At 40.6% G+C, this 72,089-nt stretch overlaps 1 protein-coding gene across 3 annotated transcripts; it reads right to left on the reverse strand.

Moving 5' to 3' along the window:
• Positions 1-24,525: 24,525 nt before the first annotated feature.
• LOC148006913 (uncharacterized) lies at positions 24,526-52,083 on the reverse strand. 3 transcript variants are annotated; one of them, XR_015645007.1, is made up of 4 exons: positions 51,835-52,083; positions 50,802-51,023; positions 31,588-31,724; positions 26,166-26,986 (listed from the first exon to the last, which is right to left on the reverse strand). XR_015645007.1 is itself a non-coding variant. In XM_087598146.1 (3 exons), exons 1-3 carry the CDS (start codon positions 51,920-51,922, stop codon positions 26,217-26,219), a joined length of 486 nt encoding a protein of 161 aa, XP_087454272.1. In that variant the 5' UTR covers positions 51,923-52,082; the 3' UTR covers positions 24,526-26,216. The 3 variants fall into 3 exon arrangements, 1 of the variants encoding a protein (XP_087454272.1); XM_087598146.1 differs by lacking the exon at positions 31,588-31,724 and having other exon boundaries at positions 24,526-26,392; positions 51,835-52,082; XR_015645008.1 differs by lacking the exon at positions 51,835-52,083 and having other exon boundaries at positions 26,164-26,986; positions 31,105-31,724; positions 50,802-51,108.
• Positions 52,084-72,089: the final 20,006 nt, after the last annotated feature.

A 72,089-nucleotide genomic window follows, 5' to 3' on the forward strand; every position in this document is an offset into this window, starting at 1 on the left:
ATAAGAAAATAAGAAATATTATTCTAGACATTCTGCATAGATAGTATGTCTGACAAGAGAAATGGACAGAGAAATACAAAAAACAATGAGACATTTTTATTTAAAACCTTGAGAAAATCACAAATGTGAATGAAAGAAAACTTACTAATTTTGTAAATAACAATTCACAGTGAGTCTCTGAAAGATAACGCAGCAATTAAAAATGTTTGTTACACTTGCAGAGGTCCTGCCTTGAGTTCCCAGTACCTAGGTCATGTTGTTCACAACCTTATAATTCCATGTCCATTCATTTGGATACTCTCTTCTGCCCGTACAGCCAGTTGCATTCATGTATGAATGCATGCACACAAGTTTAGTTTGCTTTTCTCTTCTGTGATAAAACATTCCAGTGAAAACCACTTACTGAGGAAAGGCTCTAGTCATGCTTCCCAGCAATTGTCCATCACTGAGGAAAGTCAAAGCAGGAACCTGGAGCAGAAAACACTGAAGAAGGCTCCTTACTGGCTTAGTCACTGGCTTCTGCTCCTCTAACTTTCTTATATATACTAGGCTCACCGGCCTAGTAATGGTGAGTCACCACTGCCTGAGTCCTCCTACATCACTCATCAATCTAGGCAGTTTCTGACAGGTATAGCCACAGGCTAATCTTATCTGGGCTATCTACTAGTTGGTAGTGCTTATATGTATTAAGGGATGGCCATTTGGCATTGCAGTCACCTAGTACATGGTTCATAATTGAAGAAGACATTTGCCTTTTTTCAGTGTCCACTAATTGCCTTTTATGAAAGAGGCCATGTTAGACTTCCCTTGTTCACATTGGCATATCAACTGCTATTATCATTGTGTATATCTTGCATCAATAGCAATAATTTTAAAATATTGTAAATTCAGCCTCCCTGTCATTCCTACAAAACACCATCTCTCAGAAGTTCCTTGGTTATCTGGCTCTTAGAATCTTCCTGTTCCCCCTTCTGGATATTTCCTTAGAGTCTTAGATACAAGTGTCTTACTGTAGATGTACTAGTTGTACTTTGGCATACCATGCTCAGTTGTTCTCTGATGAGTTGTGGATTTAAGCAACAGTTTCTGTAGTGATGTAAATGAGAATGCCCAATATTATATTTGGCATTTGAAGACTTTGTCCACATTTAGTGGAATTGTTTGGGGCAGCTAAGGAGGTGTGGCCTTGCTAGAAGAAGAAAATCATTAAAGGAGTTACTGGAGAATTTATAAACTTGCCATTTTGAGTTTTTCTCTCTCTCCTTTCTGTACATGGTGTCTCAGCTTAACATTTCAGTCACCATGTTTGCCTGATAGCCATGTTTACCTGTCATAATGTGTTGAAATCTCATCATTGTGAAACCATAAGCTCAAATAAATGCCTACATGTATAAGTTGCTTGGGCCAAAATGTTTTTATCAAAATATAATAGTAACTTATACAATCTCCAACAATTGCCAATTGAATCTTCCTTTATGAAAACTGAAAACTACATGTTCTGTTGGTATAAGGTTAAGTACGTAGAGTGTAGTTAGAAATTATACTGATCTTGGAAACTGGCTGTAGTGGGTTCTCATCTAGGACCCATGATCTCACCATTTATAGTTTGGCTGATTTTACAGTACTCAGTACAAATGCCCTCCCATTGAGAAGGCCGTAAATTACATTAGATTACTGTTGGCTCTTCTCAAGAAATAAGTTCCACTATAACATCCTTGAAGTCATGCTCATAATTATTGTTCATGTGCTTTACAGCTATTTACTGTTTTAATGAATATTCACTCTTAATTGCTTTCTCCTTTGACAGTTTCAATACTTTGAATACTATGAGAGCTAGCCCTCATAAGTAAGGTTTCCAGTGTAGTTCCACCTCTATTCCTACAAGTCCTGCTGTCTAAAATGTGGTGTCTCAAAATAATATGGTCTCATTTTCTCGCCCTGGGTATCAAGTAAGGGCAATTGCAGTAGTATGTATTATTTTGTGAATCTCTTTAATTTTCCCTCAGGAATAACCTGAATCCCTATTGTTGTACAAAGATTAAAAAATGTTTTCCTACAGCTTTCTCAAGCATCATTTATGTTATATATCCTTCTTCCTTTACAGTCTATATTGGTCTGCCTATCCACTTTAAGCAGATTTCCCATTTCGCATAGTATAACTCAACAGGATCTGTGTCTTAAATCACCTTTACAAAAACCTCTTCTCCACTACACTGATGGCTCTTTTTAAATTTCCTTTTTTTATTTATTCCAGATTATGTATTTATATTCAAAGTTTCAGAACAGAAATATAAAGGTAAGGGTGAACACATGGCTTAATCTTTCTGGCTCTGAGTTACTTAAATCACTCTTCTGGTCTAATCTATTTGGAGTTCTGAAGAGTTTTTGTATGTTTATGGGCATCTGTTTCTTTAGGTTAGGGAAGTTTTATTTAATTTTGTTGAACATGTTTAGTGGCCCTTTAAGTTTCTATTCATATTATCCTTAGGTTCAATCTTCTTATTTTGTTCTGGATTTCCTGGATGTTTTGGGTTAAGGGCTTTTCATTTTACATTTTCTTTGATGGTCGTCTCTATGTTTTATATGGTATCTTCTGCCCCTGAGATTCTCTCTTCTCTTTCTTGTATTCTTTTGGTGATGCTTGTGTCTGTGTCTCCTGATCTCTTTCCTAACTTTTCTATCTCCAGGATGGTCTCCCTTTGTGATTTCTTTAATGTTTTTCTTTCCATTTTTTGATTCTGGATAGTTTTGTTTAATTCCTTCACTATTTTTGTTATGTTTCCCTGTTATTCTTTAAAGGATTTTTGTGTTTCTTCTTTAAGGGCTTCTATTAGTTTACCTGTGTTCTCCTGTATTTCTTTAATTCTCTTGTATTTCTGTATCTCTTTATGTCCTTCTTAAAGTCCTCTACTGTCATCATGAGATGTGATTTTAAATCCAAATCTTGCTTTTGTGGTGTCTTGGAATATCCATTATTTGCTTTGGTGGGAAAACTTATCTCTGATGATGACAAGTAGATTTGGATTATGTTGCTTCGGTTCCTGTGCTTGCCTCTTGCCATCTAGTTATCTCCAGTGTTAGGTGGTCTTGCTGTCTCTGATGGTAGCTTGACTATCCTGTAAACTTCTGTGTCAGCACACCTGGAGATAGGCTTTCTCCCAGCAGGCTCTGGGTACAGAGAGATGTATCACAGGGTCAGCTCCTGGCTCAGGCAGAAACCTGAAGGATCCTTTCCCAGTCTGCTCCCAGATTCTTGTATCCAGAGGGCACCAGATGGGTTCCTGTTGGGCCAGGAATGTGAGCAGAAGTGATGGTCTCCCCTGTGCTTTCAGGATTGTCCGCACTTCTGAGTGTCCTCCTCTTTCCCCATGCTATCTGGATACAGAGACCTGTGGGACAGTGTCAGCTCCAGACACTGTCTGAAACCAAAAGGATCCTGTCCCAGGCTGCTCCTGGGTTCTTGTGTCCTGAGGGTTCATGTCAGGTCCCTCAAAGCAGAAGTGGTGGTCTTACCTCTTCTCTCAGATGTGTCAGTGCTGCTAAGGACTGGCTTTCAACTCTGGGTACATGACTAAACTGAAAAGATCCTGTCATAGTCTGCTCCCAGGTTCCTGTGTCCAGAGGGCTCCAAGTGGATTACTTTTTGGTCAGGAATGTGAGCAGAAGTTGTGGTCTCCCCTGTGCTCTCAGCATTGTCCATACCTCTGAGAGTTAAGCTCTCTCATCCATGGAATTTAGGTACAGAGAGCTGTGGGACTGGGTCAGCTATGGGCACAGGCAGAAACAGGAAAATTTTTCTGTAATTCTTACTAGTAATATGTTAGAAACATTTAATCAATGTTACATGCTTTTTATAATTCTTTTAAATATTTCTCATATTCTTAAGATTGTAGTAAGTATTCGTTTACTATTTTGAATAAATATTATTTATGTTTGCTTTGTAAATTTTAGGTGCAATTATTATGTTTCTTTTACATATCTTTGTTGTTTGTTGATTTTTTGAGCATGGTCTTGTGGAAAATTATTTTTTTCACGGACTTGAAGTTCTTGTCATACAAATCTTTTCCATGTTTGAATAGAGATACAAGATATTTTCTATTATTTGCGGCTAAGATGAAGGGTGCTGTGTTCTAAATTTCTTTCCATTCTCATTTGTCATTTATACTATGTAGAGCTCCTGATTTGAGTTAATTTTATATCCGGCCATTTTCTTGACAATGCTTATAAGCTGTAGGAATTTTCTGATAGATATTTGGGGGTTATTTCCATATAATATCAAATCACTCACAAATAGGGATACTCTGACTTCTTCCCTGGAAATGTGTGTCCACTCCATCTCCTTTTGTTTTCATGTTCCTCTAGCTAGAACTTCAAATTATATAGTAAATAAATAGGGAGAAAGTGCACAACATCATTTTGTCCCTGATTATGAAGGAATTTTATTCATTTCTTTCCAATTATTTGATTTGATTATTTGCTTGCTGTGTATTGCTTTTACTATGGTGAGACTTGTGCCTTGAATCACTGATATCCCCAAGACTGAGTTTATCAAAGGCTTATTCATCATCTAATAAGATGACCATTTGATTTTTATTCTTTTTTTTTTTTGCACAGTGGATTATGTTGATGGATTTTCATATATTGAACCATCCCTGCCTCTCTGGTATGAAGCCTACTTGATCGTAGTACATAATGTTTTTGATATGTGTGGATTTGGTTTGCAAGAATTTTATTGTGTAATTTTTTGTCAAAGTTCAAAAGTGAAATTGGTCTGAAGTGCTCTCTCTTTTTTGACTCTTTGTGTGGTTTAGCTATCAAGGGAACTGAGGCCTCAGAAAATGAATTAGTGTCCTGTCTGTTTCTATTTTATGGAATAGTTTGTGGAGTATTTCTTTGAACATTTGGTGAATTCTGCACTAAAATGATCTGGCCCCATGCATTTTTGGGGGGAGGGATGAGAAAAATGTAATGACAGCTGCTATTTACTTTGGGTAAACAGTGTTGTTTAGATTGTTTACTTAATCCTGAAATAACTTTGGTATGTGAAATATGACTAGAAATTAATTTATTTCATTTATATTTTCCAGTTTTGTGGAGTAAAGGCTAGACAAGTCAGAGATAATGATATTTTGGATTTTCTAGGTTTCTATTCTTATGTCTCGCCTTTTATTTCTGATTTTGTTATGTGTATATTATCTCCATTACTTTTTACTAAGTTTGCTAAGTGTTTGTTAATACTCTTGATTTTCTCAAAGAACAAGCTCTTGGTTTTGTTGATTATTTTTATTGTTCTCTTTGTTTTCAATTGATTGATTTCATCTTGAGTTTGACACTTTTCTGCTTTCAACACCTCTTGAGTATATTTGCTTCTTTTTCTCCTAGAGATTTTAGGTATAGTGTTAAGTTGCTAGTATTAGATCTCTGCATTTTCTTTATGAGAGCACTTAGTAGTGTAAATTTTCCTCTTAGCACTGTATTAACTTAGTGCCTTAAGTTTGGATGTGCTGTGACTTAAAATTGATTGAATTCAAGAAAGTCTTCAATTTCTTTATTTCTTTACTGACCAGGTGATCATTGAGTAGAAAGTTGTTCAATTTCCATGAATATGTAGCCTTTCTACATATTCTTCTGTTTTTCGTTGAAGTTCAGCCTTAATATGTGGTGGTCTGAGAGAATGCAAGGTGTTATTTCAGTCCCTTGTATCTGTTGAGGTTTGCATTGTGCCTGATTATATTTTGGAGAAGGATCCCTGAGGTGCTGACAAAAACATATACTATTGTGGGTTTTTGTTAAAGTTTCTGGGAATATCTGTTAAATATATTTGTTTAAAAACATTTGTTACTTTTACTGTGTCTCTGTTTAGGTTCTGTTTTAATGACTGTCCAATGATGCGAATGGGATGTTGAATTTTTCCTCTTCTACTTTGTCGTGTGGGGTTCAGTATGTGGTTTGTACTTTAGGAGAGGTTTGTTGTTGTTGTTGTTGTTTCTGTTTGTGAATGTGAATGTGGTGGATTTTTTTTCAGTTTGGGAAGTAGATGTTCAGAATGGAGATGTCCTCTTGGTGGAATTTTTTATGATGACTCTGAAGTGTTCTTGTACATCTCTTTTGATAACTTTGGTTAAAAGTCAATTTTAGTAGATAATACAATGTCTACTACTGCTTGTTTCTTGTGGGTTTTTTTGGGAGAGGGGGTGGGTTGGAAAACCTTTTTTAAACCATTTAGTCTGAGGTAATTTTTTTTGTTGCTGTTGTTTAGGTACGTTTCACATATGTAGCAGAATGATGGATCCTGTTTAATTATACAATCTGTTAGTCTGTGTATTTAATTGGAGAATTGAGTTCATTAATGTTGAGAGTTTATTATTGACTAATTATTGTTAGTTCCTGTTATTCTGATGATTGAGGTATTACTATGTGTATATGATTTTGTCTTTTGGGTTTGCCATGAGGTGATTAATTTCTTGTAATTTCTTGGCTGTTGTCATCCTCCTTGCATTGTAGTTTTCCTTCTAGTAGCCTTCCTGGAGCTAAATTAGTAGAAAGACACTGTTTTAATTTTATTTTGTCAAAGAATATCTTGGTTCCTCCATCTACGGTGAATGAGAGTTTTGCTGGGTACAGTAGTCTTGGTTGGCATCTGTATTGTCTTAGGGTCTTCAAGACATCTGTGCAGGATCCTCTGGCTTTTAGAGTTTCTGATGAGTAGTCAAATGCAATACTGATAGGCCTGCCTTTATAGGTTTCTTGACCATCTTTCCTAATAGATTTTAATATTCTTTCTTTGTTCTGTCCGTTTAGTGTTTTGACTATTATGGGGCAAGCGCATTTTCTTCTCTGGTCTAGTCTGTTTGGTGTTCTAAAAATTCCTTGTGCTAATGTACTGTTGTTATACCTGTAGATCGGTGCCATGTTCAGCCTTCATCAGAGAAGCTGTCTTTCAGTTGATGGGAACTAATGTAGAGTTCAGATAGTGATGGAATTTTGAGCTCTCTAACATAAGTGAGATTTTTTTTTTATCATACCCCTTACCTAAAATGTCTGGCATCTATATGGAAGAGGAGGCAGAAAGAATGAAAGAGCCAGAGGTATTTGATGACTTCAAAGAAACCGTATTTTCAAAACACAATCATACAGATACACATATGAAGTCATAGGAACTGTGACAGCTTGTATAAGTTCTGCGTAAGCTCAAACTAGATTAAAAATCTAGCTCGGAGAAGGAAACATATATACATAGTCTCATCCCCAGGCAAGAAGCTGTTGGTGATTGAAACTTGCTGACAAGGTGAAAACCAATTTTCTCCAAAGGAGTATCATGGTATATCATTTTCACTCACCAGAAAGGATAAAAAAAAATGCTCTGGAGTGTTGGGCAGCACATCATTGACTCTACAATTCTTTGTGTGTCTCTGTGTATACCTTGTCTTATTTTGTTTGTTTGGGTATTATTTTGTCTTATTACTTTTGTGTTTATATTTAGTTGATTTTTGGGTAGGCTTTATATTCTTGTGAAAGGGAAATATAGAGTTCTAGAAAAAGCATAAACACGGATTTGTAGATAGGTTTGAAGTATTTGTGTAGATTTCAATGAGAAGAAAAAATATAACCAAAATGTATGTTCTGTAATTTTATTTTGTTAATTAAAGAAGTAAAACTTTAAATAGATAAATAACAAATAAGGTAGGAAAGAAATGAAGAAGACATTGGATGTCAACCTTTAGTTTCTACAGTCACCTATATCAAAAGGAATGCACACTAAGTAAACACTAAATTTCTACAAATAACAGTGGATAATAAAAACACTATACTCACATAAATAGAAAAAATTAGGGTTTATCAAGTAACATATAGAAAATATCATTGTATTGCCATAAAAATTTACTTAATCTTGTATGTTTTAGAAAAGTTAGAAGGCAGAAAAGGTTTGACTCTTCAGGCCTTTTTTTGGTTTTAGAAAAGAGTTTAATTTAAGAAACACGTCTACCTGCAGCATGGTCTTTATACTGGAAGCACAAATTCTTATTTTATTCTTTTCATGGCTATTTATACACATCATGGTGATTAATTTTGTTGTCAACTTGACAGGATCTAAAATCACCTAGGAGACAAACTTCAGGAAATATCTGTAATGTGGGTTCTGAATTTAATTGATTAATGGGGAAAGACTCCACCTATGTATAGGCAACATCAGCATTCATCTCTTTCTACTTGCTGACAATAGAGGGTGGGTTACTAGCTGTGTATTATTACTTCTCCTGTGCACTGTATCATCAACTCTAATCTCAAATAAGCCATTTATTTGTTAAGTAGTCTTTTTCAGATATTTTGGCATAAGAACAGGCAAAGGAAAAAAGATATTTCATCTGTAATTTGTCATAATTATACAGGTAGGATGTTAGAAAGAAACATGGTCCTTTGTCCTCATGTCCAATGATAGTGGCAAGCTGGATCCTTAGATAATCCCAATTTGGTCCTAACAAATATTCCTTGGCCCTAAGGTAAAAACTATCTTTAATCTAGTTCTAGATTATATTTGATATTAAAAACAATATTGGACCCACAGGTAAGTTTACATACATCTATTTCTTGCCCTTGGCTTTATCTTCTCTGTAAAGTATGGCATGGGTATGTCTGAATATATGTTTACTATTTATGTGGTAGAATCTTTAAATAGAAGAACCTAGCTTTATGATAACACATACTGCTTTTTTTTTATCTTTATTAACTTGAGTACTTCTTATTTACGTTTTGATTGTTATTCCCCTTCCCGGTTTCCAGGTCAACATCAACCTAACCCTTCCCCCTCCCCTTCTATATAGGCTTCCCCTCCTCATCCTCCCTCCAGTACTACCCTCCCCCCAACAATCACGTTCACTAGGTGTTCAGTCTTGGGAGGACCAAGGGCTTCCCCTTCCATTGGTGCTCTTACTAGGCTATTCATTGCTACCTATGAGGTTATAATCCAGGGTCAGTCCATGTATAGTCTTTGGGTAGTGGCTTAGTCCCTGGAAGCTCTGGTTGGTTGGCATTGCTGTTCATATGGAGTCTCGAGCCCCTTCAAGCTCTTCCAGTCTTTCTCTGATTCCTAGAACAGGGGTCCTGTTCTCAGTTCAGTGGTTTGCTGCTGATATTCGCCTATATATTTGCTGTATTCTGGGTGTGTCTCTCAGGAGAGATCTACATCCGGTTCCTGTCGGCCTGCATTTCTTTGGTTCATCCATCTTATCTAGTTTGGTGGCTGTGTATGTATGGACCACATGTGGGGCAGGCTCTGAATGGGTGTTCCTTTTGCCTCTGTTCTAAACTTTGCCTCTCTATTCCCTGCCAAGGGTATTCTTGTTCCCCCTTTAAAGAAGGACTGAACACATACTGCTTTTGTAGTGTGTGTGTGTGTGTGTGTGTGTGTGTGTGTGTGTGTGTGTGTATGTGTGATATATACAATGATAATGTATGGGTATGTTTGCTGACAGAGGACAGAGGAAGACATAATGCATCTTTCTCTACCACTCTTTCTTTTTCCCATGATACAGGGATGCTCTGTCCTAAATTTTGCAGACATATTAATAAATATTTTTCCATAGCTACTCAATTTGAACCATTACTTGTACGGGAATTTCCCTTAATTAATTGATTGGCTAATAAAGATGAAAAGAAGTCAATTATTGAATGAAAAGAGGAGGTGAATCTTCTGTGTCCTAGAGAGGAAAAGGGGACTAAGGAAGAAGAAACAGGCTTTATAGAGGGAGGCAAGAATGAGAGGAAGCAGGATATAGACTGGGAACTGTTAGCCCTGGTAGCAGCCTCCACCACAAGAAGATTTCTAACATAGAATAATTGGTAAGTTTAGGAAGATAGATTCCACACCAAGTGGTTGTGTCATCTGTTTATTTTAAATAAAGAGTACTGGAGCTTTCCATTCTCAGTGACATAGATGAGCATGAGGGAAAGAACATAGTCAGGCGGCATTCAGCTAGGGTTTTGAATGGGAAGACTGTACAAAAGTCCAAGCTCCAGAGGAGAGGAAACCAGTGGAGAGAGCAGGCTGGCAAGAATGTGCCCGGAACTGGCTATGGGGTGATGAACTGGCAAGAGAGTGATTTTGGCGATCTGTAGAGGTAGAGCTGGCATTTGTGAGTGAGGCGTTGGCTAGGAAAAACACACAGTCATGAGTCTCAGACTTTCTACCAGGATAGGAAGAGAGACCGCCAATGCCAGTACATAGCTGACTTTAGCATGGGTCCATTTTTAAGCCTACATGGCTACAATTATTCATATCCTCCAAAGTGTGTGAATAGTCCAATGGACATAGTAAGGTTTTTCAAAATTTGGCTTAAAATGTGTACCTTGTTCCATTGGCTATACTATAAAGAGTGTGTAAAAAAACAAATCTAGCTATAATCCCAGTAAGGAAAATATACATTATTTATTTGTTTTGATAAGCATTCATTTTTTTCTATGCCTTTTATAAGTTTTGGTATGTCTTGATAGAAATTCATATTAAAAAATGTTCGTACCACAACTTTTGGTCTCAATTAGTCTTCTAGTTTTCTTTATGTGCTATGAAAAACATTAGAACTAAAAGCAACTTGGGAAAGAAAGAGTATATCTAGCTTAGACATTTAAGTCAAACCCCATCATTTAGGGAAAGGTTGAAGTAGGCTCTTAAAACAGTAACAATGGAGGCAGGCTGCTTGAGGGCTCACTCTGGTTTGCTCAGGCTCATACTTAACTAACTTTATAATACATCCTGAGTGAACCTATAGAGAGATTGGTGCCACCAATAATAGACTGAGTCTTTCTAAATCAATGAGCAAAACAGTCTCTTACAGACAGGATGTTGAAGACAGGTTATTTCATTGAGACGTCTTTTTTGGATGAATCTTGGACATGTCAAATTGACAGGGCTAGGGATGTCATATACTTCCTCTATGTCCACAAATGCACACTGATCTGTTTTATAAATTGGTAGGTTTCTTTCAGGAATACATGTTTAATAAATTTAGAAGAAAACTATTACTAACTTTATAGAACTATTACCCTACTTAGAAAATCTCATCATTAGCAATTTTCTGAGGAACCAACACAAGACAAGGGTTTTATGGCATTTGTACACACACACACACACACACACACACACACACACACACACACACACACACGAATTGATAATAGAGAGACAAAGTTCTGATTTTTCTCTAAGAAGACACCATTGGATTATATAGAGCTGAATATTATATTTTATGAACACAGTCAAATAAATTGGTTTTCCTGAAACTCATAAAGTTATAGTCTGAACTTACTTATCAAATAGTTTATATACATGCTAGTTGTGTATCTGTGAGAATTGGCTACTGAAAAATGTCTAGGTTTCTTTTGGAGATCCTATCTGATATCAGTGTTGTTAGTGAGCTAATGATCATTAAGACAATTTCAGCAACTAACCCAAATACTATAATATTTGAGTTTTCAGAGTACTCAGGATATGTACTGGAGACAAAAATGAGATTAATTTATTTAATATTTGTATGAAACAAGTTTTAAAAAGTTTTATTTTTTTCTACATTTGTGGGTACATATATATGGATGTGGACAGATGAGAGCAGTCGCTCAAAAAATTCAAAAGTGGGCACTGGATTTTTCACAGTTGAATTCACAAACTCTTGCTATCGACTAAGTGTGTTTGCTACAAACTGAACTAGAGTCCAGTGAAAAGCTGCAAGCACTCTCAACTACCAAGTGATCTCTCCACTTCTTATATAGTATACTTTCAATTATCACCTGAGGCATTATTAAATCTTTCACTGGAAATAGCATGAGCATTCTTCTTACCAGAAGAATCTTTGCTTAAATTTGTTTTTGACAAAATGTGTAAGAAAAGCTATTCATGTTTCAACAGTCACCAAAATAGCCGAAACACACACACACACACACACACACACACACACACACACACACACCCTGTTTCTCTCCCTTATACATTCAACCAATGTTGTGTTGAGACCATTGAGTGCAACCATTGATTGTAAAAGTTTAAATTCACAGAGGAAGGAAGGAAGATGGAGGAAGACAAAGATGATCCAGATTCTGTGTGGCTTTAAATAGCCCACAGGTAGCTATGAATATCTTATAAGGGATGGATAATTGCAGGACAATTTGCCTTATCTAGTTCCAGAGGGAGAAGACTTCATCATGGCTAGGAAGTACCAAAGTAGGACGAAAAGCTGCAAGATCACATCTTGTAACAGAAATCCAGAGCAGACAGAGAGAACCAGAAGTAAGCTGCCTCAGGCTCCTGTCACCATAGCCAGAGCTGCTCTGACTGCCCTGCCTTCCCCTCCTCCATGAGGCTGGTGTCCTAACTGGCCTCCTCAAACAAACCATGGATAAATTGCTTTAGTCAAATATGTTGTCACAGCAATGAGAAGAATAACGAATACCATCATCTCCCTGAGGCAAGAAGTGCTGGCCACCTCAACAGATTCCTGACTTTTCACAAAGCATTCATTCACAAGAAAGAAGTGAGTCTCTGGTATCATCAAAAGACCAAAGCTGTTAAAAGTCAATATTTGTACAGTTTCCAGGGATGACAAGTTCAGGTTGAAAAGAGAGCATCAAAGTTAGTTATTAAAAAGCTCTTAATGTTGCACAAAACCATTTTCACTACAAAACCTTAATTAAAAGTTGCCACTTAATTATGTATGTGCCACCCAGTGCATTCCCATGATTTCCCAAGAAGTGGCAGCTAACCTTCTGCAGAGTAGAGAGCATTGCATACAGTGACTCCATGACATTCATTCAGACTACTCCCTGGTTCTTACAGTCTGCCTTCAGCTGCAGAGTAAGCTGAGAGCTAATGAGGACTCCATGAGATTAAGAGCTCAGAAAGTGCCTGTATTTGGGGATACTCATTGAAGGCCCAGAGAAATGTAAAACTCTAAGCTTTTTGTTTGTTTGTATTGTTTTGTTTTTGTTTTTTGATTTTTTAAAAAACTCAGATCACAGGAGAACAATCAGGCTGAGACTCGAGTAGATTTTTAAAGAACTAATAACAACCCTGAGGAAAGAAAAGTGATCAAGTTATCTAATGCAGCCTCCTGGTGAGCAGACTGACCCTGAGGTGGCAGGTTTGTCTGGCAAACTCCAGCCCAGGGAAGCTGAGCTAAGAACACTTGAGAGAGAAGGATCCCAATCCAGGCCATCTCCTTAGTCCCCAAAGCAAAGAGCAAGGATTCATGGGATTCTTACATTGCTAGCTCTTGGAGGGTGGAAGCAGGAGGAGCAAAGTGCTCAAGGTCATCTTTGGCTACATCAGTGTGTTTGAGGCCAGGCCGAGCTTTGTAACACCTTATCTCAGAAAGCAAATATGCAAATGAAAATCCCAGAAAACAAACAAATGAACCTCATAGGCACTCACAACACCTCCAGCATCCTAACAGGACAGGAGAAATGAGCCGCATAGGCACTCATAACAACTCCAGCATCCTGACAGGATCGGAGAAATGTCTTTCCACTTTGAAATCTATAGCAGGAAAGCTACAGACCATGAACTTTCACATTTTGATGAGTAGAGAGAAAAATTGAGGATGTATCCCGGTGTCCACGAAGCAGGTCAGCCAACATCTGTGCAGCTGCTGGTGGGAGGTGGTGGGAGAAGGCATTGTGGGAAGCTCTGTGACCAGTGAGACTCAGGATAGGAAAACATCCAGTCTGTAAAACTGAATTTTGGATTCCCAAATACGGAGTCAAAAAAAAAAAAAGAAAGAAGGAAAAAGAAGGAAAGAAAGAAGGAAAGAGAGAAAAGGAAAAAAGAAAAAAAAGGTCAGGTTTAGGGCTTTTGGTCTTTCAGTGATTTGAGTGAAGTCCTTGATCCCTTTGGAGTTGACTTGTGTTCAGGGTGAGAGATATGGATCTACTTTCATTTCTCTGTATGCTGCTATTCACACCATCTGTCTGTCAAGATGCTGACTTTTGGGGTTGGGGATTTAGCTCAGTGGTAGAGCACTTGCCTAGCAAGCACAAGGCCCTGGGTTCAGTCCCCAGCTCCGAAAACAAAAAACAAAACAAAACAAGATGGTCACTTTTTCCCCAGTGTGTAATTTTGTTTTCTTTGTCAAAAACAAGGTGTTTTTACATGTATGGAATTACATCTGGATCTGAGTCTTCAATTCTCTACATTGATCAATGTGTCTATTATGTCAATAATATGCTTTTTTTTATTACTGTAAGCTTTGTAATACAACTTGAAATCTGGGGAAAAAAGTTTAAATCCGCTGTAATGACATGTATTCACTGTTTTTCTACAGTTTACCATACAAAGTTATCCCTTCTACCATTTCCATGGACATAAATATCAATAATTTATCAATTAAATTCAAATACATTCATTTAATCAAATTCAGGTTAGTCTACCAAATCAACTGCAAGACCTCAACTCAAATATGAGGGATGATTTCTACCACAGAAATCATAACTTTTAACAACTTATGACATCTATAATTTATTATTTGAGTATGTGCTTAGACAATATGCCCTGTAAACTTAGCTTGGCTTAAAACTCATGAACAATAAAATGTAGCAGTTTGATCCAGTTCTTCCACACAGTGCCATGCTCTAAGTCTGAGTCTAAGACTCAGACTCAAGATATATTTACAAATACCTTGACTATATAGTGAGGCTCTTCTCTAACTAGATCACAATTTAGAAGAACTGACTTATTTTAACCTACATTCTGTAACATGCCTACTTAACCATGTTCAGGTACTATGAATCTCTCTCCTCACATCTTCCAAGGTGAATCTCATGCCGCGTTCTATCTCAGAATTATGATTTCAACTAGATTTCCCACTTCTTATTTACCACATAAATAATAAGCCATCAGATTTATTATTAACAACTGCCATAGTCTTATAGACATTAGATATTCTCTCAATAATCCCCCTTTGAAGTACAATAAATGTCTCTTTTTCAAATATAAATTGAATAAAAATATAAAAATTATAATAGTTATAAGGTATGATATATATTTACAATGTCAAGTCCATAGTATGTGGTAATTAAGAAAAATATCCTATTATCTATCCTATCCTGGTGAGTTCAGAGTTCTGGATCTAAATCAAATGTTATCCTAACTTGCATTAACAACGTAAAACCATCTATATAGGTCTAATAAATCTTCTTAAATATAACAACTTAAGCTTTTATTGAGACTATGATTATCTTGTATTCAAACCCAAAAGACATCTAAGAAGAAATATTTCCTGATTAAGTAGGAAGTGCAGACAAACGCTTTCAAAGTTTTGAAAATGGCAGACAGTTGGATGTCGAGACCACTTCAAAGTATTCTAAGACATTGGAGCACTGTCTTCAGCCCTCTTCTTCAAAGTATCTGACAAACCTTATGTGAAGCAGGAATTACCAAGGATTTGGTTACCCTGTATTGGCAAAGCTTGGCAATCAAGTTCCATGCATTTGTTTTTGTTTTGTTTGTTTTCTTTTCTGGATGGCATTCTGTCTCCCGATTAAGTTAGGGCACTTTCTTTGCCCAGAGGCTGGCTTGCCACAAATGAAGACAGCTCTAAATGGAGTTTCTTTGGAGCTCATCATCTTCTTCTTCTAAGTTTAATGATGTACAGCTGGGATCTGATATGTTTTGAAAGACCCTCAGACTGAGGAGACTCTCGCTCCAATCCTGAGGACACCAACCACCCCACAAACACGCGGGACTCAGTCTTGATGGAAAAACAAGAGGTTTACTTTGGGATACCAATGCACTGGGGCTTGACATGGTCCTCATGCAGGAGGGATATGAAGAGCCCAGACCAGCAGAAATGTACAGCTTATATAAACATTTAAGGTAACACAGTTTCTTTAGCTCAGCTATTTTGGTGCCAAGGATATATGACTAGGCAGATGCTTCTTGTTCTGGAGTTTCTGGGACAAGGATGTACCCATATCAACACAGCCATTTCAGTACCAAGGATGTCTGACTTGATATATGTTTTTCCATCCTGGGGTTCCCAGGCAAGGACCAAGGATATCTGACTTGGCAAATGTTTCTCTTCTGGTGTTCCCAGGACAAGCTATAGCTATGTCAGCAAAGCTATGTCAGTACCAAGGACATCTAACTTGATATATGTTTTTCATCCTGCAGCACAATCTATAGTGGTCAGTCAGGTGCCCAGAGATATTTCTAGCCTTGTAATTGCCCTGCAGCAAATACGATCTATACCATCTGTTTTATGGTTGGGTACCTTCCTAGAGAGTGGGTGGAAATGTGCTTTCTGTACTCTCTGGTCTATTGTCTAACGTCTAGGTGCTAAGCATGGTACAGCTTCAAAGATTCTCTTTCTTAAGAAATGGTTGCACTCGATCAATTCTTATCACCCTGTACAAAGCTTGGGCATATACCCAAAAGTTGCCCCAACATATAACAAAGACACGTGATCCACTATGTACATAGCAGCCTTATTTATGAGAGCCAGAAGCTAGAAAGAACCCAGATGCCCTTCAACAGAGGAATGGATACAGAAAATGTGGGATATCTACACAATGGAATACTACTCAGCTATCAAAAACAATGACTTTATGAAATTCATAGGCAAATGGATGGAATTGGAAAATATCATCCTGAGTGAGGAAACCCACTCAAAGAAAAACACACATGGTATGCACTCATTGATAAGTGGATATTAATCTAAATGCTCGAATTACCCTAGATGCACAGAAGACATGAAACTCAAGAAGGATGGCCAAAATACGAATACTTCACTCCTTAAAAGGGGAACAAGCATACCCTTGGCAGGCAAAGTTTAGAATAGAGACTGAGGGAACACCTATTCAGAGCCTGCCCCACATGTGGCCCATACATATACAGCCACCAAACTAGATAAGATGGATGAAACAAAGAAGTGCAGGCTGACAGGAACCTGCTGTATATCTCTCCTGGTTGACACAGACATAGTATGGCAAATACATAGGCGAATGTCAGCAGCAAGCCACTGAACTGAGAACGGGACCCCCATTGAAGGAATCAGAGAAAGGACTGAAAGAGCTTGAAGGGGCTCAAGACCCCATATGAACAACAATGCCAACCAACCAGAGCTTCCAGGTACTAAGCCACTACCCAAAGAGTATACATGGACTGACCCTGGCCTCCAACCGCATAGGTAGCAATGAATAGCCTTGTTAGAGCACCAGTGGAAGGGGAAGCCCTTGTTCCTTCCAAGACTGAACCCCCAGTTAAAGTGATTGTTAGGGGATCGGTAATGGCTGGGAGATGGAGAGGGGAACACCCATATAGAAGGGAAGCAGGAGGAGTTAGGGGGATGTTGGCCCAGAAACCAGGAAAGGGAATGACAATTGAAATGTAAATAAGAAATACCCAAGTTAATAAACATGGAGAGAAAAAAAAAAGAAAAGAATGGCTACACTAATATCAAACAGGTATCTTTCAGTTTCAATATAAATAAAGTACTTAAATTAATAAAATTATGTTTAAATGCCATATTCTCTGAGTGTTTGGTACTTTTGAAGGACTTCTACTTATAGCCTATTTGAACAAAGAAACATCGTTAGGCCTTTTTATAAAGGCTTAACCTGTAGGATTGTAAGAATTATCTGGAATAGCCTTCATGCCATAATGCCCATGAAATTGTATTTTAATGAACCTATATTGCTAAACATCATCAGTTTTAATCTGTAAAAGTATAACTAAGATAGCCATCATTTCTAATAAATGTGTAATCTCAGCATTATCCTCCTCAGAACTCAAGGCAGAAAGCCATTGTAACATTTACCAATGTTACAATGTATCAAATTTTCCAAATAAAATTAAAAAACAACCTATCGTATGGCATTGCTTTAATTTAGGATTAATAAGCAGAATCTGGATTCCAATTTCAATATATTATATGCCTACGAGCTGCCATCTTAATTTCTCAAGCTCCCGTGGAACCATTCTAACTGGAACTACATTTTTTGATTTTACTATAGTAAATTACAGATTGTATTCTTCTGAGGGTTTCCTGTTATGATTTAAAGATGCTTTCAACCTGTTTTATGATCTTTAGTCTAGTACTTAATTTCTCAATCTCCCACATCTTCCTTATTCTGATTTCTTTTCAAAGAGCAAAAAATTGTTAACAGTGTCTTCTATTGTGATATGGCTTCTATAAATTGAGGGGATGGACATGCTTCATGAAGCTCCCACACCCACACTAGAGATGAGGTTGAAACTGCAAGCTGGGCCTGTAGTTGTTCTCAAATACTGGGCTGTATCCTTTCTCAATTGCTGTATCAAGTGTATGTAAGACAAAGCCTCCTGAATCATTGGAGGGTCACAATCACACAACTGTTTCTGCCTAGTGAAGAAAATATTCAAGAGAATTCAGCCTGTCTATGGACTGCAATAACACACCTCAAATGCATGAAAAGAAGATGGAAAGAATGAACCGTTTAGAAATTCATTTGTCAAACACTGCATACTATTATTCTTCTCTAATATCCAGTTTGTACCATATTTCTCACCAACGAGAACTAGAGATTATTCACATAATAGCCAATGTCTATGCTTCAGAATAAGTTGTTTTCAGTTCCTTTGATTTAGGCACAGGCATGTAGGACACTCAAAGCAAATGACAAGCAAACAAAGACCACTGAGAGACTTCCAGGAAAGTGTTTCTGCATTCTTTAAACAAGGCTTTGGAAGAAATGCCTTTTAATGTCCTATTGAGTATTTATAAAATTTTATGTGAAGTCGTGATGCTCCGCAGCAATTTTGAAATTAATAGAGCAATATGAGAGCAAGCAGAACTATTAGTGAAGTCCAGAGAGAAGACAGGAAAGATATTTGCTGTGACTTAATGAAAGTTGGATATTTCAAATATGATGAGATTTATTATCCAACATTAAAAATTAATTTTCCAGGTTGTAGAGATGTCTAAGTGGGTCATAACCCTTGCTATGCAAGCATGATGACCTGAAATAAGATCTAAACTCACAATTTATTTTTAAGTCCCTGGGATTCTTTCCAAGAACAAGAGGTTACATTTCACTGGAAAAAAAATTCCACAGTTCATTGTGTTCTCTTATCTCAATATGCATTCTTTTGAAGAATGCTGACCCATAAATAAGTTTGGAAATTTATCAGGAAATGAACCTTCAAGGTTATCATAATGATTTGGTCACTTTAAACTGACAGCCACTATAATCTTTCTGTCAGATTTCACATGCATCCTTCAAAGGATTTTTGCATTTGTGTAGCCTGTTTTCTTAACTATTTCCTAACTGTTATGGACATTTTGAAGTACCAGAACAGGCATTGAGTCATAGTACTTTCTGTATCTAGCATAACATTCTAGAAGATGATGGACGTCTTAAAAATTATTGCTCAATTAAAATACAAATTGAAACACTTCATATTTTACATTATGCTATAGATATAGCCCTTTGAACTAGATAATGTGAGAGGTTAAAAATGCAATAATTTACCCACGATTTGTTGGACTTCAATGTTTCTTTTGTACTTTTTGTTGTACTGATTCATCCCTAGGGTACTTTACTCTTCACATATGTATTTAACTTCCCAGGTTTGTGACACTGCCTTTTCCTCTCTTCATTGTTCTTTAATCTCCTAAGCCAAGCATTACATTATTATGACAAATGTTCCAGGAACTGAAAATTAATTTTGATTGATGGGATGGGCTATTTTTAAAATTCAATTAATCTGCTCTTTTAAATGGCTCCTGAATTAAAAAAGAGACACATTTCATTTTATTTTTAATTCAACATTTAGATCAGCTCTACCATGCCTAAATAACTCTTGAGAAAATCCCACTCTTATCAAACCTTTGATAACTTCTGAAATACCCTTCAGTGACAATCCTGATTAATACATATATATATGTGTGTGACTGTTACTTTCTTGTGTATGTGTGTGCGTGTGTGTGTGTGTGTGTGTGTGTGTGTGTTTGTATTTTATACATGTGTATGCCTTCGTGTACAAAGTTCATGTATATATGTATGACAAGTTTGGAGATGAGAATCAAGCACAGCGCATCTTATTTTCATTATCTATGTATGTATGTATGTATGTATGTATGTATGTATGTATCTATCTATCTATCTATCTATCTATCTACCTATCATCTATCTATCTATCTTTTGAGAATGGTTTTAGAGTTTCCACACTCAGCTACACCATAAGTCCAGCAAATTTTAGGGGTATACTTGTCTCTGCTCCCTTTGCTCCCATGCATACTGCTAAGGTTACAGACTTGTATAATCTAGGTCTTCATAGATGCTCAGTACCAAAAGCCAAGGCATCATGTTTTGATTCTGCCCACTGAACCATGTGTCCAATCCTGCCTACTCCTGTCTCAACATAAATAATTGTTGAACACAGCTCTTTACACTATGAGTCAAATCATTTACAATGAGCCTGACTACTTCTAGAAACTTTCTTGGACTGCTATTGCGCAGTATATGGAAGAATTGGAGGGTTGATAAAATATTTAAAATGCCATTCATAATATAACTCTCTAACAATCTATAGACAAAATGAGAGCAATCTCCCATTTCCCCTAGATACCTGTGTTCTACCCTCCCCATGTACAGAGGGGACTTTAATTTAGGAGAGGGAAGGATGAATGAAGAATATTAAAGATGATTGAAAAAACATAGAAAATATTTATATTTACTTTGACAGGCCACCCCACCCGACATAAATATTTTAAAATAATTATTTACTGTAGTTAGCCTGTCCAAAAGATACATAATCCCAGTATTTTATTTACATACTGTAATACTAGATTTGTCAGGTTTTCTCACTATTCTAAATTGCAAACCAACATATTTTCCTTGTTACATGCTTCTCTTGGTTACATGCTCATGTCCATTCCCTCTCATGGTGTGCCTCTCCTTCTTTCTTCTCCTCCCATGGTCTCTCGTGAGACCCCTTACTCAATTATCAAATCCCCCTTTTTCTCTCTACTGCCCAGTCATAGGATCTAACCTTTCATTAACCTTTAAATTGGAGAGCAGTTTTTACATAACAAAATTGGTGTACATAAGAATGCACTTGTCTTGGGGAAACCAGAGATACAGAATTTAGCACTGGGTATACATAGTAACCAAAGTAACACCAGACTAACACTGAACACACACACACACACACACACACACACACACACACACACACACACACACACACAGAGAGAGAGAGAGAGAGAGAGAGAGAGAGAGAGAGAGAGAGAGAATAATTTAAAGGAATAATTATTGCAAATAATTTAAATGAAACTATGTCTCATTGTGATAATGCTTCACCAAATGCTATAGCCTAAATTTAAAATGCCAGTACGAGGCACGGGACATTCTTCAGTTATTGGTCAGGAAGTTTGAGAGACTCTTTATAGTATAGGATATTGTCATTACATTTTCTTGCTTCCCAGTAAATAAAGATAAGAACTTATTGTAGAAGACACTATGTATTTGGAACACAAGACTTAAGGAATTGAGTGAGAATTGACCTAGAAAATACTCCCTGAACATTACCTCTCACAATATCTGATGCAATGTAAGCCACAAATGGAGAAAAGCCAGAAATAGTCTTACTCAGCAATAAAGTCCATGAATTGAACCAATGGCCAGATGAGCCAGATATCTTCAAAGGCCAAACAATGGCATTTATATTCTAGGAAAAATTATCTTCATGGTTTTTTGTCCCAGTCCATGCAATAATGCCTGATACTATATGTTTAGGCAATGATGTGTGGTTGTGGGTGGCATGGGCATTAGATGAGAACCTACTATAGCCACATTTCTAAAGCAGTACAATGTCCAACTCTATTCTGTATGCAAACCCTTATAGCCACAGAAAATTGTAGATCTATTTGTGACAAATAGAGAAAATTAAAAAGTCTAAAATATATGTAAATTAAAAGAACAGCTGACAATGGAGTACTCAACCACCATTGACATACCTGCAATAGAAACTCTATACTTCAGGCTCAGGGAACATCAAAGAAGACGGCATGGAAAAATTGTAAGATCCAAGGACAAGGATCACCATGATGAGAAAATCTCTTTCATGTATGACAGGGAGGTAATGAAACATTAACAATAAGATGATTTAAACAATACCTGTATTATGACAATATCTGCTGGTATAAAAACATGATGGGATAAATCTCACTAACTCTTGGTAAACTGTTGTTGTGTATCTATATATAAAAGTATGGTTGTCTTTTACCTCGCTAGCTTCAGCACTGCAGTGCCCCAAGATATCTGCTAGATATTTCGGCGGAAACGCATGCCAATTCTTCGGTGGTGGCTCAGTGTCTCCAGCCACTTTCCTACACTCAAACTGTCACATAAAAGAAAACACAACACAATAACCTTTGTCTCGATTGATAAGATATAATTGCCCACCTAAACATACAAAGCCCAATACACATTCATCCCTTAAGGACATTAATAAAAACCTGTATATACACAGAGAGGAATCTTAATATCAGCCTCCATTGTTGTTCTTTGGTTCCTCTCCCTGTCCATCCTGTCTCTTCCTCCTTTCCGTTCCAGTCTCCTCTTCTTCCTTCATACTTCTCTCCTGCCCATCCTTCCGTCTCATCCAATGCCAGGCCTCCTTGTATCCTGTACCTGCTCCTCACCTGTATTTTACAAATTCAATGGGGAGAAGTTTCTGGTGAAGTCACCTGAGTCCTGATTATGTGACTAGGTAGTTGTCCTTGAGGCAGTGAAATTAGCATTAAAATACAAATAACTCCAAGGCAAACCACAAAAATAAATAGCTCTATTCAATTAATTGACAGCAAGAGAGGGAGAATCTGTTTTCTCTTGGTATAAGTCTCAAGATACATAAGCTAATTCAAATTGTTTAGGTTTAAACACATAATCACATAACACACAAGCAGCACTAATGGAATTCAGCAAGTTTTATGTATTCATATGTATGAGTGTCTGTTTGTCTTCTCTCTCACTCTGTGTGTGTGGTGCTGTGTGTGTGCGCGCGCGCTTGTGTGTGTGTGTGTGTGTGTGTGTGTGTGTGTGTGTGTGTGTGTCCTGTGTTCCACCCTGCCATAGGGGTATTCGGCAAGTCAGCTGCAGAGGCATTTAGTGGTGACCTTGTCTGCTTTTATCTGCAGTCTGGTGCTGAATTCAGGGAAGTGCCACATATGGCACAGAGCATGAAAGAAAGAAGTATAAGATGGGGATAGGGTGCAAAGCTGAGGTTCCCTTACTTCTAAGCCTGTAGTTGCCACTGGATAACCACACAGAAGTGTGTGTATGTGGGAGTGGGTATTCACAGGCTATATTGAAGCCAGGATAATTGGGGGCCCTTGGGCTGAGGACAACTTCTATCTTAGGGCTGCTGAAATGGGAGCTCTGGCTTAGCTCAGAGTTCCTTGGCATCCAAATTTTAAAATTGAAATAAAAGGAGCATTATTAAATAATTGTATAACATACAGGGATATAACTCCCCTCCTTTTTTTTATTAAGATATTGTTAAGATATTATTTATTAAGATAAGTCCTTGAGGATTAAATTGAGGACACTGAGCACTTGTATTTATAAATTGACTTGTATACCTAATTATTGTTTCCAGCATTATTGTTTTGGTGATATAAAGAATGAGATATTTTTGACTAATTGTTTCTATGTAAGGCCTATAATCTGCCTGGTATCATTGTCCTTCCTTGCTAAGGGGTCCAGGCAATCCAGTTTGAGTTCTTAAATGGCCTATAAAGGAACAGTACTTAGTGCTCTTAACCATTAAGCCATCACTCCAGCCCCTCACCAGGTTTATTTACCTAAACATAAGCATCCAGATTCAGTCGTACTAGAAATCCCTGAGCTGGTAAGGTGAGGATGGGAGTTGAAAGTAAGCAAATGGAGTCTTCCTCTTTTTGTGAGGGAGTGTTATCAACTCCATTATCATTTTCAAAGAGCTGGGTCTATGGTTTTGTTTAGTTGTGTGAGCCAGAGCACTGAAAGGACAGTGAGTTGTCAGACATTCACACTGAAATCATCACTCACTGATTTCAAGTAGAAAACCTGCCTCTAATATAGCATTAAGTAATTGTATAATTGGAGGGCTAGTAGTATCTAAAAAGGGAAACTTTTTAATCAACTGTAAACCATAAGCCATACATTGGCTATCAGTATATGACTTAAAAGCTTGATTTTTTTTTAAAACAGTGGCTACAGCAAGTAATTTAATAATCTGTGCTGAAGCAGGGGAAACTGAAGAGAATAAACAAGTGATCCAATCATACATGTAGCCTTTTCATTAGATGAACCACCTATAAATACAGTAAGCTCATTTCCTATGGGTTGCATGCACAAATTTATAGGAAATACAAAAGCATGCAAAGAGTAAAATTACCAACTTTGCCTGAAAAATTTGTATATGTGATAGGCCAAATATCAGTATTTTGTAATAACCAATTTAATTGCTGTTTGGAATAAGATATGTTTTACCAGGTTTCTTTTTTTTTTTTTAAATACTTTCAAGACTCTAGCCTACAATTCTGTATTAACACAACTGAAGCTTTATCTCCATAAGCCTTGTGTTGCAGGGCAACAGCAGATGCCCTTGCAGCACCTAGCTGGACTCCACCTTAAGATAGCCCTAAGTGATTCTCAACTCTCTTTTGTGTCTTACTAAGTCTTTAGCATCAGGATTCCAATCTGGACACTATCTGAACCTATACACAAAGGTCATGACTGCCTTTTAGAACTTCTAAACTTATACAGGTTGTGATCCCAGAGGCACAGTCCCAAGAAGTGTTAGGAGTACTAACATATGCAATGTTATATCATTTGCAATAGAAATCAAGCCTATCCCCACACCTATCCCAAAGGAACCCAGGGCAAACCTGAAATTCTTGTTTCTCAAGCACACTCAAGTGAGCATTATAGATTTCCTGTAACAGCCACTAACAAGCATCCCAAGTGGGATGGTGAGAAAACAAGAAGAGAGTCCAGAAAATAGAGGTCTGCTGAAGAGGGCAAAAGCATTTAGTCACATAGAAAGACAATCAAAAGATTAACAGACAAAAAAACAAAAGTGCGCACAAAACAAAAAACAAGCGGCCGCCACAAGATTGCCACAAAACTGAGCTGATTCAGATTGGAGCTTCCATGAGCTCAGCAAAGACAGATGAACGGGAGCAGATTCCACACCACTCCTCCTTCCCAACCAGAATCTTCTCATTGTCAAAGTCACAAGTAACACAAAACAAAGACCTAAGAAACACAGACAAGGGCCACTCTGGAAATACAGACAGCCAGAAATGCGGGTCTTTTCTCCAATCCATGAGAATCGCCGAATCCTCACTGGCACCCAGACCGGAATCTCCCAGGCGTCCCTGGGGTCCCTTCTTACCTCCTGGGGCGTCTCCCAGGGCAGCGCAATCAGTGAGTCCCTGGCACATCTACCGCTCACATTTGCGTCTCTCCTGAGACACGATCATCCCTCTCAGCCTGAGATGGGAGCAGCTGCAAAACCAGAACTCCAGAACTCCAGAACTCGTGAGGAAATAGAGACCCAGAGTTTAGCCGGCACAAAACACAAAGACACAAAGACACAGACACTACCTCCTGAATCGGAACGGCCTAGGATCCTTTTTCTTACAATAAGACATTTAAACACTTTCCAACCTTATTCCAACTATAGGAATTAATTTCTGCTCCTTCAATAATAAACCAAGGACAAGTTTCTCACACAAAGACAAAAAAAATTCACATAAAATTAACCAGGGACACTTTTCATCAATAAAACAAAAGAACATGATTAAATCCTTTTTCTTAACTCTTAATCCTCTCTCCCTGAGTGAGCGCTTGATCTCTCCTATGAAACAAGCCTCCTAAATCCATACATTCCCCATGGCAATTAGACGACAATTATTCGACCGGTCCTTACCTCCCTCTCCAGCGACGCACAAGTGATGCAGCCTGAAGAGTCCTCGATTCCCGCAGCAGCTCTCTTATCTCCGTCGTCCTGTAGTCAGCCTTGCTTCAGGGTCCCTGTGTTCGGGCGCCACTTGTCCCCGCCAGCGGGGACCAAGTTATTCAGGGTCCCGAAGAGGCTTTCTACCTGTGGGCCCAAATGGGGGTGAAGAGAAGAAGGAGACCAAGCAAAAGTTCTGTTGTCAAGGTCTCGTTTATTGGGATGAACGTTACAGCTTTTTAGGCTTTCAGGTAGGGGTAGTGACATTTGTGAAACATGAAGGAGGGGGAGATGAGGATATAGGCAGTCTGGAGGCAAAGAGGTCAGGCGATGAGGTCAGGTGGTGGAGACACCGGGTGTAGACTGAGGAGATAACTGGTATCTGTTCGAGCTGAGGCATCCCTTGAATGTTATCTTCCTGTGCTGTAAATTCATGGGAGAGGCTTTGTCCAACAATCTTAAGACTTATGGCAGTCATCTTAGGGGTGAGTATCTGTGGCCAAACAGCTCAGAGTCACCTAGTCACTTTGAGCCATGCAGTCAGAAAGGGGCTAGGCCCAAATCCAATATGGCTCCGCGCAAGGCTATATCCTGAAAACTACGCATGCTGCAAATGATTCCCGCTTGGAACGAAGAGAATTAGCTTAAGCACTTCAGCTCCATTCGCGAAAACTATTCCTGCCTAAATCTTGAAAACTACGCGTGCCACAACTGAGTCCCAATGGGAACGAAGTAAATTTGCTAAGAAACTGTGATTCCATTCGCCAAATGCTTCTTTAATCTGTATCTTGAAAACTATGTCGGCGACAAATGAGTCCCGCTTGGTTCAAAGACAAATTGCTTAGAAACTTCAGCTCCATTCGTGAAAATTACCCCTGCCTATATCTTGAAAACTATGCCTGCTACAACCGAGGACCACTTGGAACGAAGTTAATTCGCCAAGAAAATGTGATTCCATTCGCCAAACGCTTCCTTAGTGTGTATCTTGATAACTACGCCTGTGACAAATGAGTCCCGCTGGAACGAAGAGAATTGGCTTAGAAAAAGCAGCTCCATTTGGGAAAACTAGCCATGCCTATATGTTGAAATCTACACCTGCTACAACTGAGTCCCTCTTGTAACCAAGTTAATTCATCAAGAAACTTCGATTCCATTAGCCAAACGCTTCCTTAATATATGTCTTGAAAACTACGCCTGACACAAATGAGTCCTGTTTGGAACGAAGAGAATTCGTTTAAACACTACAGCTCCATTTGGAAAAACTTGCACTTCCTATATCTTAAAAACTATGCCCTCTGCATCTGAGTCCCACTTGGAACGAGGTTAATTCACCAAGAAACTGTGATTCCATTTGCCAAACGATTCCTTAGTCTATATCCTGAAAACTACGCCTACTACAAATGACTCCCGCTTGGAACGAAGGGAGTTCGCTTAGAAACAGCAGCTCCATTTGCTCAAACTTGCACTACCTAAATCTTGAAAACTACGCCTGCAGCGACTGAGTGTCACTTGTAACGAATTTAATTCACCCAGAAACTGCAATTCCATTTGCCAAACGTTTCCTCAGGCTATATCCTGAAAACTACACATGCTACAAATGATTCCCGCTTGGAACGAAGAGAATTCGCTTAAGCACTTCAGCTCCATTCGAGAAAACTACCCTGCCTAAATCTTGAAAACCATGCCTGCTACAACTGAGTCCCAATGGGAACGAAGTAAATTTGCTAAGAAACTGCAATTCCATTCGCCAAATATATATGCTCAAAATTACGCCTGCTACAAATGAATCCCTCTTGGAACGAATATTATTCGGTTAAACACTGCAGCTTCATTGGCAAAAACTTGCCCTGCCTACATCTTGAGATCTACGCCTGCTGCAATTGACTCCCACTTGGAACGAAGTTAATTCGCCAAGAAACTGCGATTCCATTCGCCAAAAGCTTCCTTAGTGTATTTCTTGAAAATTACTCATGCTACAAATGATTCCCGCTTGGAACAAAGAGAATTCGCTTAAGCATTTCAGCTCCATTCTCGAAAACTACTCCTGCCTAAATCTTGAAACTATGCCTGCTACAACTGAGTCCCAATGGGAACAAAGTAAATTTGCTAAGAAACTGTGATTCCATTTGCCAAACGCTTCTTTAATCTGTATCTTGAAAACTAGGTCGGCGACAAATGAGTCCCCCTTGGTTCAAAGACAAATCATTTAGAAACTTCAGCTCCATTCGTGAGTATTACCCCTGCCTAAATCTTGAAAACTATGCCTGCTACAACTGAGGCCCACTTGGATCGAAGTTAATTCGCCAAGAAATTGCTATTCCATTCGCCAAACGCTTCCTTAGTGTGTATCGTGAAAACTACGCCTGTGACAAATGAGTCCCGATGGAACGAAGAGAATTCGAGTAGAAAAAGCAGCTCCATTTGGGAAAACTAGCCGTGCCTATATGTTGAAATCTACGCCTCTACAACTGAGTCCCACTTGTAACGAAGTTAATTCGTCAGGAAACTTCGATTCCATTCGCCAAACGCTTCCTTAATCTATGTCTTGAAAACTATGCCTAACACAAATGTTTGGAATGAAGAGAACTCCTTTAAAGACTACAGCTCCATTTGGGAAAACTTGCACTTCCTATATCTTGAAAACTATGCCCGCTGCATCTGAGTGTGACTTGTAACAAATTTAATTCGCCAAAAACTGTGATTCCATTTGCCAAACTCTTCCTCATGCTATTTCCTGAAAACTACGCATGCTACAAATGATTCCAGCTTGGAACAAAGAGAATTTGCTTAAGCACTTCAGCTGCATTCCTGAAAATTACTCCTGACTAAATCTTGGAAACCATGCCTGCTGCAACTGAGTCCCAATGGGAACGAAGTAAATTTGCTAAGAAACTGCGATTCCATTCGCCAAACGCTTCTTTAATCTGTATCTTGAAAACTATGTCAGCAAGAAATGAGTCACGCATGGTTCGAAGACAAATCTCTTAGAAACTTCAGCTCCATTCTCGAAATTTACCCCTGCCTATATCTTGAAAACTATGCCTGCTACAACTGAGGCCCACTTGAAACGAAGTTAATTCGCCAGGAAACTTTGATTCCATTCCCCAAACACTTCCTTTGTCTGTATCTTGAAAACTTCGCCTGCTACAAATTAGTCCCGCTTGGAAGGAAGAGAATTCTCTCAGAAACTGGAGCTCCAATCGAGAAAACTTGCCCTGTCTATATCTGGAAAAGTAAGCCTGCTTCAATTGAGTCCCACTTGGAACGAAGTTAATTCCCCAAGAAACATGCGATTCCATTCGCCAAACACTTCCTTAGTCTATATCTTAAAAACTACACGTGCTGCAAAGGAGTCCCGCTTTGAACAAAGAGAATTTTCTTAGAAACAGCAGCTCCAGTTGCAAAAACTTGCACTGCCTATACCGTGAAAACGATGCCTGCTACAACTGAGTCCCAAATGTATCCAAGTAAATTCGCCAAGAAACTGTGATTCCATTGGCCAAATGCTTCCTTAGTATATATCCTCAAAATTACGCCTGCTACAAATGAATCCCTCTTGGAATGAAGATTATTCGCATAAACACTGCAGCTCCATTGGCAAAAACTTGTCCTGCTACATCTTGAGAACTACGCCTGCTGCAGTTGACTCCCACTTGGAATGAAGTTAATTCGCCAAGAAATTGCGATTCCACTTGCCAAAAGCTTCCTTAGTGTATTTCTTGAAAACTACGCGAGCTTCAAATGACTCCCGCTTGGAATGAAGAGAGTTCGCTTAGAAACAGCAGCTCCATTTGCTAAAACTTGCACTACCTAAATCTTGAAAACTACGCCTGCAGCGACTGAGTGCCACTTCTAACAAATTTAATTCGCACAGAAACTGCAATTCCATTTGCCAAACGCTTCCTCAGGCTATATCCTGCAAACTACGTATGCTACAAATGATTCCCGCTTGGAAAGAAGAGAATTCGCTTAAGCATTCAGCTCCATTCGAGAAAACTACTCCTGCCTAAATCTAGAAAACCATGCCTGCTACAACTGAGTCCCAATGGGAATGAAGTAAATTTGCTAAGAAACTGTGATTCCATTCGCCAAAGGCTTCTTTAATCTGTATCTTGAAAACTATGTCGGCGACAAATGAGTCCCGCTTGGTTCAAAGACAAATCGCTTAGAAAGTTCAGCTCCACCTGCATAGCCATAAGAAGCTGCTGTGCATGTGCATGTGTGTGACTGTGTGTGTGTGCAAAAAGCATGTGAGGAGAAAGTTGTGTTTCCCTACTAGAGCCATAAAGGCCTTCATACACATGCTCACACACATGCATGCACATGCACATGCACACACACACACACACACACACGCGCGCGCGCGCGCGCGCGTGCACACACAAAAACTGTCATCCATTCACTCCGGTTCTTCACTGTCTCCTTTGATGCTTTCCAGAAATATCAAAATTGTGGGAGAGGGGCAGAATGAGCTGTAACTGGAGTGACTGATAAAATGAACCAAAATACAAACAACCAGGTAACATGAAATCCAAGTAAGAAACACCCTATCTACTCTGCATAAGAGATCACCCCTGTATCCATACTTCAGAGCTGTATTGACTATGGCTCAGCCATTTAACTCTGACATAAGCACGTTTTATAATTTCGGTAAGACTATTTGTAAAACTGGGAAGATAGTTATACTTACCGCCTATAAGTTGAGAGAGTTTTAAGATAATATCTGCAAGTGTTTTATCACAATGCCCTGCAGATAAAGTGATCAGCAAATTTTTGCTCTATCACTCTATCTGCCCACGATCTAGTTTTAGTTTGACTGAGAAGTAACTATGGGGAGCCACAAAGTAACTACTATGGGCTAAGCTTGTATTGCAGAATACAAAGACAAAAGAGCCCACCTGAAGTCAATAGTCTCATAGGAGCACCAACTGGACAGACACCTGCAGAATAGCCTACTGCAGCACTAGCAGAATAACCCACTGGGGAGACTAAGAAATGGATTTGTCTCTGGCAACGCTGTGGGTAAACCAATCAGCATGATTTCAGGTGATGATGCCAGGAGAAATCTGAGACGACTAAAAGCCTCATCTACCTCCCCCCCATTATAGTACTCATAATTTAATCCTTAACAATACCTGTTTGAAAGACTGAATCATGATGCCTCCTCTCCGGAAATCATTAACCTGAAAAGCTTCCACTGAGGCAGTTAGTTATGACTGGATATTTTTGTGTAGCCCCAAGAACAATGTTTTTCACAGCAAGCCCCAGTAGTTCTGCAAAAACATATAATCACTGCTGGTTCTGGTTTCTATGCCTGACAGATAGTGCAGGAAAAAGAAAGAATCTTTTACATCTTGGAGACCCTGAAGCTCCAGAGGGCCAGCTTAGCTCTTGGTTTTGAACCAGAGCCTTTCTTAGAAGCCACCAAAGGTTATTATCAAATGGTTTCTGGCCACTAGAGATAGTGTCCCTCCTAAATGTCCTTCCAGTGCATAGCACAGTCACACACTCCACATTAGTCACTGGTAGAGATTCTTCACCGATTGCTCACTGTTAGTCAGGCTGAAATACAGGGCTTTTCTCTTCAGGTCATCTGCTTCCCCTTGGCAGAAGCCCACCTTAGCAGGAAGCTGCAGCTGGACACTGTAGGATTCTTTGGGGCGAGTTCCAAAAAGTGAAGACCATTGGCAGGATAGAGAAAGAGGACATAGGAATCACATTCATCAGATGCCAGAACTGCCTGGAAAGTGTTAAGCTGTGGAAAAAAAGGAATTGCAGACACCCTTAAACAAAGAAATAAACAAAAGAAGAAAGTCAGAACACAGGTAAGGTGTTCCAACAAGGGGGCGGACGCCAGATCCTTTTTAGGATTTCCCCATGTTGGTTTTGAACATAATCTCCTTTAGAATCCCCTCTTCACATTACAAATATAATTTTGTAAACCATGTGTTATTTTTTTAAATCTTTTCTACCAATTTAGATCAATAGTTAAATAATGCATAAATGAAACACTGGTTTAAAATCTTTAGGATTGCAGGGAAGAAGATGAAGAAGAACTAACTAACACTAAGGATATTTGAAAAAGTCATATGAAGGGCCAGAGAGACGGAGAGTTAAGCGCACAGGCTGCTCTTCCAGAGGTCCTGGGTTCAATTCCCAGCACCTACTCACCCATGGTAACTCACCCCTGCTTGTAACTTCAGTTCCAGGACTTCTGACAGCCTCACACAGATACAGGTAGGTAAAACATCCACGAACATTAAAATACAAAAGCCATATGAAAAGCTACTTGCCATCTTACAATGGACGTTTAAAGGGAATTGACTTATAAGGTGGGTAATTCTCCTTCCATTGGCTACAAGTTCTCAAAAAGGCCAGAGCCAGATGTAGGACACCTCGCTCTCAAGTTGTTGGTCAAGGATGTCACAGAGATGATACCAGAGTTGTCAATTCTCATGGCTCAGGGCTACCCATCAGAATGTGATGGTAAGATCCTAGAGCTGATGACACCACACAAGTAGGTCAAAAAACTTGAAGAAATAACAGAGACCTGCCTGCACAGTACTTAGCAGGAAGCTTCCACCCCTGCTAGCTATCCTTTATGATGCTAGAAGATGCTATGCAGACTATTCTCACTCCACTGTGACTACTCTGGGCTCTATAACAATAGTCCTGGCAAGAGGTCCTCATCGGTGTGCCATGAATGCCAGGAATGTTATGAGGATCACCAATCACTTTCTGGGTGGATTGAAGGTCTGCACTACAAGAGGAAACTTTTGCCTGGCATTGTAAATCTGGTCAAGAAACCATGGTGGAGAAGCTCATAAGCCCTGGGAGTGAACAATAACTACTATTTTCTTAAACGGATATATAGTATCAAACTATACCAGTTACAAGCTCATATATTAACACAGCTCTCGGTGGTCATTGAGGGAGGATCTTCATACAGTGGATGGTAGTTAATACACATTCATAACCAGTCTAAACTCTCTGTGGAGAGCTCAGCCACAGATGCTCCCACCATATCAAGTTCCCTCAATGCTCAGGGAATATTGGAAAGAAAAGAGGTGGAAAGAGTTTAAGAGCCAAAGGTCGGAAGGAATTGGGTCAAAACAATGACATGTGCTCATGATATGGTCATTGAACTCCCAAACTCAGTGCAGTTGGTGTACAGCAGAAGAGCAAACCACTCAACAGTCCAGCACGAATGTGGTAGGGCACTGAAGCCCCTGCCTGCAGCTGAGAAGATTCTGACAGTTGAGAACTGCTAGGGGAGGGTTTACTTTGGGGGGGGTTCCCTAGTGAGTGGACCATGCTGCAGTGGTGGCCCCTCACCCATGAGTAGGCTTCACTGTATTCAAGGGATTCTTAGAACAAATACAGGGGGTGAAGTGGATATACTGAAATATACTGTATCAATGTATGAAATTCTCAATAAATAACATTAAAACACTGTATTTAAAAGTGTTAAGGTTGTAAGCTTCTCCAGTCCAAACTCTTTTGAGAGTTCTGGACAAGGAGCAAAATTGACTTGCTCATTCCATACCCTCAGATTTTATTTTGTGCCTCAACGGCTTTCACATCCAGATATCATATTAGCATCCATGCATGCACCCACCCATGCACCCATCCATCCATGCATCCAACCATCCCATCCATGCAACCATCCATCTATGCATCCATCTATCCAACCATGCATTCAACATCCATGCATCCATCCATTTATGCATCCATCTAGCAGGCATCCAGCAAGCCATGCATCCATCCATCTATGCAGCCATCCATCCATCTATGCATCCAGCCAGCATGCATCCAGCCAGCCAGCTATGCATCCATCCAACATCCATGCATCCAACATCCATGCATCCAGCAAGACATGCATCCATCCATCTATGCATCCACCCATTGCCTACTGCAGGCAACACTCAGTCAGGAAGCAGCTGATCAAAAGGCATCGTTACTGATCTCACAGCTAAATTCCCTTTCCTCTTCAATCTCTTTACACATTGCAGATGAAGAAAGAGACACAGGGGCTTGCTTAAGGTCAGGCAATGATTAATGGTGGAAGCCAGCCAGACCCAACAGCTCATCCCCTACAATAGTCAGTCATCTGAACACTACCAAAGAAGCCATTCCAGGACACATGCTCTGACCCAATCTCCCTTCCCTATCTCAGCTCCACTAAGGCCTCCACACAGTGTTTAAGGGTCCCCACTCCTACTAAGTGCGTTGATGCTGTGTTCATATTTCCCTGAACCAAGAAAATCCTAACCAGCAAGCACTGACTCCTGGGGGTCGAGGACTGTGATTGCCTGCGGAACCCCTTCCATCCTTCAGCACCCACTTTGTTGGTTTTCCAGTATGTATTTGGCTACTGTTGGTTGTCTGGTTTGGCTTTGGCCTCCACTCACTAAACCATCTGAATAGTAATTCATTGGGGTTGGGTACCCGCTAAACCACATTATGTTTGATGCTGCAGTCAGGACAGAGCCAAAAAACTATGCCCCAAGAGCCTGAATTATAGGAGAGGAAAACAGCCAGGAGTGGAATTTTAGGAGAGTGACTGGGGACAGGCATGGTGGCAGAGGCCACAGAAAAAGGAGAGTGTCCAGGACATCAGAGTGGGGGTGGGGTAGCATCACAGTGGCAGCCAATGAAAGAAGATAAACACTGTGGGAGCCAAGGCAGACTTAGATGAGAGTTGGAGTCTGAATTAACACCAGGGTGACTGTGGAATTACTCCATGATATTTCGTTTACTGAGTTTCAAAGGGACCTTTTCTGCCATTACCACCTTCTTCCACCAAAGAATTAGTTAAGGGATGCTCCACTGTCTTAGACGCTGTAGTTGGCTTCTCTCACTAGATCATATATGTTTTACAATTTAATAGGGAACTGGGGAGACATTTCTCTTACAACTACTCGCTTTATAAAGAAGGTGGATGACAAGAAGGAAAAGAAATCACTTATTGGTATCATTACCTCTTCATTTTGCTAAACAAGGTAAAACTGACACACCAAGAACCTCAAAACTGAATACAAGGAATGAATGTGTCCTTGTGTTTTTTTCTGTCTTGTTCTAGAACATCTCAAATGTCACTTTTACCTTTCTGACACATAGTGCTAAAATACAGCTTTGAGGTTTGGGTAATAAGACAAAGAAATGCGGATATTAATATGGTTTCAAGAAAAAAAAAAAAGCTCTGTAGCTCCTCTGTATTCTCTAAATGGAAGAGTAGGCTTACCTTCCTTGTTTTGACCTCCCCAGAAAGGTCAAAACCTCTAAGTTTTCAACTCAGGTACACGAAGAACATGCGTCATCCATCATCAGTCAGGGTAGGGCCAGAGGCTGCCAAAGCTTTATTTCAGTCACAACAAAGTTCAAGTAGGAGATGAAAAGTCGAACTAATAATCCCATCCTTAAATAACCAATTGTGGAGGCTCCTGATAGGATGGCCACAATCAACATCACAAGATAAGGGAGAACCAAGGTTCTAAATTTAGAGAAATTCCCTATGATAAGGGCTGTCTACATGTGGAGATCAGAAGGCAGTGGGGAGGAGGTCTGGGAAGAAGTGAGGAGGCTGTGATGGGAGAGCCTGACTTTTAACCTGGAGATGTGCACATGTAGTGCCTTACTTGTTCTATGTCATTTCTGTGTCACCTTTTGGTGAAGCAGTCACTTCAGATGGCAAGTTTTTCATTTCCTCATCTCCACTAAAACAGGCAAATAACGGAGGAGAAAACAACAAAAACTTCCTTTTAATATAGTTTATGATCCCAAAGTACATTCCGGAAGAGTTGACCTGCTTGAAATCTGCCACACATGAACCCCTTGTCAGGGCTACAGACTTCCACACAGAATCGCTAAGAGGCCACTTCATAGACCCTGAAGAGCCCCTCCTTAGAGACACGTTCTGTCTGACTCTTTTCCAAAGGGAAAGGCCCTCACATTTCCAGATACAAGTTTTCCAAGAGTCCTCCACACAGGTTCTGAAGGTAAGCCCTCAGCTGCACTGCCAAAACCTGTACAAGAGTCATGGCCTCCCAACTTCCCCAAAGAGAAAGAGAGAGTGCCAGCTAGGAGAGGAGCTCATCACAGGGTGGGGAGCAGTGCAAAGAGGATCAGGTCAGAGTTGCCAGCTGCAAGGTCTCCAGTTTCCTGTTCAGACAGAAAACCAGAAGGCTTCTCAATCATACCATCCAACAAGGGTAAAACATCAACCAGCAGAATGTCATCTTTACAACAAGGGATTTGTCTATCCAGCCTTACCAAAATGATAACAAAATAAGAAATGAGGTGATTCCTTCCTGGGGACAAAGTTCAATGCTCAGTCTTCTTAAAGACACATTCTATGGAGGTGTAAGGCCACTGATTCTGGCCTCCGATGTTTGGTATGAACACCAACAACCACTTTGTATGTTATTTTATCCCCATCCCATGGGGACACTGATGTGCTTAGGGTGTTCCAAATTCACCCCGGTACTGAAGAGTCAAGAGAATGCCTAATGCTTTCACGATGGCATAGTGTATCCTCCTTCATATGTAGTCTTCAAGGACACCTAAGCAGTTTTCTTCAACCCATTTTCATATATCTAGTTATTCTCTATCCTCTCTGTCTTCACTGACATGTGGTACATTACACACATACCCTTTCTGTGAACTCTAGCTCCATAAATTAAAAGCTCCAGCTAAATCCAAAGTTCTTGATCAACAGCTGTCACCTCTGCACCAACTCAACACCCACCATTCCATGTTAAAGTGTCCAGGGACCAGCTGTGATGCATACTATTAGCTGTCAATCTGACAGTATCTACAACCATCCAGGAAATAGTCACCAGGCATGTCTCTGATAAAGTATCTCGATTAGATTAATTAAGGAAGGAAGACCAACCCTAAATATAGACACCACAATTCCCTGGGCTCAGGCTTGCACTGCATACAAAGAAAAAAGAAAGCTTAGAAACAACACCCATCTTTCTCTGCTTCTTGACTACAGATACAATGTTTCCATCCTTTTCTGAAGCAACCTCCACACTCCCATCCTTCTCCCAAGATGCAGCCCAGAAGAGGGCAAGCTCTCCTACCACTCACACTCAATTCCCATTCCTGTGGTCCTTCCAACTCAAATGAAATTCCTCATCAACAAAAACCTTCGACATACTATCTAACTCAGTTCTAGATAACACCCTCCTCCCCAGTGAGAACACAATAGCCTTCCCCTGACACCAAAAACACACAGAGCAACAACGACAACTAAAACAACAACAACAAAACAAAACAAACAAAAAAAAATCGGCACCCATCATTACTCAGATCTTCCAGCCATAACCTTTTTGCTCTATGAAGTGACAGTTTAAGAAATCTCAGATAAACTAAATGAACAAACACTTTATTTGTTCATTTTTTTAATGTAGTTGCACCATGCCATTCTTGCATGCCAGGTAGAACACTCTGTCATACCCAATGTGAACATCCTGGAGGGAATGAAGAGAGCAGAAACATTTCACACTGTAGAGATATTATTCCTCTGATGTCATTTCCAGTGCCTAATATTAATATTACTATACCAGATGTAAGAAAACTATGTAGAGATCACAGAATCTTCGAGGCAAAGGAGATTGGTGTGTGCCAAAATCTACCTCAAAAATAAAAAAAAAAATCTATCAAAGCAAGAGTTCAGTCCCAGGGCCTTCAAAGTATTCAGAAGAGCCTTCCACAGGAGTAATTGAAAACACATCCTGTGCTCAAAACCTCATCGAACGGAACATGTCCTGAAGTCCATTCAGCCTATGGCAATATCTGAAGAACAATATGGATGTTTGGAAAAGTTAAAAGACAAGAAAGCCACAGAATTTTCCCCACCAAATTCCCCTACAAAAAGATAAGAAAAACAAAGGGGAAAAAACCCAAAACAGTAATTTGGAAAACCCTCCATTTAAAAAGTACTTATAGAGAGGCCCAGAGAAGGCTCAAAAGGTAAATAAATCCCTTGCCTTGAAATCCGAGTTCAGTTCCAGGAACCCATGTAAAAGGAGAGAACTGGTACCGGGAGGATCTCCTCCCAATCTCTGCATGTGCACACATAAATCATACAAAACTACATACCATACATGTCCTACACACCTACCATACACACACCCCACATATATATCATGCACACACAAGTGGCCTCAATGCAGTATGCACATACCGTACAAACACCATACACTCACACACAACCTGCATGCACCATATGCATATAAACACACGTTAAAGACACACACAAGCACACACATCATGCACATAGACACATCATACACATAAACCATACACAGACAAACACATCACACACACACATATACAAACACACACATAATGCAAATATGCAGACATACATACACATCATGAACATGTAGACACACAATTTCATATACAGCATAAACAGATTATTTACATACACACACAATACATAGACATACATATTCACATGTAGCACATAAACATATACATACACATACATGCACACACACACAGAGAATAAAATGAAATAAAAAAACCAAGTCCTTACATAAAGGAGTTCTACCACAAGATCGTTACATGGCAGGAACAACACATTGCCTTGGTCAATTCTCATGACAACCCTAAGAAGTCAGCACTACCATGTCAATCTACAGCTTAGAAAATGAAGACTGAGGGCTTGTGTCTTCCAAGACCACTGCTGCAAGTGTTTTCTGCCTTGTGCCTGACTACACAAGTACCTGGAAGGTATAATGAATGAATTACTGTGCCTATGGGTGTTGCTCATTCATGAAGGACTTACTTAGCTAACCTTCATGAGGACTTGTGTTTAAGTCCCAGAACTGCAAAATTGAAGGAAGAGGTGGGAAAATGGTTCAATGGTTCAGTGTGAAGAGTTGCTATTCAAGCATGAGGACCTAAGTTTGATCCCTAGAATACACACTGAACAAAAACAGTCATGGTGTCTGTCAGTCCCAGATCTGTAGTCCCACAGGAAGGAAGGCAGCTCCATGAGCCTCATCACCCAGCAATCAATCCTAGATTAGCTGCTGAGTACTGGGTCAGAGGGAAGTGTGCCTGAAAATGATTTGAAAGGGAGCTGGATAGAGTGCTCAGCCGGTTAAAGGCGCTTACCTCAGAAGCCTGATAACCAGAGTTCAATTCCCAGACCCCATGAAGGAGAATTAGCAGAGAGCTGACTCTGAAGCTGTGCTGTGACTACCACAGTGTCAAAGCATGCACATGTACGCAGAACAAATAAATAATTTTTAAACGGTGGAGAGTGCCTAAGGAATGACACTCAAAGTTCTGCTCTGGTCTGCACACACATGCATCTCCACACAAATGTGAGCCAGGCATGAATGTCTGTGTGTGCCTGCACGTGCGCACACATGCGCAGGCACACACACAGACACAGGTACAGCATGCACGGACACCAAAAAGAAACTGACAAAGACCGTTTCTAATGAAATATTGCTGATAAAATGAGAATCCTAAGTAGTAAACTCATCTCTCTGGGGCTGTAACCTTCATGTCAAATAAACACTAAAACACTTGGGACCCACCGCAGCCTCAAGACCCCGGAGCCTCAGTGCAAATGCTTCCTGCTCTAATTTTTTTTTATTTGTTTGTTTTTTCTGTTTCAAGAGGCTGGCTAATTCAGCTGAATTTTCCTTGGGAGCAGCAGAGCAGTAATTTCAAAGTGAGGTTATCATCAGAAGCATCCTTCACAGCAATTTCACTCCAGTTCACACTTCCTTTGAATGTGGCTTCAAGAACTATCCTAGCACCAAAGCCGCAATGAACACTAAAACGCTAACCTTATTTATTAGATGTCTTCAGAAAAAGCACAGCAATTTTTACTGTAACTACTGTAACTATGATTCATGTACAGAAATGGGTCTTGCATGAAAACTGTAAGAAAGGGGAAAAGTATGTCTTCTAAGGTGACTTTGGCACTTAAGGCAGATTTGGAAATTATTTTCTCTTCTGTGATATAAACAGTAATTACTGTACTTATCCTGTGGGACTGTGTTGAGAAGACAGTATAAAACAGTCCTGCAAGAAGGTAAGGAGTGGCGGGCAGAGGGATGGCTCCCTGGTTGAGATAGATCATTGGTTCTTCCTCCAGAGGACCTATGTTCATTTCCCAGCACTCACATGACAGCTCACAACTATAGATAATCCGGTCCAGGGTATTCCACGGGCATTGCATGCAACGGTGTGTAGGCATATGACCCATGTGCATAAACACAATTTTAAAAATTTAAGGAGAAGTCTGATGGTGTGAACAAACAGACTATTTAACAGTTGTCTAAGAAGTTGACCCTTACTAAGTTCACCAGAAAGACTGTGGCTCAGCCTGCACTCTGGGTTCAGTTCCCATCAAATGGGTAGGTTGTGATGCTGCACACTCACTATCTCAGCACAGGTCAGTCAGATCAAAGGATCAGAGATTCAAGATCATCCTCCATTATGAAGTTTGAGGCCAACCTGAGATGCATGGCGGGAGGGGGGGATCAAAGCAAAACAAAAGGAACAACATAAACATCAGACTTCCCCAACTTCAAATCGTTCAAGGCTGCCTACTTCCAGGAACCAATTGCAGTCCTCAGAGGGGACAACGTCTCTAACCTTGAGTGCTCCTGCATCAGATCCCAACACCCTGCTCTTCTGAAAGACACTGTGCCTGCCATGCCCCTAGTATATTAACCTCCAGCGCACAGGCTGATACATGCTCTGCCTTCTATCCTGGAGAAATTGCTTGCTCACTGAAACCTACCCAAATGGAATCCCTGAATCAGGATGGGTTAGGAGGAAGCTCTAGCTGGAGAGTCTACCATATTACCACAACAAAAGGTTATCAATGGTGTTCCTACTAAATGTAAGAGAGGCCTTTCAGAGTAAAAGCATTCCGCTCAGAGTCTATGTCTATTTCAGTGCCGATCTAAGGAAAATATGTAAAAATAGTTTCTGAATTAACAAATATCGACTATGTTTAGATAGAGATTATATATGATATATATGACTCTGCATATACAACCCTAACCCTAACCCCTTACTCCTAACCCTAACCCCTAGCTCCTAACCCTAACCCTGTGACATAAAGTTTTTTTTTTTTTTATTAACTTGAGTATTTCTTATATACATTTCAAGTGTTATTCCCTTTCCCGGTTTCCGGGCAAACATCCCTCTCCCCCTCCCCCCTCCCCTTCCTTATGGGTGTTCCCCTCCCAACCCTCCCCCCATTGCCGCCCTCCCCCCATAGACTAGTTCACTGGGGGTTCAGTCTTAGCAGAACCCAGGGCTTCCCCTTCCACTGGTGCTCTTACTAGGATATTCATTGCTACCTATGGGGTCAGAGTCCAGGGTCAGTCCATGTATAGTCTTTAGGTAGTGGCTTAGTCCCTGGAAGCTCTGGTTGCTTGACATTGTTGTACTTTTGGGGTCTCGAGCCCCTTCAAGCTCTTCCAGTTCTTTCTCTGATTCCTTCAACGGGGGACCTATTCTCAGTTCAGTGGTTTGCTGTTGGCATTCGCCTCTGTATTTGCTGTATTCTGGCTGTGTCTCTCAGGAGCAATCTACATCCGGCTCCTGTCGGTCTGCACTTCTTTGCTTCATCCATCTTGTCTAATTGGGTGGCTGTATATGTATGGGCCACATGTGGGGCAGGCTCTGAATGGGTGTTCCTTCAGTCTCTGTTTTAATCTTTGCCTCTCCCTTCCCTGCCAAGGGTATTCTTTTTCCTCATTTAAAGAAGGAGTGAAGCATTCACATTTTGATCATCCGTCTTGAGTTTCCTTTGTTCTAGGGATCTAGGGTAATTCAAGCATTTGGGCTAATAGCCACTTATCAATGAGTGCATACCATGTATGTCTTTCTGTGATTGGGTTAGCTCACTCAGGATGATATTTTCCAGTTCCAACCATTTGCCTATGAATTTCATAAACTCGTTGTTTTTGATAGCTGAGTAATATTCCATTTGTGTAGATGTACCACATTTTCTGTATCATTTCCTCTGTTGAAGGGCATCTGGGTTCTTTCCAGTTTCTGGCTATTATAAATAAGGCTGCGATGAACATAGTGGAGCACATGTCTTTTTTATATGTTGAGGCATCTTTTGGGTATATGCCCAAGAGAGGTATAGCTGGATCCTCAAGCAGTTCAATGTCTAATTTTCTGAGGAACCTCCAGACTGATTTCCAGAATGGTTTTACCAGTCTGCAATCCCAGCAACAATGGAGGAGTGTTCCTCTTTCTCCACATCCTCCCCAGCATCTGCTGTCACCTGAGTTTTTGATCGTAGCCAATCGCACTGGTGTGAGGTGAAATCTCAGGGTTGTTTTGATTTGCATTTCCCTTATGACTAAAGATGTTGAACATTTCTTTAGGTGTTTCTCAGCCATTTGGCATTCCTCAGCTGTGAATTCTTTGTTTAGGTCTGAACCCCAATTTTTAATAGGGTTATTTGTTTCCCTGCGGTCTAACTTCTTGAGTTCTTTGTATATTTTGGATATAAGGCCTCTATCTGTTGTAGGATTGGTAAAGATCTTTTCCCAATCTGTTGGTTGCCGTTTTGTCCTAACCACAGTGTCCTTTGCCTGACAGAAGCTTTGCAGTTTTATGAGATCCCATTTGTCGATTCTTGATCTTAGAGCATAAGCCATTGGTGTTTTGTTCAGGAAATTTTTTCCAGTGACCATGTGTTCCAGATGCTTCCCTAGTTTTTCTTCTATTAGTTTGAGTGTGTCTGGTTTGATGTGGAGGTCCTTGATCCACTTGGACTTAAGCTTTGTACAGGGTGATAAGGATGGATCGATCTGCATTCTTCTACATGTTGCCCTCCAGTTGAACCAGCACCATTTGCTGAAAATGCTATCTTTTTTCCATTGGATGGTTTTGGCTCCTTTGTCAAAAATCAAGTGACCATAGGTGTGTGGGTTCATTTCTGGGTCTTCAATTCTATTCCATTGGTCTACCTGTCTTTCTCTGTACCAATACCATGCAGTTTTTATCACTATTGCTCTGTAATACTGCTTGAGTTCAGGGATAGTGATTCCCCCTGAAGTCTTTTATTGTTGAGGATAGCTTTAGCTATCCTGGGTTTTTTGTTATTCCAGATGAATTTGCAAATTGTTCTGTCTAACTCTTTGAAGAATTGGATTGGTATTTTGATGGGGATTGCATTGAATCTGTAGATTGCTTTTGGTAAAATGACCATTTTTACTATATTAATCCTGCCAATCCATGAGCATGGGAGATCTTTCCATCTTCTGAGGTCTTCTTCAATTTCTTTCCTCAGTGTCTTGAAGTTCTTATTGTACAGATCTTTTACTTGCTTGGTTAAAGTCACACCGAGGTACTTTATATTATTTGGGTCTATTATAAAGGGTGTCGTTTCCCTAATTTCTTTCTCGGCTTGTTTCTCTTTTGTATAGAGGAAGGCAACTGATTTATTTGAGTTAATTTTATACCCAGCCACTTTGCTGACGTTTTTTATCAGCTTTAGTAGTTCTCTGGTGGAACTTTTGGGATCACTTAAATATACTATCATGTCATCTGCAAATAGTGATATTTTGACCTCTTCTTTTCCGATCTGTATCCTCTTGATCTCCTTTTGTTGTCTGATTGCTCTGGATAGAACTTCAAGAACTATATGGAATAAGTAGGGAGAGAGTGGGCAGCCTTGTCTAGTCCCTGATTTTAGTGGGATTGCTTCAAGTTTCTCTCCATTTAGTTTAATGTTAGCAACTGGTTTGCTGTATATGGCTTTTACTATGTTTAGGTATGGGCCTTGAATTCCTATTCTTTCCAGGACTTTTATCATGAAGGGGTGTTGAATTTTGTCAAATGCTTTCTCAGCATCTAATGAAATGATCATGTGGTTCTGTTCTTTCAGTTTGTTTATATAATGGATCACGTTGATGGTTTACCGTATATTAAACCATCCCTGCATGCCTGGGATGAAGCCTACTTGTTCATGGTGGATGATTGTTTTGATGTGCTCTTGAATTCGGTGTGCCAGAATTTTATTGAGTATTTTTGCGTCGATATTCATAAGGGAAATTGGTCTGAAGTTCTCTTTCTTTGTTGTGTCTTTGTGTGGTTTAGGTATAAGAGTAATTGTGGCTTCGTAGAAGGAATTCGGTTGGGCTCCATCTGTTTCAATTTTGTGGAATAGTTTGGATAATATTGGTATGAGGTCTTCTATGAAGGTTTGATAGAATTCTGCACTAAACCCGTCTGGACCTGGGCTCTTTTTGGTTGGGGGACCTTTAATGACTGCTTCTATTTCCTTAGGAGTTATGGGGTTGTTTAACTGGTTTATCTGTTCCTGATTTAACTTCGATACCTGGTATCTGTCTAGGAAATTGTCCATTTCCTGAAGATTTTCAAATTTTGTTGAATATAGGTTTTTATAGTAAGATCTGATGATTTTTTGAATTTCCTCTGAATCTGTAGTTATGTCTCCCTTTTCATTTCTGATTTTGTTAATTTGGACGCACTCTCTGTGTCCTCTCGTTAGTCTGGCTAAGGGTTTATCTATCTTGTTGATTTTCTCAAAGAACCAACTTTTGGTTCTGTTTATTCTTTCTATGGTACTTTTTGTTTCTACTTGGTTGATTTCAGCTCTGAGTTTGATTATTTCCTGCCTTCTACTCCTCCTGGGTGTATTTGTTTCTTTTTGTTCTAGAGCTTTTAGGTGTGCTGTCAAGCTGGTGACATATGCTCTTTCCTGTTTCTTTCTGCAGGCACTCAGCGCTATGAGTTTTCCTCTTAGCACAGCTTTCATTGTGTCCCATAAGTTTGGGTATGTTGTATCTTCATTTTCATTAAATTCTAAAAAGTTTTTAATTTCTTTCTTTATTTCTTCCTTGACCAGGTTATCATTGAGTAGAGCATTGTTCAATTTCCACGTATATGTGGGCATTCTTCCCTTATTGTTATTGAAGACCAGTTTTAGGCCGTGGTGGTCCGATAGCACGCATGGGATTATTTCTATCTTTCTGTACCTGTTGAGGCCCGTTTTTTGACCAATTATATGGTCAATTTTGGAGAAAGTACCATGAGGAGCTGAGAAGAAGGTATATCCTTTTGCTTTAGGATAGAATGTTATATAAATATCCGTTAAGTCCATTTGCCTCATGACTTCTCTTAGTCTGTCGACATCACTGTTTAATTTCTGTTTCCATGATCGGTCCATTGATGAGAGTGGGGTGTTGAAATCTCCCAGTATTATTGTGTGAGGTGCAATGTGTGTTTTGAGCTTTAGTAAGGTTTCTTTTACGTATGTAGGTGCCCTTGTATTTGGGGCATAGATATTTAGGATTGAAAGTTCATCTTGGTGGATTTTTCCTTTGATGAATATGAAGTGTCCTTCCTTATCTTTTTTGATGACTTTTAGTTGGAAATTGATTTTATTTGATATTAGAATGGCTACTCCAGCTTGCTTCTTCTGACCATTTGCTTGGAAAGTCGTTTTCCAGCCTTTCACTCTGAGGTAGTGTCTGTCTTTGTCTCTGAGGTGTGTTTCCTGTAGGCAGCAGAATGCAGGTTCCTCGTTGTGTATCCAGTTTGTTAATCTATGTCTTTTTATTGGGGAGTTGAGGCCATTGATATTGAGAGATATTAAGGAATAGTGATTATTGCTTCCCGTTATATTCATATTTGGATGTGAGGTTATGTTTGTGTGCTTTCATTCTCTTTGTTTTGTTGCCAAGACGATTAGTTTCTTGCTTCTTCTAGGGTATAGCTTGCCTCCTTATGTTGGGCTTTACCATTTATTATCCTTTGTAGTGCTGGATTTGTAGAAAGATATTGTGTAAATTTGGTTTTGTCATGGAATATCTTGGTTTCTCCATCAATGTTAATTGAGAGTTTTGCAGGATACAGTAACCTGGGCTGGCATTTCTGTTCTCTTAGGGTCTGTATGACATCAGTCCAGGATCTTCTGGCCTTCATAGTTTCTGGCGAGAAGTCTGGTGTGATTCTGATAGGTCTCCCTTTATATGTTACTTGACCTTTTTCCCTTACTGCTTTTAATATTCTTTCTTTATTTTGTGCGTTTGGTGTTTTGACAATTATGTGATGGGAGGTGTTTCTTTTCTGGTCCAATCTATTTGGAGTTCTGTAGGCTTCTTGTATGTCTATGGGTATCTCTTTTTTTAGATTAGGGAAGTTTTCTTCTATGATTTTGTTGAAGATATTTACTGGTCCTTTGAGCTGGGAGTCTTCACTCTCTTCTATACCTATTATCCTTAGGTTTGATCTTCTCATTGAGTCCTGGATTTCTTGTATGTTTTGGACCAGTAGCTTTTTCCGCTTTACATTATCTTTGACAGTTGAGTCAATGATTTCTATGGAATCTTCTGCTCCTGCGATTCTCTCTTCCATCTCTTGTATTCTGTTGGTGAAGCTTGTATCTACAGATCCTTGTCTCTTCTTTTGGTTTTCTATATCCAGGGTTGTTTCCATGTGTTCTTTCTTGATTGTTTCTATTTCCATTTTTAATTCCTTCAACTGTTTGATTGTGTTTTCCTGGAATTCTTTCAGGGATTTTTGTGTCTCCTCTCTATGGGCTTCTACTTGTTTATTTATGTTTTCCTGGAATTCTTTCAGGGATTTTTGCGATTCTTTCAGGCATTTTTGCGATTCCTCTCTGTAGGCTTCTACTTGTTCTCGAAGGGAGTTCTTCACGTCTTTCTTGAAGTCCTCCAGCATCATGATCAAAAATGATTTTGAAACTAGATCTTGCTTTTCTGGTGTGTTTGGATATTCCATGTTTGTTTTGATGGGAGAATTGGGCTCCGATGGTGCCACGTAGTCTTGGTTTCTGTTGCTTGGGTTCCTGCGCTTGCCTCTCGCCATCAGATTATCTCTAGTGTTACTTTGTTCTGCTATTTCTGACAGTGGCTAGACTGTCCTATAAGCCTGTGTGTCAGGAGTGCTGCAGACCTGTTTTCCTCTCTTTCAGTCAGTTATGGGGACAGAGTGTTCTGCTTTCCGGCGTGTAGTTTTTCCTCTCTACAGGTCTTCAGCTGTTCCTGTGGGCCTGTGTCTTGAGTTCACCAGGCAGCTTTCTTGCAGCAGAAAAGTTGGTCTTACCTGTGGTCCCGAGGCTCAAGTTCGCTCGTGGGTTGCTACCCACGGGCTTTCTGCAGCGGCAGCAACGAGGAAGACTTGTGCAGCCGTTTCCGGGAGCTTCAGTGCACCAGGGTTCCAGATGGTCTTTTGCTTTTTCATCTGGCGTCTGAGATGTGTGTGCAGAGAGCAGTCTCTTCTGGTTTCCCAGCCTTGTCTGCCTCTCTGAAGGTTCAGCTCTCCCTCCCACGGGATTTGGGTGGAGAGAACTGTTTATCCGGTCTGTTTCCTTCTGGTTCTGGTGGTGTCTCAGGCACAGGGGTCCTGCCGCTCCTGGGCCCTCCTCCACGGGAGCCCAGAGGCCTTATACAGTTTCCTCTTGGGCCAGGGATGTGGGCAGGGGTGAGCAGTGTTGGTCTCTTCCACTCTGCAGCCTCAGGAGTGCCCACCTGACCAGGCGGTTGGGTCTCTCTCTCACAGGGTCTGGGGGCAGAGAGCTGCTGCGGGCCGGGATCCGCGGGTGTGGGACTTCCGGTAAACACAGAACGTGCCCGGTCCTACAGGAATTCTGCTTCCGTGTGTCCCAAGCTCACCAGGCAGCTTTCTTGCAGCAGAAAAGTTGGTCTTACCTGTGGTCCCGGGGCTCAAGTTCGCTCGTGGGGTCCTGCCCATGGGCTCTCTGCAGCGGCAGCAACCAGGAAGACCTGTGCCGCCCCTTCCGGGAGCTTCAGTGCACCAGGGTTCCAGATGGTCTTTGGCTTTTTCCTCTGGCGTCCGAGATGTGTGTGCAGGGAGCAATCTCTTCTGGTTTCCCAGGCTTGTCTGCCTCTCTGAAGGTTTAGCTCTCCCTCCCACGGGATTTGGGTGCAGAGAACTGTTTATCTGGTCTGTTTCTATCAGGTTCCGGCGCTGTCTCAGGCAGGTGTCCTGCCGCTCCTGGGCCCTCCCCCACGGGAGCCCAGAGGCCTTATACAGTTTCCTCTTGGGCCAGGGATGTGGGCAGGGGTGAGCAGTGTTGGTCTCTTCCGCTCTGCAGCCTCAGGAGTGCCCACCTGACCAGGCGGTTGGGTCTCTCTCTCACAGGGTCTGGGGGCAGAGAGCTGCTGCGGGCCGGGATCCGCGGGTGTGGGACTACCGGTAAACACAGAACGTGCCCGGTCCTACAGGAATTCTGCTTCCGTGTGTCCCAAGCTCACCAGGCAGCTTTCTTGCAGCAGAAAAGTTGGTCTTACCTGTGGTCCCGGGGCTCAAGTTCGCTCGTGGGGTCCTGCCCATGGGCTCTCTGCAGCGGCAGCAACCAGGAAGACCTGTGCCACCCCTTCCGGGAGCTTCAGTGCACCAGGGTTCCAGATGGTCTTTGGCTTTTTCCTCTGGCGTCCGAGATGTGTGTGCAGGGAGCAATCTCTTCTGGTTTCCCAGGCTTGTCTGCCTCTCTGAAGGTTCAGCTCTCCCTCCCACGGGATTTGGGTGCAGAGAACTGTTTATCCGGTCTGTTTCCTTCTGGTTCTGGTGGTGTCTCAGGCACAGGGGTCCTGCCGCTCCTGGGCCCTCCCCCACAGGAGCCCAGAGGCCTTATACAGTTTCCTTTTGGGCCAGGGATGTGGCAGGGGTGAGCAGTGTTGGTGGTCTCTTCCGCTCTGCAGCCTCAGGAGTGCCCACCTGACCAGGCGGTTGGGTCTCTCTGACATAAAGTTTTTTAACATTACAGGAGAAGCTGGGAAGGCAGCACACCCTATGAAGTGCTTGCTGTGCATGCATGAAGTCCTGATTTGAATGGCAGCACCCAGCTGAAAAGCAGGTCATGGCAGCACACTTGTAATCTCTGCTCTGGAGAGAAAAACAAGCAGATCCTTAGGGCTCACTGGCCAGCAAGCCTAGCCTAACTGGGGAGCCCCAGGTCCCAGAGAGACCCTGAGTAGAAAGACAAGATGGCTCCCAAGCAAAGACATTTAAAATTGACCTCTGGTTCACACATGGATATGCACACAGGTGCATGCACACCCACACTCTTACTCATAAATGAAAAATTTTTAAAAAAGACCGTAAGAAAATAGAAATATTAGCATTGGCGACCTAGTTTCTTGTATTAGAAAAGTTTATTTTTTTCACTATAAGCTTGTTATACATGATATTAGATAAACGTTTTAAAAAGAATGTATGAATGAATGACTGAGCAAATGAAACTTAACAGTGGGGACTGTCTTCTCTAGCCCTCTAGCTGGCTGGCCTGCCCCAAGGAGGCAGTGTTTGAGTTGAAGGTATTCTGTTGAACTGTAATTGAGATGTCAAACGCAAGGCATTACAAGGCTAGTCAGTAAACAAAACTGGATGTTAACCTGTCAAGTAAAAAACTGTAGCTTCAAACAATGTTTATTTCTCTATCTCTGCTGGTGCAGGCTTTAGGAAAACATGTCTCTTCCTTTAAGTTCATAGAACAAACATAGCCACTGTCAGTGACAGGAACAATGGGCAAGCTCTTAGGGAAGACATCACTTCTGTAGCTCAGAGGCTCTAGGGGAGTTAAAGCAAACACAGATTTGTTCCAGGTCTATGGCATTATACACCCAGGTGGAATTTCACAGGAGGACTCTGTCTCTACCTACACCAGGAATGAGGTCATTTACCCTCACCCACCCATACCCACTTCACATGTTGCCAAGACCAAAGCCAGAGCAGAGTTGTTGTTTTCTCCAGGGAGACTGCAAAGCAGGCTCCTGCAGACAGAAGCATATAAACTGTTACAAAGGCAATGTGGAGAAAGCTACAAGGAACTTACTAAGAAGTTCATGGCATGCTTGCTCACTTTCCTGTGATGTCAGCTAAGGCTGTGCAGTGTTTTGACACTTTAAAAAGTGTTGGCTTTGAAGAGGTGGCTCAGCAGTTAGGAGCACCTTGTAGTCCTTTCAGCATGCTAGCTCAAATCTCTGTATCCATTCTCAGTCAAGCAGTTCACAACTGCCTGTATGTAACAACTCCAGCTTCAGGGGGCCCAAGCCCTCTTCTGGCCTTACCAACACAGAGAAAGACAAACACACACACACACACACACACACACACACACACACACACACACATGAATAAAAAAACCTTATAAAGCATTTTATAGTATTAATTATAGTAAAAACGTCATGCGAGCAAAGTTAATGACCACTAGGAAGGGTGAGATTTTATACGGTTGTAATAAATGTTACAGAAATACACTGACCAGAGCATACTATACAGCAGAACAAGCAAGTGAAACTCTAATATGGGCACTGTGGACCCACTGTTGTCAATGGCAACAATATGCTAAAGAAATAACTAGAAATGTACACAGGAACCTACATGTTATTTTTTATTTCTCCAGACAGGGTTTCTCTGTATTCTGTCCTGGAACTCACTTTGTAGACAAGTCTCGACTAGAACTCACAGAGATCTGTTTGCCTCTCTGACTCTGCTGGGATTGAAGGCGAGTGACACCACACCCAGCTCATACAAAAAAAAAAAATCCCAAATTTTAACTTTTTTAGATGAATATATCATTAGAAATATTTGTGTACTCATAGGTGATTCCAGAAAACAGAAAAAACCCTGTAAATTGTCTTAAGTTCCCTCAGGGTCTTTGGTATCTGCACCTTACTCCCTCTTTTTGCTAAATGATTTTCTTAATGTTGAGGAGCAGAATCAAGGGAATGCCTCCTAGCCAATGCCTTAGTTTCTGGTTCAAGGCCAACCCTTCTGTTTATTCAGCTGCAGAGTATCCCTCACTTACCTCTCCAGACCACGCAGCCCCAAGACTGTCCTCCTCCTAGGGGCCCACTTGCTCCCAGGTGGCCAGGAAGAAGTGGGTAGGGGGGAAGCTGGACCCGGTCAGCAGGAAGCCTGTGCACAGGTAGCAAGCAGCCAGACTCAGCACAGCCCAGGAGGTGTCCTCCATACAGGATCTGGCCACTGCTGTGACTCGAGTGGATGTCAGCCAGGAATGGGGCAATGACTAGGAAGTCAGTAGGAAAATCATCAACGACATATTAAGTCTCCCTGAGTAGGTCCTGGGTGGAGATGATGCCATTGGTGCCCACCTACAATAAGACCACAGGACGGTGAGACAGTTCAGCAGGTAAGGGTACTCTGCAGTCAAACCTGAAGACTTGAGTTTTAGGACCCGACAGAAGGTGGGATTAAAAAACAAACAAAACAAAAACAAAAACAAAAACAAAAACAAAAAAAAACTGGTTGTTCTCTGCTCTTCACACTCATGAGGTGGCACGTGAATCCCGCCCCACATAAACATTTTTAAAAGGGCAAAACATGGTCGCTCAAGTCCCAAGGGCAACCACCAGTCGAACGCACCTAAGGTCCTAGTTCTACTAGAGTCAAGAAGAATCCCTTGGCTCTTTGCAGGTTGAGACACATCCAGGGTAACCAACTCAACTTTAGCGACAGTCCTCAAGTGCACTGCGACCCACAGGTGCGGCCGCTCTCGAACCCGCTCATCTTTCTCCACAACTGCACACCTTGGGCGCCGTGTCCTTAATAAGATTGCTATGCCTGCATGCACAGCCTCCCACCGCCCCTAAACGCAAACCGCACTAGCCGCCTCAACTTCATCTTTCTGCTTGTGAAGTCGAAGTAGACAGGGACGGTTCCAGCTCTCCCTTGAAATGATCCTTTTTCCTCCACAGTAGGGATCAAGAAGCTGCAGCGCCACTGCTAAGCCTGGTCCCCAGCGGCGATGACAGTTAAACATGGAGGTTAGCTGCTCCACACTCTGGGAAGAAACTACGACCCCACACCAAGCCGCGCACCTCTGGGAGCTGAACTTATGTAGAGGTTGCTGAACTGGACAAGGTAGAAGCGGAGAGGTACTGCTAGCTTCAGAGGCAGAGCTCTCATCGTCGCCCTCCTGTGGCAGTCGGTCTCCCCACGACTCCCCGTAAGGAAAAAGCTCTTCAGGACGCAGAGCCCCAGCTCCGGACAGCAGCACCAACACCAGGAGCAGCGATAGCGGTGATGGCGGTGCCAGCCGCCTGGCTGTCAGGTCCTAAGACATGCTCGCTCCTCCCTGGCTCTGCCCTCCACACCTCAAGTCTCTGCAAGCCTCAGTGCCCACCAGACGCCCACGCGGACCTTCTGTCTGCAATGCGGGCGGAACCACAACACTGATTGGCTACAGCTCTCGGCCACTGACCAATGAGCGAGTCTGAGAAAGTTTGCCAGCGGCCACTAAAACTGGTTCTCATTAGGTTTTCTAAGACTGCTGTAGTTTGGTGGAGCAGCCAGCCTGGGAATGTGAGACTGTTGGCCTGATCTGGTCTGGGCTGTCCCAACTACTCCTGGGCTACCCACAAATCTCCAGTATGGGTTATGGCTCTGCAGGAGGTGACCTCATGGGCTGGAGGGACACTAGGCGCGGGCAGCTGTAGGCTGTAAGCGACTGTGCGCACAAGGTTGGCAGAGCGAGGGAGGGTAATGAGATTACACACTGGAGTGTGCTCCCTGCCCTGGCGTCCCGGGTACCCCTCTTGCAAGAGGCCAGGCCCTCTGATATAGATTCAAAGGAGCTTCCTCTCTATCCTGGGACTGCTCTGCCCCACCCACATTTCCTGCTGAGAAGCATGCCTCTGTGAAAGGCTGACTGCCAAGTTCTATCCCCAATCACTGGATAAACTTTGGGAGGACACTGCCACCCTCTGAAATGTCCTCCCCAGCTGTTTACCTTCCCTGGGGCAAACCACCCTAGCGCAGACTGTGAATCCCACTTTGTGTGACACCATTCAATTGGAGCCTGGAGTGAAGCTGCCTGGTGCCAGGGCAGGACAACTGAGTGTTTTCTCTGAAAGCATGGGAGTAAAGGAACTGCACTAGCAGGAGTACACAGAGTCCATAACCCCAGCTGCCCTGTAGGCCTGGAAAACCTCACAACCTGGAAAGCAGCTGCAACTGTGTTGGGGAATCCCCTCCACCATAAACATCCCCTCTGCTCTAAGCCTCGGGAGCCTGATGAGATTTTATTACCATTTTATTATCAGGAGCATGAAATTTCCCACATACAGCCAGTTTTCTCTCAGCTAGGCCAACCCCCCACGGGCTCCTAAGAAGTAAAGGTAGTTTTTAAAAAAGCCTTAGAGATACTTTAAAGGACTCCCAAAACCAGCTTTCTCGTGTTTATCCCAACCATGTAATTCTTAATTATTTATATATTATTTAATATATTTCTTTATTATTTGGCCCCAAGGGGCCAAATACTAAAATCCTTGAAGATACCAGACTGACAGACTCCGAATCAACACAACAGAAAAGGCCCAGAGCAGTTTGTCCCGGCAAGCTGGAGAGAGCTATGTTTTCTCCCTCAGAAAACAAACTGAAGCTTGCACTTTCTTTTTCTCATTTGCCCCCCCTGTGACCAAGTATTTACATTTTGCTGAGGACAAAATGATGTCTCAGAGGCAGGAGGCGATTTGACTTGTCCAAAGTCACCTGATTTACTCTTCCACCCACCATACATTCTGCCTCTGGCTCAGCATCCCTCCATTCAGCATAACAATAGCTCTAACATTGACTGGAGGTCTAGCCTACAAATTAGAGGCAAACCAAAATCCAAGATGGAATCCCCACAGCTTGATTTCCTAGTGTTCTCTTTCTTGTATAAACCCCCATCCTCCCATGCACTCCTACACTCCAACAACCCACCCCTGCCAACCTGAGAAGAATAGGCTTGCTTGTGAATTCTGACCAACAGAATGAGGCCATAGTGATCAGAATTCACTTCAATGGCCTTTCTGGCTTGCCAGTCAATACCATATCTCCACTGGTTCTGAGGAAGTCATATACTGCATCAGGAAGGCAACACATAGTAAAGAACTCCAGAGATCCTCTGGTAACCAGCCAGCAAGAACCAAACTCTGCCAAGAGACCTATAAATGAGCTTGTGGAGTCTTGAGATAGCACCACAACCCTGGTTGACTTTGTTTGCAGTCATGTGATAGACCCTTGAAGCAAAGGCCTCATTTAAGCCATAACACATTCTTAATTCATAATGACCCTGAGAATTACTAAATATGTGTTGTCTTAAGGCATTTCATTTGAGAGGAGTTGCTGGACATCAATAGATAACCAAATCAGGAGGACACTGTGCTAAGGAAACTAAGCTAATGGCAGGGAACAGCATTCAGCCAGATATGATATTAGAGAAGGAGCTAAGTGTTCTTCATCTTGATCTGAAGGCTGTCAGCAGAAGGGTTGAATCACACTTGCCAGACTTGTGCACATATGTGAGACCACAAAGCCTACCATCACAGTGACATACTTCTGCTAACAAGGCTACACATCCACCAAAAAGCCATAATTCCTAATAGTGTCACTTCTCAGTGTTCATTCAAACTACCACACTATCCATCTGTTTGTCAGAATCCATATTGTATGCATTAACTATCAATCATCTACAATCAATCTATTAAACCATTGTATATGATTTGCCAGTCTATGTCATCTACTTTTTATTATTGATCTATCAATTTTAGGTCAGTGAATATCTGACAAAGACAAACAGTTTGTGCTCTATGTGTCCTGCTTTAGACTAGACATTTTTTGGAACACCATACAGAACAACTTGCTCAAGTACAATGACTTACCAGCATCATGTAACATATAGTTATTATAGAGGATGTCGAATTTTTTTTTTTCATGTTAAAATATTCCACCTGGAACACCCACCTGAGAAAACTGCATGCAAGGAAACTAAAAAGTTGAGGGAGCTCAGTTAGAGGAGTAACAAAATGGTTATGATTTTTCATAATGATTACATACTATGTAAATAGGACAAATAATAAATTAAAGGAACATCACTTATCATTTGTGTAGCAATAGCCTCTGAATTGTAAATGCTGTAGGCACTAATATATCTGAATTCTCTGTAACAAATTGGACCATCAAAATCTATAATAAATTTTATTTTCTTATTTTTCTGCCTGACAGATTTGTTTATTCTTTCCTCTATGTTTCTCCTACTCATCAGCCTTGACTTGTAGCATAGGCAGAGGTAGGAGAGAGAATAAATTAAACATTGTTGTGAAAGCAGGATGACAACAACCATGGTGGGGGCATGGGGTATCTTTGCCAACACTAAGGAACGACTTGAAAATTGAAGTTGGTAGTGAGGTAGCAACAAGTCTTCACTAGGCATGGTTCATTTTTCTTGTTATTTCATAGGAAAAATAACTGTGGGTGGAGGTACCATGAAGGTGGGTTTCAACATGTTTGTTGAACAGTGTACAGCATCCCATCTGGGTTAGTAACAGATGTAATGATTTGAATAGTTTTGATGCAGTGAGTTGCACTATTAAAACCAGTTATGGTCTTATTGAAGTAGGTATGTCACTGTGGGTATGGGCTCTATAGTATGTGTGTCCCAGTTTCCTGGAAACCAATATTCTCCTAGTGGCCGTCAGATAAAGTTGTATAATTCTCAGTCCCTCCTACATGTCTACGAATGGCTTGATGATGTGGACAAAACCTCTGAACCTGTAAACCACCGCCAATTAAATGTCATTATAATAGTTGACTTGATAATGATGTCTGATGAACAGCACTAAAACACTCATTTATTTATTTTTTTTATTAATGATTTAATTCAATTTAATTTATTTAATGTATCAGTGCCCTTTTGCATATACTCTGCCTGCCTGAAGAGGACACCAGATCCCATTACAGATGTTTGTGAGCTACCATGTTGTTGATGAGAACTGAACTCTAGACCTCTGGAAGAGTAGCCAGTGCTCATAACCTCTGATACGTCTTACCAGTCCCCTAAAACACTAATTTAGACAGAAGTTGACACAAAGGACTAGGCTATGGTTGTGATTGGCCTGATCATGCTTTTGCTTAGAAGAATGTGGATTCTGGGACTTTGGATTTAGAAAGTATTGGAGTGCTTTAAATGAAGCTTAATGGCCTATGCTACAAGGACTGTGAAAGACTTTGTTGTCAAAAGTGATTTTAACTGTGCAGACCTGGCCAAAATGGTTTCATTGGAGAATTTCAGTATTTGGTACAGAGACAGTTTTTGTGGCATATTGGTGAAGAATCTGGCTGGCTGCATTTGGCCACTGTAGGAAGAGTCTGCCTGAAGTTAAGGTGCAAAGATGTAGATTAATTGCTTTGGATAGGCAAATCTCAAAATAGCCAGGTATAAATTCTGTTGTGTGGTTACTAAAGCTTACTTTTAGGAAGAACATTTTAATGAAAAAGAGCAAACTGAGAAAGGAAAAATACAAAATATATGGTTCAAATATTAGAGGGGCACCAGGAAGCACAATAGAGGTGTATCCTATGTCCTAGGCGATAACAGATTAAGAGATTTTGGGGCAAGATCCCACCCAGCTAAGATTAGATCCAGGCATGGCAGTATACACTTTTAATCCCTGGATACAGAACCATCTAGATATTTGTGTTCAAGGTTAATATACAGAACAAGTTCTTGGACAACTATGCATAAATAGTGAGGAAGTTGGAAAACAAAAAGCTGTAACAGCATAAGGGGTGGGGATTTGAGCGGGTGGGGACATGTTCCAGCCATAACCGTTAGCAGAACAAGGCAGCCTTATCTACATGGTTCCCTGGAATTAAAGTACAGAAGGGACTATTGCAACAATTGTTGGTGGTTAGCGGTGCTAAGAAGTTAGTGGTGATTATAAAGACACCAGCCTTACTGAGGTGAAGTCTGGCAGTAGTTTTCTGAAAGGACAAAAAATTTGTGTTCCAAAGATAGCGAAGATTGTACCTTATGCTGTAGCTGAACTTGGTAACTTGTAAGAATCACCTAGGTAGTACTTTTTGAATATATGGAGGGGACATGAAGAGTAGGTAAGACCAGGGACAGTCATTTGTGAAGGTGCAGTATCAGTTACAGTTCATGGACAAATACTTAAGTGGTCATGGGAAGATATTGAGGTCTGGCACTATAAAGAGACATTATAAGAGTCTATTGGTGAAGCATAGTTGAAACAGAAGATCCCTGAGTATTGGAGATGCCAATACCATGAGATTGCCATCCATAACAGCAATAGTACCTGAGTTGAGTCAAAGAGACCATAGAGTGCCACAGAGGGCAGAACTGAAGAAGTAAGCCAAACCCTTTGGAAGAGACCAGAAGATCATGTTTGGATCCCAGATATTGGAACAAGAATCTGTGAGGTTGACTTATAGTACTCAAATTTTAAAGATGCTATGGACATGGGATACATTCCAAGAAAAGCTGCTAATTGAAAGAGAAACCAGCCCAGGAGAAAGAATTTTGTCACAGTCAACAAAAATGAAAAAGGAGTTTGATATCTGAAGACTGCTTTGACATTAGACATGGAGATATTTGGTGTATGGCCAGCTGGTTTCCAGTCTTGGGTTGGATATCAGAGGTAAGTAATAAGATAAATCTCAGAAGAGTTTTTGAACTTTGGACTTCTAACATTATTGAGACTGTCATAGTGTATGGGATTTTTGAAGTTGGCCTAAATGTTTAAGCATTATGTTATGGCAATTTATGGCACCATATACTCAGGTGTTTGAAAAGACCTAAGTGGGCCACGGAGTATAGTATAGTAGTTTGAATATGTATTGTCAAAGGAATGGCATTATTTGAAGGTATGGCCTTGCAGTATGTAAGTCACTGTGGATGTGGGCTTTAAGACCTTCTCCTTCTGACTGGAAGCCAGTCTTTTCTTAGTAGCCTACAGATGATATGTAGAACTCTTATCTTTTCTTGCATCATGCCTTCCTGGACACTGCCATGTTCCCACTGTGATGGTAATGGACTGGACCTCTGAACCTATAAGCCAACCCCAATTAAATGTTGTCCCTATAAGAGTTGGCTTGGTCATGGTGTCTTTTGACAACAGTAAAACCCTAACTAAGTAAGACACCTTTATTTGAGCCAACTGAAGACTGTGGTGTGTGTGTGTGGGGGGGTTAATAAAATGCATTGACAGGCCAAATTTATTCATTAAAGTATTAAAAGAAGAAAAATACTAGGTGATAAGTCAACAAAGTTGTTTCTGTGTTGTAATAATAAGACAGTTGAATTTACTATGTCCTGCATGTACTTTTAAAAAGCAAACTAAAAAGAAGGGAGAAAGAGTAAAGTTTTTCATACATAAGCATAAAGATCTGAGTTTAGAATCCCAAAGGAAGCTGGGAACACCATTCCACACACAAGTCTGTAATTCAGGCTGGGTGCAACAGACAGAGCTTTACTGACACAGTGGATGGTGTTAGAGAGAAAGTGCCCAATTCTGACATACTTCTAGCTTTGATGTGTGTGCATGCATGCACATACAAACACACACACACTCACAGACACAAACACAATATTTAAATGAATAAATGCAATAAAAACAATTTTCAAATACACCTTCTGTTAATGGAGATCAAAAACATAATGCAAAACACCAGGAACAGTTCTGTCTGAACATTTCATTATTACACTCTTCATTGTTTTCTACATATGTGTAATCATGTACAGAGGTCTGTATCTCTCTTTTTTTTTTTCTTTTTTTTCGGAGCTGGGGACCGAACCCAGGGCCTTGCGGTTGCTAGGCAAGCGCTCTACCACTGAGCTAAATCCCCAACCCCCGAGGTCTGTATCTCTTATAGTTACCTGACATTCTCTAAAGTTTTCTGAAATTGTTGTAAAGACCTTCTGAGATTTGACTAAAGAATAGCTTAGTTCTAGAAGAAAGAGGCTTTGCTACTGTAAGTGCTGGCCATTGAAGTGAGATCACATGGCTTGGAACTAACCATAGGTGTGAAAAGCTCAGAGAGTCTCCCCTTTGGACAAATGAGTATAATGTTAAGTGAACAACTAAATTAAACATTTACCATGAAGAAAGATTCAATCTGATGAACTGGTTTAGTGTTCTTATCGATAATTTTCACTGTCAACTTGATTTAATCTGGAATCAACTAAGAAACATAGGGCTATGGGCATTTCTCGGGATGTTAGTCTATCTCTTTCCTATATCTAAGCATGATATACTTTCATAGACATTATTATATTTAATGTGCTCACCTTGCATTTTTAAGAGAATAAAGCCTTACAGAGTTAATAGATTATTAGTGAAATCATAGCTGAGGTGAAAGATAATGAAAAGTTAATTCTGTAAAAGATCCTATTCATTCCAGGAGCTCTGCATGAGACAAGTACTCATTCCATGACACTGAGCTAAAACCTTCTCTGAAGTATAGTTTCTTTTGGATGCCTGAAAATATAAAGTGCAGCTACTTGTCAGAGAATACTAAGTCTCAAGGGAAAGTTGTTTTTAAATTTGTCTTGCTGTACTTATATCCAAGTATCAAAGAAAAAGTATAGTATAACCTATTGATAAATTCAGTCACATGCTTCAGATAAATCATAGCCTCCAGGAAGAATTGTGGCTGTTAAGACTTCTCAAAGTGACTGTAGGGTTGCTACAAGTTTTCATCCACTTTCAGCACGATAAATGAACCCGTGAGATCAGAAGGACTGCTTAGATGTGTTAGGCATGAAATAATCACAGGCTTGTTCCTTCTTTGAATTGTGTAACTAGGAATACAAAAGGGGAAGTTTTTTTTAAAATATGTGAAAGTAGCAACTTATGCAGCAAGACCAAATTAAATATAGGGTATATGAAAAGACCTTTGTCAAGATAGAAGCTGCTGTGATAAGATGTAAAAAGGAGCTGCCAAAGGCTCTGCATGCATTCTTAGAAACTAGGAAAGATCTGAATGGTGAGGAGCAGGGCTCAGAAAAAGACAAAGAACAGTGGTCAAGGGTGGGCTGACACAACTATTAGTACTTGATATATGATCACTTGGTCCCTATCAAATTTGGTAGCTATTATTTCTTCATATTATATGTTGCTTCTTGTTTATAAGATTCTTAGTTTGTAGTCTTCTACTTTCTAAAACACTGAAAAAAATTAACTGAAATATGATGGGTCAAATGTTTTTATTGATGTATATGTTTTTTGTTTTCCTGTGTCTTCATATGTCTATTTTTTCTATCTTTCTCTCTTTGTGTTTTATGAGGTGGTTCTCCTCTCTGTCTCCTTCCCTGCCATTCTGTCTCCCTCTGTCCCTCTGTGTTGTTATCATGCCAAAGTCCTTTTCTACTGTGAATTCATGCTTTCACATTTTATTGTTTGCTCTGAAATCAGTATAACAACTGGCATTGTCAGAGTTGGGGGTGTCTCTGCCAAAAGTTGGGGTAGGACATGAGACTTGAAGCAATTGGTGAGGTAGCAGAAACTCTTTACAAGGCATTTTTATTTCTCTTGGCTACTCAGAGAAAAAAGTAACTTGAGAATATTTAACACAATTTAAATCTTTTTGAGAATTTGTTTAGAAGCTTCTAAACTATACTATAATCTATATTTTCACTTTATTAAATTGATATTTGCACTCATCTATCATATGTTAATTTTAAATTTCATTAGCTTTTGGTTAGAGAGAATACATAGAACACTCAATATATTGAGGTATTCTATGTTATATATTTCACTATTTCATATACTTTGGAAAAAATATTGTTTATTAAAAATGATTTTTCATAAAGTATATTCTAACTAAAATTTCCACTTCTCCAAATCTTCCCAGATCCTCTTCTCCTTTCCACCAATGCAAATCTTCACACTTTCTTTCTTTCTTTTTTTTTTTTTGTATTAACTTGAGTATTTCTTTTTTAAATTTCGAGTGTTATTCCCTTTCCCGGTTTGCCGGCAAACATGCCCCTAATCCCTACCCCTCCCCTTCTTTGTGGGTGTTTCCCTCCCCATCCTCCCCCCATTGCCGCCCTACCCCAACAATCTAGTTCACTGGGGGTTCAGTCTTAGCAGGACCCAGGGCTTCCCCTTCAACTGGTACTCTAACTAGGATATTCATTGCTTCCTATGAGGTCAGAGTCTATGGTCAGTCCATGTATAGTCTTTAAGTAGTGACTTAGTCCCTGGAAGCTCTAGTTGCTTGGCATTGTTGTTCATAAGGGGTCTCAAGCCCCTTCAAGCTCTTCCAGTTCTTTCTCTGATTCCTTCAACGGGGGTCCTATTCTCAGTTCAGTGGTTTGCTGCTGTCATTCACCTCTGTATTTGCTGTATTCTGGCTCTTTCTCTCAGGAGATATCTACATCCAGCTCCTGTCGGCCTGCAATTCTTTGCTTCATCCATCTTGTCTAATTGGATGGCTGTATATGTATGGGCCACATGTGGGGCAGGCTCTGAATGGGCGTTCCTTCTGTGTCTGTTTTAATCTTTGCCTCTCTATTCCCTACCAAGGGTATTCTTGTTCCCCTTTTAAAGAAGGAGTGAAGCATTCACATTTTGATCATCAGTCTTGAGTTTCATTTGTTCTAGGCATCTAGGGTAATTCAAGCAAATGGCTATTAGCGCCATTTATCAATGAGTGCACACCATGTGTGTTTTTCTGTGTGTTACCTAACTCAGGATGATATTTTCCACTTCCAATCATTTGCCTACGAATTTCATAAAGTCATTGTTTTTGATAGCTGAGTAATATTCCATTGTGTAGATGTACCACATTTTCTGTATCCATTGCTCTGTTGAAGGGCATCTGGGTTCTTTCCAGCTTCTGGCTATTATAAATAAGGCTGCTATGAACATAGTGGAGCACGTGTCTTTTTTATATGTTGGGGCATCTTTTGGGGATATGTCCAAGAGTGGTATAGCTGGATCCTCAGGCAGTTCAATGTCCAATTTTCTGAGGAACCTCCAGACTGATTTCCAGAATGGTTTTACCAGTCTGCAATCCCACCAACAATGGAGGAGTGATCCTCTTTCTCCACATCCTGGCCAGCATTTGCTGTCACCCGAGTTTTTCATCTTAGCTATTTTCACTGGTGTGAGGTGAAATCCCAGGGTTGTTTTGATTTGCATTTCCCTCATGAGTAAAGATGTTGAACATTTCTTTAGGTGTTTCTTAGCCATTCGGCATTCCTCAGCTGTGAATTCTTTGTTTAGCTCTGAACCCCATTTTTTAATAGGGTTATTTGTCTCCCTGCGGTCTAACTTCTTGAGTTCTTTTTATATTTTGGATATAAGCCCTCTATCTCTTGTAGGATTGGTAAAGATCTTTTCCCAATCTGTTGGTTGCCGTTTTGTCCTAACCAGAGTGTCCTTTGCCTCACAGAAGCTTTGCAGTTTTATGAGATCCCATTTGTCGATTCTTGATCTTAGAGCATAAGCCATTGGTGTTTTGTTCATGAAACTTTTTTCCAGTGCCCATGTGTTCAAGATTCTGCCCTAGTTTTTCTTCTATTAGTTTCAGTGTATCTGGTTTGATGTGGAGGTCCTTGATCCACTTGGAATTAAGCTTTATACAGGGTGATAAGCATGGATCGATCTGCATTCTTCTACATGTTGACCTCCAATTGAACCAGCACCATTTTCTGAAAATGCTATCTTTTTTCCTTTTGATGGTTTTGGCCCCTTTGTCAAAAATCAAGTGCCCAAAAGTGTGTGGGTTCATTTCTGGGTCTTCAATTCTATTCCTTTGTTCTATCTGTCTGTCTCTGTACCAATACCATGCAGTTTTTATCACTATTGCTCTGTAATATTGCTTGAGTTCAGGGATAGTGATTCCCCGTTAATTCCTTTTATTGTTGAGAATAGTTTTAGCTATCCTGGGTTTTTTGTTATTCCAGATGAATTTGCAAATTGCTCTGTCTAACTCTTTGAAGAATTTGATTGGTATTTTGATGGGGATTGCATTGAATCTGGAGGTCGCTTTTGGTAAAATGGCAATTTTTATTATATTAATCCTGCCAATCCATGACCATGGGACATCTTTCCATCTTCTGAGGTCTTCTTCAATTTCTTTCTTCAGTGTCTTGAAGTTCTTATTGTACAGATATATAACTTGATAGGTTAAAGTCACACCAAGGTACTTTATATTATTTGGGTCTATTATGAAGGGTGTCGTTTTCCTAATTTCTTTCTCTGCTTATTTCTCTTTTGTGTAGAGGAAGGCAACTGATTTATTTGAGTAAATTTTATACCCAGCCAATTTGCTGAAGTTGTTTATCAGCTTTAGTAGTTCTCTGGTGGAACTTTTGGGATCACTTAAATATACTATCATATCATCTGCAAATAGTGATATTTTGACTTCTTCTTTTCCGATCTGTATCCCCTTGACCTCCTTTTGTTGTCTGATTGCGTTGGCTAGAACATAAAGAATTATATTGAGTAAGTAGGGAGAGAGTGGGCAGCCTTGTCTAGTCTCTGATTTTAGTGGGATTGCTTCAGGTTTCTCTCCATTTAGTTTAATGTTAGCAACTGGTTTGCTGTATATGGCTTTTACTATGTTTAGGTATGGGCCTTGAATTCCTATTCTTTCCAGGACTTTTATCATGAAGGGGTGTTGAATTTTGTCAAATGCTTTCTCAGCATCTAATGAAATGATCATGTGGTTTTGTTCTTTCAGTTTGTTTATATAATGGATCACGTTGATGGTTTTCTGTATATTAAACCATGCCTGCATGCCTGGGATGAAACCTACTTGATCATGGTGGATGATTGTTTGGATGTGCTCTTGGATTCGGTTTGCCAGAATTTTGTTGAGTATTTTTGCGTCGATATTCATAAGGGAAATTGTTCTGAAGTTCTCTTTCTTTGTTGGGTCTTTGTGTGGTTTAGGTATAAGAGTAATTGTGTCTTCTTAGAAGGAATTCGGTAGTGCTCTATCTGTTTCAATTTTGTGGTATTTTTTGGATAATATTTGTATGAGGTCTTCTATGAAGGTTTGATAGAATTCTGCACTAAACCCGCCTGGATCTGGGCTCTTTATGATTGGGAGACCTTTAATGACTGCTTCTATATCCTTAGGAGTCACGGGGTTGTTTAACTGGTTTATCTGTTCCTGATTTGACTTCGGTACCTGGTATCTGTCTAGGACATTGTCTATTTCCTGCAGATTTTCAAGTTTTGTTGAATATGGACTTTTATAGTAAGATCTGATGATTTTTTGAATTTCCTCTGAATCTGTAGTTATGTCTCCCTTTTCATTTCTGATTTTGTTAATTTGGACACACTCTCTGTGTTCTCTCGTTAGTCTGGTTAAGGGTTTATCTATCTTGTTGATTTTCTCAAAGAACCAACTTTTGTTTCTGTTGATTCTTCCTATGGTCCTTTTTGTTTCGACTTCGTTGATTTCAGCTTTGAGTTTGATTATATCCTGCCTTCTACTCCTCCTGGGTGTATTTGCTTCTTTTTGTTCTAGAGCTTTTAGGTGTGCTGTCAAACTGGTGACATATGTTCTCTCCTGTTTCTTTCTGCAGGCACGCAGAGATGAGTTTTCCTCTTAGCACAGCTTTCACTGTTTCCCATAAGTTTGGGTATGTTGTACCGTCATTTTCATTAAATTCTAAGAAGTCTTTAATTTCTTTCTTTATTTCTTCCTTGACCAGGTTATCGTTGAGTACAGTATTGTTCAACTTCCACGTATATGTGGGCGTTCTTCTCTTATTGTTATTGAAGACCAGGTTTAGGCCGTGGTGGTCTGATACCACGCATGGGATTATTTCTATCTTTCTGTACATGTTGTGGCCTGTTTTTTGACCAAATATATGGTCAATTTTGGAGAAAGGACCATGAGGAGCTGAGAAGAAGGTATATCCTTTTGCTTTAGGATAGAATGTTCTATAAATATCTGTTAATCCATTTGGCTCATGACTTCTCTTAGTCTGACTACGTCTCTGTTTAATTTCTGTTTCCATGATCTGTCCATTGATGAGAGTGGGGTGTTGAAATCTCCCACTATTATTGTGTGAGGTGCAATGTGTGTTTTGAGATTTAGTAAGGTTTCTCTTACGTATGTAGGTGCCCTTGTATTTCGGGCATAGATATTTAGGATTGAGAGTTCATCTTGGTGGATTTTTCCTTTGATGAATATGAAGTGTCCTTCCTTATCTTTTTTGATGACTTTTAGCTGAAAATTGATTTTATCTGATATTAGAATGGCAACTCCAGCTTGCTTCTTCCGACCATTTGCTTGGAAACTTGTTTTCCAGCCTTTCACTCTGAGGTAGTGTCTGTCTTTGTCTCTGAGGTGTGTTTCCTGTAGGCAGCAGAATACAGGGTACTCGTTGCATATCCAGTTTGTTAATCTATGTCTTTTTATTGGGGAGTTGAGGCCATTGATGTTGAGAGATATTAAGGAATAGTGAGTATTACTTCCTGTTATATTCATATTTGGATGTGAGGTTATGTTTGTGTGCTTTTCTTCTCTTTGTTTTGTTGCCAAGACAAATAGTTTCTTGTTTCTTCTAGGGTATAGCTTGCCTCCTTATGTTGGACTTTACCATTTATTATCCTTTGTAGTGCTGGATTTGTAGAAAGATATTGTGTAAATTTGGTTTTGTCATGGAATATCTTGGTTTCTCCATCTATGTTAATTGAGAGTTTTGCAGGATACAGTAACCTGGGCTGGCATTTGGGTTCTCTTAGAGTCTGTTTGACATCTGTCCAGGATCTTCTGGCTTTCATAGTCTCTGGTGAAAAGTCTGGTGTGATTCTGATAGGTCTGCCTTTATATGTTACTTGACCTTTTTCCCTTACTGCTTTTAAAATTCTTTCTTTATTTTGTGCGTTTGGTGTTTTGACTATTATGTGACGGGAGGTGTTTCTTTTCTGGTCCAATCTATTTGGAGTTCTGTAGGCTTCTTGTATGCCTATGGGTATCTCTTTTTTTAGGTTAGGGAAGTTTTCTTCTATGATTTTGTTGAAGATATTTACTGGTGCTTTGAGCTGGGAGTCTTCACCCTCTTCTATACCTATTATCCTTTGGTTTGATCTTCTCATTGAGTCCTGGATTTCCTGTATGTTTTGGACCATTAGCTTCTTCCGCTTTACATTATCTTTGACAGTTGAGTCAATGATTTCTATGGAATCTTCTGCTCATGAGATTCTCTCTTGTATTCTGTTGAAGAAGCTCGTATCTACGGCTCATTGTCTCTTCTTTTGCTTTTCTATATCCAGGGTTGTTTACATGTGTCCTTTCTTGATTGCTTCTATTTCCATTTTTAATTCCTTCAACTGTTTGATTGTGTTTTCCTGGAATTCTTTCAGGGATTTTTGTGACACCTCTCTGTGGGCCTCCACTTGTTTATTTATGTTTTCCTGGAATTTTTCAGGGATTTTTGCGATTACTCTATGTAGGCTTCTACTTGTTTATTAATGGTTTCCTGTGTTTCTCTAAGGAAGTTCTTCATGTCTTTCTTGAAGTCCTCCAGCATCATGATCACATATGATTTTGAAACTAGATCTTGGTTTTCTGCTGTGTTTGGATATTCCCATTTTGCTTTGGTGGGAGAATTGTGCTCTGATCATTCCATGTAGTCTTGGTTTCTGTTGCTTGGATTCCTGCGTTTGCCTCTTGCCATCAGATTATCTCTAGTGTTACTTTTTTCTTCTATTTCTGACAGTGGCTATACTGTCCTATAGGCCAGTGTGTCAGCAGTGCTGTAGACCTGTTTTCCTGTTTTCTTTCAGCCAGTTATGGGAACAGAGTGTTCTGCTTTTGGGCGTGTAGTTTTTTCTATCTACAGTTCTTCAGCTGTTCCTGTGGTCCTGTGTCTTGAGTTCACCAGGCAGGTCGCTTTGAGCAGAAAAGTTGGTCTTACCTGTGGTGCCTAGGCTCAAGTTTGCTCGTGGGGTGTTGCTTATGAGCTCTCCTTCGGGGCAGCAACAAGGAAGATCTGCGCTGCCCTTTCCGGGACCTTCCGTGCACCAGGGTTCCAGATGGCATTTGGTGTTTTCCTCTGGAATCAGTAATGTGTGCACAGTGCAGTCTCTTCTGGTTTCCCAGGCGTATCTGCCTCTCTGAAGGTTTAGCTCTCCCTCCCACGGGATTTGGGTGCAGAGAACTGTTTATCAGGTCGGTCCCTTCAGGTTCAGGCAGTGTCTCAGACGCAGGGGACCTGCTGTTGCTGTGCCCTTATCCAAGGGAACCCAGAGGCCGTATACAGTTTCCTCTTGGACCAGGGATGTGGGCAGGGGTGGGCAGTGTTGATGGTCTCTTCAGCTCTGCGGTCTCAGGAGTGCCCACCTGTCCAGGCGGATCTTCACCCTTTCTTGCTCTCTCACTAGAAAATCATTAGGGACTAAGTAATTATCATCATCATCATCATCATCATCATCATCATCATCATCATCATCACCACCACCACCTACCACAAACCCCCACTTGCCCGGAGCAGTAAAGCAAGCAGTCAAGACATCTACCACATCTTTTCTGAATTCCAAGTTCTGATCCACACCTTTAAATGCAATCCTGCACCTAATCCCACAGCTATGCCTGGCACCTTGGAAGCCTGTGCCACCTCACAGAAACAATCCCTGAAGCTTGCTCCTCTCTGGGACTCCCCTGAAAGCCAATAAAACAGACAACTAGATGGTTAAAGGCAAGCACAACCACACACTCAACAGAAGGTAGTGCAATATGGCAACATCAGAACCTAGTACTACTACAACAACAAATTCTGGTTATCATAACACACCTGAAGAGCAAGACTATGACCTTTCATTTCATGAAAATGATAGTCTTATAATGAGAAAATAAATAAATTAAAGAAATTCAGAAAAATACAATGAAAAATATAAATGCCATTAAAGAGGAAGCAAATGAATCCATTAAAGAAATAGAAAAAAAATGCAATCAAGCAGTTAAAAGAAACTAATAAAAAGTCCAAGACCTGCAAAAAAATAGAATCATTAAAAAAAAATAGAAACAGGCAACATTGTAGATGAAAGACTCACAAAAGAGAACCAAATCTACAAATGCAAGCACCACCAACAGATGACAAGAGACAGAATACAGAATCTCAAATTAGAACATACATTAGAAGAAATAAACAAACAATACATCAGTCAAAGATAATACCAAATCTTAAAAGTTTCTAACCCAGACCGGATAAACAGTTCTCTGCACCCAAATCCCGTGGGATGGAGAGCTAAACCTTCAGAGAGGCAGACAAGCCTGGGAAACCAGAAGAGACTGCTCCCTGCACACACATCTCGGACGCCAGAGGAAAAAGCCAAAGACCATCTGGAACCCTGGTGCACTGAAGCTCCCGGAAGGGGTGGCACAGGTCTTCCTGGTTGCTGCCGCTGCAGAGAGCCCCTGGGCAGCACCCCACGAGCGAACCTGAGCCTCGGGACCACAGGTAAGACCAACTTTTCTGCTGCAAGAAAGCTGCCTGGTGAGCTTGGGACACACGGAAGCAGAATTTCTCTAGGACCGGGCACGTTCTGTGTTTACCGGAAGTCCCACACCCGCGGATCCCGGCCCGCAGCAGCTCTCTGCTCCCAGACCCGGTGAGAGAGAGACCCAACCGCCTGGTCAGGTGGGCACTCCTGACACTGCAGAGCGGAAGAGACTAACAACACTGCTCACCCCTGCCCACATCCCTGGCCCAAGAGGAAACTGTATAAGGCCTCTGGGCTCCCGTGGAGGAGGGCCCAGGAGCAGCAGGACACCTGCCTGAGACACCACCGGAACCGGAAAGAAACAGACCGGATAAACAGTTCTCTGCACCCAAATCCCGTGGGAGGGAGAGCTAAACCTTCAGAGAGGCAGACAAGCCTGGGAAACCAGAAGAGACTGCTCCCTGCACACACATCTCGGACGCCAGAGGAAAAAGCCAAAGACCATCTGGAACCCTGGTGCACTGAAGCTCCCGGAAGGGGCGGCACAGGTCTTCCTGGTTGCTGCCGCTGCAGAGAGCCCCTGGGCAGCACCCCACGAGCGAACCTGAGCCTCGGGACCACAGGTAAGACCAAATTTTCGGCTGCGAGAAAGCTGCCTGGTGAACTCAAGACACAGGCCCACAGGAACAGCTGAAGACCTGTAGAGAGGAAAAACTACACGCCCGAAAGCAGAACACTCTGTCCCCATAACTGACTGAAAGAGAGGAAAACAGGTCTACAGCACTCCTGACACACAGGCTTATAGGACAGTCTAGCCACTGTCAGAAATAGCAGAACAAAGTAACACTAGAGATAATCTGATGGAGAGAGGCAAGCGCAGGAACCCAAGCAACAAAAACCAAGACTACATGCCATCATCGGAGCCTAATTCTCCAAACAAAACAAACATGGAATATTCAAACACACCAGAAAAGCAAGATCTAGTTTCAAAATCATATTTGATCATGATGCTGGAGGACTTCAAGAAAGATATGAACACACTTAGGAAAACACAGGAAAACATTAATAAACAAGTAGAAGCCTACAGAGAGGAATCGCAAAAATCCCTGAAAGAATTCCAGGAAAACACAATCAAACAGTTGAAGGAATTAAAAATGGAAATAGAAGCAATCAAGAAAGAGCACATGGAAACAACCCTGGATATAGAAAACCAAAAGAAGAGACAAGGAGCTGTAGATACAAGCTTCACCAACAGAATACAAGAGATGGAAGAGAGAATCTCAGGAGCAGAAGATTCCATAGAAATCATTGACTCAACTGTCAAAGATAATGTAAAGCGGAAAAAGCTACTGGTCCAAAACATACAGGAAATCCAGGACTCAATGAGAAGATCAAACCTAATGATAATAGGTATAGAAGAGAGTGAAGACTCCCAGCTCAAAGGACCAGTAAATATCTTCAACAAAATCATAGAAGAAAACTTCCCTAACCTAAAAAAAGAGATACCCATAGACATACAAGAAGCCTACAGAACTCCAAATAGATTGGACCAGAAAAGAAACACCTCCCGTCACATAATAGTCAAAACACCAAACGCACAAAATAAAGAAAGAATATTAAAAGCAGTAAGGGAAAAAGGTCAAGTAACATATAAAGGGAGACCTATCAGAATCATACCAGACTTCTCGCCAGAAACTATGAAGGCCAGAAGATCCTGGACTGATGTCATACAGACACTAAGAGAACACAAATGCCAGCCCAGGTTACTGTATCCAGCAAAACTCTCAATTAACATTGATGGAGAAACCAAGATATTCCATGACAAAACCAAATTTACACAATATCTTTCTACAAATCCAGCACTACAAAGGATAATAAATGGTAAAGCCCAACATAAGGAGGCAAGCTATACCCTAGAAGAAGCAAGAAACTAATCGTCTTGGCAACAAAACAAAGAGAATGAAAGCACACAAACATAACCTCACATCCAAATATGAATATAAAGGGAAACAATAATCACTATTCCTTAATATCTCTCAATATCAGTGGCCTCAACTCCCCAATAAAAAGACATAGATTAACAAACTGGATACGCAACGAGGAACCTGCATTCTGCTGCCTACAGGAAACACACCTCAGAGACAAAGACAGACACTACCTCAGAGTGAAAGGCTGGAAAACAACTTTCCAAGCAAATGGTCAGAAGAAGCAAGCTGGAGTAGCCATTCTAATATCAAATAAAATCAATTTCCAACTAAAAGTCATCAAAAAAGATAAGGAAGGACACTTCATATTCATCAAAGGAAAAATCCACCAAGATGAACTCTCAATCCTAAATATCTATGCCCCAAATACAAGGGCACCTACATACGTAAAAGAAACCTTACTAAAGCTCAAGACACACATTGCACCTCACACAATAATAGTGGGAGATTTCAACACCCCACTCTCATCAATGGACAGATCATGGAAACAGAAATTAAACAGTGATGTCGACAGACTAAGAGAAGTCATGAGGCAAATGGACTTAACAGATATTTATAGAACATTCTATCCTAAAGCAAAAGGATATAACTTCTTCTCAGCTCCTCATGGCACTTTCTCCAAAATTGACCATATAATTGGTCAAAAAACGGGCCTCAACAGGTACAGAAAGATAGAAATAATCCCATGCGTGCTATCGGACCACCACGGCCTAAAACTGGTCTTCAATAACAATAAGGGAAGAATGCCCATATATACTTGGAAATTGAACAATGCTCTACTCAATGATAACCTGGTCAAGGAAGAAATAAAGAAAGAAATTAAAAACTTTTTAGAATTTAATGAAAATGAAGATACAACATACCCAAACTTATGGGACACAATGAAAGCTGTGCTAAGAGGAAAACTCATAGAGCTGAGTGCCTGCAGAAAGAAACAGGAAAGAGCATATGTCAGCAGCTTGACAGCACACCTAAAAGCTCTATAACAAAAAGAAGCAAATACACCCAGGATGAGTAGAAGGCAGGAAATAATCAAACTCAGAGCTGAAATCAACCAAGTCGAAACAAAAAGGACCATAGAAAGAATCAACAGAACCAAAATTTGGTTCTTTGAGAAAATCAACAAGATAGATAAACCCTTAGCCAGACTAATGAGAGGACACAGAGAGTGCGTCCAAATTAACAAAATCAGAAATGAAAAGGGAGACATAACTACAGATTCAGAGGAAATTCAAAAAATCATCAGATCTTACTATAAAAACCTATATTCAACAAAATTTGAAAATCTTCAGGAAATGGAAAATTTCCTAGACAGATACCAGGTACCGAAGTTAAATCAGGAACAGATAAACCACTTAAACAACCCCATAACTCCTAAGGAAATAGAAGCAGTCATTAAAGGTCTCCCAACCAAAAAGAGCCCAGGTCCAGACGGGTTTAGTGCAGAATTCTATCAAACCTTCATAGAAGACCTCATACCAATATTATCCAAACTATTCCACAAAATTGAAACAGATCGAGCCCTACCGAATTCCTTCTACGAAGCCACAATTACTCTTATACCTAAACCACACAAAGACACAACAAAGAAAGAGAACTTCAGACCAATTTCCCTTATGAATATCGACGCAAAAATACTCAATAAAATTCTGGCAAACTGAATTCAAGAGCACATCAAAACAATCATCCACCATGATCAAGTAGGCTTCATCCCAGTCATGCAGGTTTGGTTTAATATACGGAAAACCATCAACGTGATCAATCATATAAACAAACTGAAAGAACAGAACCACATGATCATTTCATTAGATGCTGAGAAAGCATTTGACAAAATTCAACACCCCTCATGATAAAAGTCCTGGAAAGAATAGGAATTCAAGGCCCATACCTAAA

Source organism: Rattus norvegicus, chromosome 1, assembly GCF_021556685.1.
Source record: "Rattus norvegicus strain SHRSP/BbbUtx chromosome 1, alternate assembly SHRSP_T2T, whole genome shotgun sequence".
Classification (NCBI taxonomy): Eukaryota; Metazoa; Chordata; class Mammalia; order Rodentia; family Muridae; genus Rattus; species Rattus norvegicus.

Excerpts from the sequence above, each read along its gene's own strand:
- LOC148006913 (XM_087598146.1), bottom strand. The coding sequence starts at position 51,922 with ATGAGAGCTCTGCCTCTGAAGCTAGCAGTACCTCTCCGCTTCTACCTT. Across the intron at positions 51,024-51,834 it reads CATAAGTTCAGCTCCCAGAG|TCATTGCCCCATTCCTGGCT; the intron begins GTGCGCGGCTTG and ends CTGACTTCCTAG. Across the intron at positions 26,393-50,801 it reads GGGCTGCGTGGTCTGGAGAG|CACAGGAAGATAACATTCAA; the intron begins GTAAGTGAGGGA and ends ATGAATTTACAG.